General features: G+C 40.7%; 4 protein-coding genes and 6 long non-coding RNA genes across 11 annotated transcripts; all 10 read right to left on the reverse strand.

Moving 5' to 3' along the window:
- Positions 1–7,812: 7,812 nt before the first annotated feature.
- Positions 7,813–9,039, reverse strand: LOC143137850 (uncharacterized). The gene is made up of 3 exons (XR_012990118.1): positions 8,968–9,039; positions 8,314–8,550; positions 7,813–8,040 (listed from the first exon to the last, which is right to left on the reverse strand). It is a non-coding gene; the product is annotated as an uncharacterized LOC143137850 (long non-coding RNA).
- Positions 9,040–9,119: 80 nt separating this feature from the next.
- On the reverse strand, positions 9,120–13,406 carry LOC143137849 (uncharacterized). Its single transcript, XR_012990116.1, has 3 exons — positions 13,173–13,406; positions 10,346–10,612; positions 9,120–9,234 (listed from the first exon to the last, which is right to left on the reverse strand). It is a non-coding gene; the product is annotated as an uncharacterized LOC143137849 (long non-coding RNA).
- A 286-nt stretch (positions 13,407–13,692) lies between these two features.
- On the reverse strand, positions 13,693–15,766 carry LOC143138268 (receptor-type tyrosine-protein phosphatase H-like). The gene is made up of 6 exons (XM_076298766.1): positions 15,761–15,766; positions 15,238–15,484; positions 14,836–15,102; positions 14,186–14,452; positions 13,783–14,049; positions 13,693–13,706 (listed from the first exon to the last, which is right to left on the reverse strand). Exons 1-6 carry the CDS (start codon positions 15,764–15,766, stop codon positions 13,693–13,695), a joined length of 1,068 nt encoding a protein of 355 aa, XP_076154881.1.
- A 5,273-nt stretch (positions 15,767–21,039) lies between these two features.
- Positions 21,040–22,641, reverse strand: LOC143137848 (uncharacterized). Its single transcript, XR_012990115.1, has 3 exons — positions 22,380–22,641; positions 21,436–21,702; positions 21,040–21,300 (listed from the first exon to the last, which is right to left on the reverse strand). It is a non-coding gene; the product is annotated as an uncharacterized LOC143137848 (long non-coding RNA).
- Positions 22,642–22,996: 355 nt separating this feature from the next.
- On the reverse strand, positions 22,997–30,624 carry LOC143138269 (receptor-type tyrosine-protein phosphatase eta-like). The gene is made up of 13 exons (XM_076298767.1): positions 30,582–30,624; positions 30,264–30,530; positions 29,320–29,586; positions 28,918–29,184; positions 28,356–28,622; positions 27,412–27,678; positions 27,010–27,276; positions 26,364–26,630; positions 25,418–25,684; positions 25,012–25,278; positions 24,366–24,632; positions 23,428–23,688; positions 22,997–23,292 (listed from the first exon to the last, which is right to left on the reverse strand). The coding sequence occupies exons 1-13, from the start codon at positions 30,622–30,624 to the stop codon at positions 22,997–22,999; spliced, it is 3,270 nt and encodes a 1,089-aa protein (XP_076154882.1).
- A 4,191-nt stretch (positions 30,625–34,815) lies between these two features.
- LOC143137844 (uncharacterized) lies at positions 34,816–36,417 on the reverse strand. Its single transcript, XR_012990112.1, has 3 exons — positions 36,156–36,417; positions 35,212–35,478; positions 34,816–35,076 (listed from the first exon to the last, which is right to left on the reverse strand). It is a non-coding gene; the product is annotated as an uncharacterized LOC143137844 (long non-coding RNA).
- A 2,382-nt stretch (positions 36,418–38,799) lies between these two features.
- Positions 38,800–40,401, reverse strand: LOC143137846 (uncharacterized). The gene is made up of 3 exons (XR_012990113.1): positions 40,140–40,401; positions 39,196–39,462; positions 38,800–39,060 (listed from the first exon to the last, which is right to left on the reverse strand). It is a non-coding gene; the product is annotated as an uncharacterized LOC143137846 (long non-coding RNA).
- A 390-nt stretch (positions 40,402–40,791) lies between these two features.
- On the reverse strand, positions 40,792–42,393 carry LOC143137847 (uncharacterized). The gene is made up of 3 exons (XR_012990114.1): positions 42,132–42,393; positions 41,188–41,454; positions 40,792–41,052 (listed from the first exon to the last, which is right to left on the reverse strand). It is a non-coding gene; the product is annotated as an uncharacterized LOC143137847 (long non-coding RNA).
- Positions 42,394–42,748: 355 nt separating this feature from the next.
- LOC143138270 (receptor-type tyrosine-protein phosphatase eta-like) lies at positions 42,749–56,768 on the reverse strand. The gene is made up of 15 exons (XM_076298768.1): positions 56,709–56,768; positions 56,121–56,169; positions 51,399–51,676; positions 50,790–51,029; positions 50,097–50,307; positions 49,153–49,419; positions 48,751–49,017; positions 48,105–48,371; positions 47,164–47,430; positions 46,762–47,028; positions 46,116–46,382; positions 45,172–45,438; positions 44,124–44,390; positions 43,180–43,446; positions 42,749–43,044 (listed from the first exon to the last, which is right to left on the reverse strand). Exons 1-15 carry the CDS (start codon positions 56,766–56,768, stop codon positions 42,749–42,751), a joined length of 3,537 nt encoding a protein of 1,178 aa, XP_076154883.1.
- A 2,260-nt stretch (positions 56,769–59,028) lies between these two features.
- On the reverse strand, positions 59,029–61,474 carry LOC143138508 (ferritin, lower subunit). 2 transcript variants are annotated; one of them, XM_076298958.1, is made up of 5 exons: positions 61,394–61,474; positions 60,749–60,852; positions 60,485–60,631; positions 60,117–60,242; positions 59,029–59,729 (listed from the first exon to the last, which is right to left on the reverse strand). In XM_076298958.1, exons 2-5 carry the CDS (start codon positions 60,848–60,850, stop codon positions 59,580–59,582), a joined length of 525 nt encoding a protein of 174 aa, XP_076155073.1. In that variant the 5' UTR covers positions 60,851–60,852; positions 61,394–61,474; the 3' UTR covers positions 59,029–59,579. The 2 variants fall into 2 exon arrangements, with proteins under 2 accessions (XP_076155073.1, XP_076155074.1); XM_076298959.1 differs by having other exon boundaries at positions 61,399–61,471.
- Positions 61,475–70,443: the final 8,969 nt, after the last annotated feature.

Raw genomic sequence — 70,443 nt, forward strand, 5'->3', positions numbered from 1 at the left:
GTTGCTTTTCGCGGACCTAGGCTCGGTCCAGCACGGCCTGGCACCAGTTCGCGGATTGCCAATCACACTGCCATTGCAAAGCCTCTGAATGCAGCCAGCTGCCCTGTTTACCGGCAATGCTACAGCGGACTTAAGTTGCCACCTCGTGGCGAAAAGTTGCAATACATTTCACGTAGCTCTGTGAATAACGGGAGGCTTCTAAATGGGACCCACTGGTTAATTCATTCCGCAAACTGCTGACTCACGAAATGTATTTTAGCAGGTCACAAAACTGATTTCGTGATTCTCTTATGCATTTCGCCCACATAATAAAATTATCGTGACACATAATTCATTCCGTAAACTGCTGACTCACGAAATGAATTGTAGCAGCTCACAAAGCTGATTTCGTGATTCTGTTATGCAGTTCGTCCACGTAATGAAATTATCCTGACACATAATTCATTTCGTAAACTGCTGACTCACGAAATGTATTGTAGCAGGTCACAAAACTGATTTCGTGATTCTGTTATGCATATCGTCCACGTAATGAAATTATGCTGACACATAATTCATTTCGTAAACTGCTGACTCACGAAATGTATTGTAGCAGGTCACAAAACTGATTTCGTGATTCTGTTATGTATTTCGTCCACGTAATGAAATTATCGTGACACATAATTCATTTCGTAAACTGCTGACTCACGAAATCTATTGTACGTGATTCTATTATGCATTTCGTTCACAGAATGAAAGCATATGTCACTGAATGCATTTCGTAAGTTATTAAGTTACTATTGTATGGACGGAATGCCAGAAGACAGAACACAAACACAAGACTATTGAGTTATAATTGTAATACAACTGGACCAATATAATATATAAGAGAGGAAGAGATGAAATTAGACTGAGAGTCAGAGAGCAACAGAGAGAGGGAAAGATAAAGAGGTGAGATAAAGAGAGAGGGAAAGATAAAAGGAGCAAGAGAGAGAGAGTAAGATAGTGGAGGTAGAGAAACAAGAGAGCCATTACATGTTTATGTCTTTGTTATATCGTTCTTGGCTGACTTACAATGACATCAACAACATATGACCGCCACTCAGTCCTGCACATTCTCTCCGCAAAAATAAGTCACGCTTGTCAATTTGTCACCATCTCCTATCCCCTACTCTTGCAACTTGTGTGTATGTAAATGAGTGTATGCATGTGTGCGTTTTCTTTTGTGTATGTGTGCTTGTCTGTGTGTGTGTTTTTGCTTGTGAATGTGGGGGTAATGGGATGTGCGTGTGTGTGTGTGTGTGTGTGTGTGTGTCTGTGTCAGCTTGCCTGCATGTGTGTGTGTGTGTGTGTGTGTTTTATGTGTCTGTGCATGTGTGTGAGAGTGTGTGTGTGTTCGCTTGTGAGTGGGTGTGTGGGGGTAATGGGGTGTGTGTGCGTGTGCCTGCTTGCCTGCATGTGTGTGTTTTTATGTGTGTGTGTGTGTGTGTGTGTGTTTGTGTGTGTCTGCCTTCTGACCGGGAAGACGCAAGCAGGCGATACAAAGATTATAGGAAGTGTGTTTATTTGGAAGACAAATCTGTGATAGATTGCTGAACTGCTTCAATCTACTGGATTATTCAGAAGATTTGATTCCTAATGTAACTTGACTTGTAAAGTGGAATCAAATAAAGTATAGAAATCATAACAGTGCCATTAGTCCTCAATGCAAAATTATATGTTGAATTAAATTGTAAACAAAATTCATACATTTTAAAATCAATGTAATATTAAACTTTACTTTAGCCAAGTATTCTTAAGTTTTAACATTATTTTTATTTTATTGACATATATTTGTATTGACTTACATGCATTTTACACACACACACACACACACACACACACATACACACACACACACACACACACAAATCAAATACACATGCAAGAAGTGTTATAGAGTATAGCTGGGAAACTTACCTTGTGTAGTTGATAGAGTCGAGAAGGTCATTGCTAATACTTGTTTCTCCTGCAAAAACAGAAGAACTTCTTCAGGAGCATTCACCAAAAGAGATTTATAAATTGGACTATGAAGATACTATACTATAAGGCATTAAGTTTTTCCGTTACTTTTGGAAAAATGTCTTAACATGGTCAGTAGCTCCCAAAAGGGTTATGTGTTATTTATTAGTATAAGTCAACAGAAGACATGGTCACATAAATGCCATATGATTTTGATAAGCAATAGTTTATTACGATCCTGTAAATACTCATTGATTCTACCATAACTATCTGAATCTGTTAGTTGTTTATATATTAAACATGTTATTTGTATACCCCATTGTTGAATACAAAGACAATTGTTTTGACAAAACAGTAGAATATCACAGGGTTGTGGACTTAGCCTACATTCATAATGTAATTGACACATTTTATTTTATTGTATAGAATATGAACTTAAAATACACATTTCTATAAGTGATAACTACATTTTCTGTCATGTACACAGTATTGTTAAGAAAGATTGCTTACCCACAGAGGACCTACACACAGACAAAGGAACCACACCATAAACTCCATAGTTACAGCCATTCAGTTGTGTTTCAGCTGATATTGAATTAAATGACGGACCAACAAGGGGTGGAAGTGGCAATGGCAGTCTTCCTCTCTCCACCCAGGGGCGTCACTAGACCTTATTCACTGGGGCACGTGCCTTAGTAAAAGTCTCCAGTGCCCCAGTAAAATTCTAGCGCGGCTCTAGCTGGAAACGGCATTCATGAGCGCATCTCCGTGCCTGCTTTAATCATGGCTCGAGTCTGTCACTTACCAGCCAATAATAAAAAAAAACAAGGAATAAAGAAAGGGGCCATAATAGCCAATCAGGAAATAGCACCTCTGTAGCTGGCTAAGATTGAACGCAACAACCAATGAAAATCGTTCACATGATTCTTCCGAGTGTTTCGTTGTACTGCACACACATACACTGTGGATTGTGGAATCACTTTGAGCATAGAGTAAATCGTCCCCTGTTTAATGTTACAACAAATTCACAAATTGTTTGACAGAAAAAATTACAAGTTGATCGCTGTTAGAGAGTGTTAGGGTAACATAACATAACTAGCATCTGTTTTTCAATGCTTAGCGTCATTGTAGCCTAAATTTAGCAACAGTTTACCAGCTTGTGCTCTCTCCCTCACACACACACTCACACCATGCGTAGGCTGCATGCACACATACGGACAATTAATAAGGATTTATACGTATACTGTAGAGACTCCTGTAAAAGTAGCCTATACTGTTTGTGAAGCTGTCCTACTGTAAAACTAAACACAGCCTTCTGACTATTCAGAGATGGACATCAGAAAATTCTTCCTGAACAGAGGGAGAGAGGAACAGTGAGGAGGATGAGGGAGGTATGATAATTTTGCCCACATTAACGGTAACATTAACATTTATGCTGGTAATAGCCAGTGCTGTGATTTGATCAATGGTTTAATGGCAAACTTAAATAAGTTTGCTGCATTTGCAAATGTAGCCTATAATAATATACACAGAATCAGAATAGCCATCTGTGTAGATTATTATAGGCTACATTTGCAAATTATCACCAAAAGTCAGTATGAAGGCTTTAGTAGGCTATTTAAGCTACAAAGAACTGCAGTATTGCCAGGATGTATATAGGACCCTTGCCTGGGAGGGAAGTATATCTCACTTTTGACTAAAAATAAGCTTCCCTTGTGTTAGTAGGAAAGCCTATTAAATTAATGCATGTGAGTATAGGCCTACTTATGCCTATGTGTTTGGATGTTGCTGGATAGTGGCTGCTACAACAATTGAGGGAGAGAGTGCTGGAGGAGGAGGAGGAGAAGGTCGAAGAGAGGGAGAAGAGAGGGGAGAAAGAGCACAGGCTGGGCAGTCCAATACCAGGCAGGAGGAGGAGGAGGAGGAGAGACAGGCAAGAAACGGATGAGGACATGATGGGGGCTAGGCGTAAAACTATTCAGAGTATGGAGGAGGATGTCTGTGACCTAGGGGAGATATGTGATGGTCCAAATCAGGCTAGCCATTTATTCATATTGCGCGCACAGTTATTATTATTTTTTTTTTATGTATTGGGAGTTGGGGGCCTGTGCCCCAGCAAAGCTCTAGGTCTAGAATCGCCCCTGTCTCCACCCACACCCTCCTGTCTTGACATTTACATTAAGGTTAATGAATAGACTGTAACTGAACATTGATTAATGAAACCCTGTTAACTATATTATTTCCTCATACTCCCTTGTCATATTGAAACATAAGCTAGTGAACTGTGAAAGGTGAATAGGGTTGCCAACTTCCTCAACCCCAAATGAGGGACATTTTCAGTGCTGCTGCTGCTGCTGGCCATTTGGGCCATATTAAACACTGTTTTGTATTATTCAAATGATAATAATGACAGTAATTTTGTTTTAAAATATTAATTTATTTTTAACCAATTTCTTAACCGATTTGATTGTGAGCATTATCTAACTATCTGGTATAAACAACCTTCATTCCTTTGGAAATAGAAGCATGTAATGACATGATGCTAGCTAGATTTTTTTTTTTTTGCAATTAAAAGTGAATTATGAACCTGGTAGCCACCAAGCTATCTGAGTGGAATGTGTTTCAAGTAGCATGACGTTCAAGTTAGATCTGCTGCATAATGGAGACTGAGAGAGGATCCAAAAAAGTATTATCCTTATGTAAGATGCTGTTGGTGCAGTTTGACATTGTAAACGTTATCTAAAAGTGAATAGCAGTTTGCAGTAAAGCTACTCTGGCTAAATTGTGGTGCGTGATGCTCGTGGTGGTAGCGGCAGAACAGGACACTTTGTTCCAGGTGCGTTTACAGTAGCCTACTATTTGCCATTGACAATTTAACAAGGCCGACGTGGTTGTAATTAAAAGTCGGGACTGGAGCTGAATCAAAATCACCCCAAATGTCCCGGACAATTCAGGATGGTTGGCAACCTTATGTATGAAAGGTGACTGGATGTGGGCACTGCTGTCTCAGACATGGATGGGGCTATTAACCTCATGCAATATTTCCAGGTGTGTGCAGTTGCACTTCTGACAGCGCACCTTGAGGTAGCACTGCGCCGCCCGGTGGCCCACCTCCAGCACCTTTTCCCTATCTTGACCCAATATTTAGGCTACCATGTATATATTTATATAGCTAATTTCTGTTTCACGACCACAGGTTTCTACCCTCTGCTCTATTGAAAGCTGCTTGAAGGCTAATCACTGGCTGAAATAGTGCTTGAGGTTGACACAAAATGGGCAATACTTGGGCTTGCATGATGTCCGAAGTGGTGGCGATGGTGGTTTGATTGGCTCTGCTTGCTTGGCAGGGGGTCGCATCCAAGCAGGACAGTGGTGGTCCGCTTTGTCTTAGCATCCCGCTGGCGGTCTGGTTCCCTCTTCACTGGGCCTCAGAGGGACTAATTGAGCCATTATCCTCTTGGATGCGGACTTTATACTCCAGCCACTCTGCAAAGTCCAGCAGTCCTACCAATTTTAAGTCCACAGACAAACATAACATTCAAGTAAACAAAAAAGTAAGTAAATAAGTAAATAAGAGGGCACATATAATGAAAAAATAAGAGCAGCAAAATTTGGTTTTTGCACAATTTCAACCAAATTTTGCTGCTCTTATTTTTTCATTATATGTGCCCTCTTATTTACTTATTTACTTACTTTTTTGTTTACTTGAATGTTATGTTTGTCTGTGGACTTAAAATTGGTAAAATATGTCTTGTCTCCACCGTGGGATAGTGAGAAACGTAATTTCGATCTCTTTGTATGTCTGGAACATGTGAAGAAATTGACAATAAAGCTGACTTTGACTTTGACTTTGAGAGTCGGGATGGGCGTGCAAAGGGGGTTGACAAAATGCTTAAAGCGCGCTTGCTTTTCATGAGGCAGCTTGGACAGTTGTGACCCACACTCAAAGTCTGTTCTTCCCTCATTCCCCAGCTGGTCCAACATTCCCACAAGGGCTCTCACCTTCAGAGCGAACAGGCGGAACCCTGTGCGGTCCCCACTTCTGACTGGTGGTTCCACCAGCACTTCAGTGGTGTGCTGCAGGGCCAGTTTGTGAGGCTGTCATACAGCTCTCCATCGTAGGGGTACCTACTGTTGCTATATGTGGTTTCAGTGGGCAGGATGCTGTCTGTAGTGCCAACCTCAAGCAGGCAAACTGGCAGGGATCGTCCTCATTGAAGTAGGGTATGTGAGGCTTTGGTCCACAGTAAGTGACCTCTTGACGGGGAGGCGAGTGTGGCTGGCGGTGACAGAGTGGAGAGTGAGATTGGCTCTTGCGCCTCTTGCCTCCCATCTCCAGATCGGCCATCTGTTGAGTGGTGATGTTTGAAGCTGATGTACTGTAGCGTGAGGTGGGATGTACGGTGTCATGTAATGATGATGCTACAGTAGAGTGGTGAGTCCTACATTTTGCCAGTTCACTTTGGTAGTTTAAATAGGCTATTTGGTAGCCTACTAGAGTTATTTCTCTGTGACTATTCTGTTTGTTCATTTTCCTTGCTGTAATGTAGCCAGGCTACAGTTACAGCGTAGGCCTATAGGCTAACGTATAGCGTCGCAAGCTAGGTGGCTACAACCTAGTCAAAATACACAACTGAAACAAAAGCAAGTCACAAATTCAGTAACTCCATATTTACGTTTTATTTACAGTAGGTTATGTACAAAAACAAATAGAAACCGACTGTATTGCCCACTGTATTGCTTATACAGCAAACTATTTATTAATTTCTGATTGGACGAAAGGCATTCCAGGTCATCACAAGTTGTGGTATCTCAGGAAATCCCCACTCGGGTGCTGTTAAATACATTTTCTGGGGTTCACATCCCAGAACATTTAACCTGTAAATGCTTATGGGAAATGTCACCACAATTTTTCCACTGCCACTACACATTTAAAATCAGAATAATTAAACCTGATTTATGATGTAAGTGTGTAGAATATGAAGAATGAAGAATAGACACACAGACAGACAGAGATGGTTCAATTTTATATACAGTACTTTTAATTTGAAATGAAGACTATTAATATTACCGTAATAAAAAATGATGATAATTTCAATAGGCTTACAACTACTAGTCATACAGTACTTTTTTACACTGTTTGAAAGAGGGACTGCAGGGTAACACATTACAGCCCCACAAACAGTGTAAAGAAAAATTGAAAAAAAAAAATCTTGTTGTTTGCAGTGGATAGTTTATGGTAATACAGAATGCTGTTGTAGTATTGGATTTTTGGATTGCAAAAAAACTTGCAGTAAATGTTTGTGTAGTGTCTCACAAACCAACTTGATGGCTTGATGGCTATTTGTTAAAAATATCCCATTGAAGTCAGGAGACCCAGCAGCATGATGACAAGCTCTGGTACCAAGACCACCACTGAGGGGAACAGACAAGAACACAAGAGATATCAAAAACAAACACAAGAGATAACATTACACCAAAAGTTTACTTTATTGATTCCTAGCATGGGAACCTGATGAATCTAAGAGCTCATTACATTTATTCTGCCAGATCTGTCTAAACCCTCTCTCATTGAAACCAGTTTCCAAAACTGGCCACTTTTCCAATATAGGGCGGAAATTATACAGTGACACAGAGAGTAGCACCTTTGGGGCACTTTTGTAGCCTACAAAACAAATCCCTAAAAATGTAACTTCTGATTTCACTCCTTGGAAAATCAAGAACAATTTAATTCTAAATTAGACATGTGTCTGATGTCAATAGTTTGGTCTGTTGTTTGTTGTACCAGGGTGATAATTTGCTGGTTCTTACTTGAACTTGTTGTTTGACAGCTGGTCCACTGATTTGGACCCCTCACAGCTCCAGAGAGTGATGTGACACTGATATTGTAGGTCCGAGAAGGCTCAAGTCCAGTTATCTTAACATCTGTTCTCCTTACTAACTGAGACCCTATACCCATCACATTCACCTCCGCTTCAGTCCAGAGACCAAATGGTTCCTCCCACTTCAAAAACACAGAATGGTTTCTGCTTTCACAGGACAAACTGGTCACTGTTGCTGGAACTGTAGAGATGAACAATAACAGATTAAAGACATTTCAGCACTAGCAGTATCACTTTTGTTATATATATCACCCTTTAATATTTCAATAGATAGATAGATAGATAGATAGATAAATAGATGTCTTTTTCACTCAATTCATCAATTAATTAACATGTATAATATAAACATGTATACACATAGGCTATTCAAATTGGTTGTACTCTTGGTGTGCATCAAGAATTGTGAATGTTGTGAATGTTCTAAATCAAAGACTAGTAAATGTAACAAACTCACCTAATGTTACACTGTGTGAACATTGTAAAAGTTGTTCTTCATCTAACTGATAATAGAGCGACACATTGTAAGTAGACCCAGGGTAAAGGTTAGAGAAGGTCACTTTCTTTCTCCTCACAGTGCCAGTCACATCACCATCACTCCCATTATGAGCTGTTGCCATGGAGAACAGCCCTAAAACCTCTGCCTCAATGGTTGAGTTGCTGACGTTCCACCGTGAGGCAGCACAGTTGATTTCTTTGAGACAAGAAAAAATAAGTGTTTTTAATTGTACAAATTTGAATAGATTAGAAACAAAATCCATCCATTCATATTTTTAAGATAAAAGGTCAAAATGATGTGCTGGTCAGAATGTTAAGAGGTTGACTGGGTAATATAGACAAATCAAATGAGCACAAAAAGCTGTTGTCCGTATTTTATATTGTTGATATGTCAATTACACTTCTCCCTGCCATCTTCCTGAAACACTGTGTTAATCAGTTGTAATTATTTACATCTATGTCCTTTACTTTCCCTCAGTCTACACCAAATAATTTGACTACCATGAAACTGAACTGTGGCTTTTAGAAAGGACATGACTTTGCACGAGAATCTGCTGTGTTTTTGCCAAGTGACCATATGTGTTACATAGATTTGAATCAGGAGGGTACTTACTTGTAACAACTGAGAATGTATATCCTGTGCTGCTCACTCCCTCAAACACAGTGAAGAGAGTGAAAGAGTATTTTATCCCAGCACAGAGAGGTGAGACTGTGTGTTTCATTGTGGTCCCTGCATCTGATCCAGTGATGCTGGTCTTTGCTCCATTGCTGTCTCTCAGTATGTAATTGTAGTTCCTGTTGTTGTTGACTTTGGTCCACTCCAGCTCCAGCTGAGTCTCAGAGCGGGTGACCACATTTACCTGAGTAACATCAAGGGGAACTAAAGGGGGCAGGGAGGGCAATTATCAACATTAAGAAAATAGTGTTTAAGCGTAATTTTGGAGCGATTTCAACTCTTTCACCATGACAATGAGTCGAACACACCCTCATGCTCAAAATAGCACCATACTTTTGCAGTAGTATAAATAGGGCCCCTACACATAAAATGAAGCATCAATAACTTAGCAAGTTGAATTCGGTATTTTGCACGTTTATTTTTTTAAGCATTGCGCCCAGGGGTGTGGCAATTAACAACCTAGGGAGGGGCCTAGCGCGTTGTCTAAAAATCGCTATCATACACCACCTAAACCTGGTCAGAAGTCAATTGCGAGTTGTTCTTATGCTATTTTAAGAGCACATGTCACCAGTCATATTGGCAGGTGCACGCACCATCCTTCTATCATTTATGAACGCACACCAGCGCACGTCCATGGAAAGCATTACAAATTGCACGATTACAATGGCAAACATAATTAGAACAAAGATATTACGAAATACTGTACATCTCATAATGAGTAGTTATTCACCATCATTTGCAAATTGGTAATGACGGTTAAAAGTGATTAGGGGAGAGGCGAGAGACACGTATGGAGCACAGCTGAAGACGCACTGTCACGAGATATAAGCAACTCCTCTGCAGGATAAATGTTGTTTTATTCAGTCATTTGAGCAATATTAGGGTAAGTGTTGCTTTTTCCAGCCTATGTTTTCGGTGGTAACCCATTGTCAGTCAGTGAAAGTAACTGCATATAACTGTCTTGTCGTTGACTGACTCCTTGGTGAAGTTAGTTTCACTTTGCCAATGAGTTCAAATAGACGAGTGCAAATGCGTGAAGGCTATGCTAGGTTTTAGTAAAGCATGGTTTAAGAATGACTATTCTATACGGTCTCGCAAGCAGCCTCCTTCAAATGCGCCTTTGAATGCCAAAATACCGATGCATTTATTTGACATATACACTAGAATACACTACAATAGACACTGGGTTGAAATCACTCCAAAATTATGAAATCACTCCAGAATTCAATGATCATCAATCATAAACTGAACATTTCCGCTGTTTCTATTTGGAGATGATGTCAGTGGTGTGAAACTGAATAAAGAGGGAACTTACCCGTAACTTCTGAAAACTGAAATCCTGTGCTTCTCACTCCCTCAAACAGAGTGAAGAGAGTGAAAGAGTATTTTGTCCCAGTAGAGAGGGATGAGACTGTGTGTTTCACTGTGGTCCCTGCATCTGATCCAGTGATTCTGGTCTCTGCTCCATTGCTGACTCTCAGTATGTAAGTATAATTATTGTTGTTGTTGACTTTGGTCCACTCCAGCTCTAGCTGAGTCTCAGAGCGTGTGACTACATTTACCTGAGTAACATCAGAGTGACCTAAAGGGGGGTGGCGACAACAGCCAGAAACACAGAGAAGTCGATTGTCAGGTCATGGCAAAAGAGAGATTTAAAGAGAAACTATGCCGTTTTGCCAATTTCTTCGCTCGTTTCTCTGCAGAGCTCCCCCTACAGCTTCAGAGTATCGTTTTTCCGGCCTGTAAGTCACACTTTTTTTTACAGTTTGGCTGGTCCTGCAACTTATAGTCAGGTGCGACTTATATAGCCTGGATAATCGAGACCCTGGTAATCTAGAAAGATCAAACGATAATTTCGGTATTGTCCTTAAAACAACCCTTAACGTTCGTTTTCAAAACTGTGCAACTCACTGAGTGGTTAGTGGTGTTTGTTGATGATTAAAAACAAATATATTGGCGCAATGTATGATTTCCATCCATGTTTGTTATTTGCTAGTGTGAAACTATTTTTTCAGATACATCACAATTGCGTATAAAGTCCCGCTCGATATTTAAGTCTGAAGCGTTAGCACACTCCTGACCACTTGATGGCGACAACCATTTTGCCGTATAAGGAAGCTATACGGAACTCGGTTCTCTAGCGCATAGACAGTAAATAAAGGTCTCGCGGAAGACTACAACTAAATGTAAACAGCCCCCCTTTCCGTTATCGGTAGTGCAGTAATATCAATGAGCAATGAGACCCCATTTACACGAGCATGTGTATTTTTATAAACGAAGACATTTCCCTACGTTTGAGCCTTTCATTTAGACGCAAACGGAGAATTCGCCCCGTAAACCGGTTATCCAAAAAAACTCCGGCCAGTGTTTTTTTTTTTAAAACTCTGTTTATGCGTTTGGTTCTAAACTGTGGTCAACGGAGTTTTGGGCAGCCAACGTCACAGTATGCGACAGAAGTACACCAAATGTTTGACCAATGTTTACATTTACATGTTCTCACGTGCGACTTTTCAGGATTCTGATTGGTTAATGTAAGCTTGAGCTTATCGTTAGAGTGCCACTGTGGTTTGGCGTGCTCATGACAGCATGTATGTACACGGGTTTGTGTAAACACATTTTAAAAATAAACGGTCTTGTGTAAATGCAGTTTTATTTGCAAACGTAGATGGCCAGATATTCGTTAAGGAAAATACCCTGCTTCGTGTAAACGTAGTCTGAGTCTTCCAACAGAAATCAATGGGATTTTACAAAATGGCAAATAAAACACGACAGGAACTGTATTCGCTACCCTAAGAAGTAAATCATGCATAATTAAAACCCAATTTAGGCTACCGTAGGCCTACGCAAAAAGTTTCCATTACAGCACAGCGCACATTCAATGAATGAATGAAAGTGGCTGCCTTGTCTTGCAATAAACAGCAGGTGGAAATCCTGACACTCTTTCAACTAGGCTACATGAAACTTAATAGTGAACCATCAAATACCCCCCAGATTTCAGTGCCCATCAGTCCCAACAATATAATCAAACAGTCCAAAAGTAAATTAAATCCCAAACCAAACCGAACATCTTCTGCTTTTGATAGGCTACTGGAATGCCGCTCCAAACAAAATGCATGTCTCACAATAAAAAGCACGTAAAAAATAAAAGCCTACCTCGAATACAAGCCTGCCCCAAATAAAGGCCTGTGCTTTGCATCGCCTATATAAATAAAAGACCCCGGCCATAATTTGAGGATTTACGATAGTCTGTCTCCTAAACATTCCTCACCCGTTATCCAGACATGCATGAAAACATTTGAAAACAAAACTTAGCCATAGGTTAATTTGAGAATAAATAAATAAATGCGACTTATAGTCCAGTGCGACTTATATATGTTTTTTTCCTCTTCATGACGCAATTTTTGACTGATGCGACTTATACTCCTGAGTGACTTATAGTCCAGAAAATACGGTATATATTTTTTACGACACTCCTCAATCGTCAGTCTGCCGTTTCCTCTTTCCCTGTTCCTCTGACAACGGTTTACTTGCTTTCTGCTTCTTTTCGCTGGCTCTGCCATGAGAAATGTCTGAGAAACTCCATCACTACCTTGTTGTAGCCGGTGCATGGCGTGTATGTGTGTAGTGCAATAAAGCAATTCGTTACATCGCGAGGCTGCAAGACTTTCTGTCTCTGAGGCCGTCGGCCTGCAGGCCCAAAGTTGCAAGGGTGGTTTTTCCGCTAACAGGCGCTAGGGGGAAGTGAGACGGCCACCATTCAACCCGAAAAAGTCATATAACCATTCCAATGACTCCGAAGCTGTTCAGTCAACGTAAATTAAGCTAAAAAACCTGCATAGTTCTCCTTTAAAATGAACAGAGACAACAGGAGGGATACAAGGGAAATATTTGGGATACAAAGAAATTACATTTGCACATTTTAAAAAGGAGGATAGATTATTGAGATATTGAGAGGAATTGTCACAGTAACAAATAATCTCCAAATCACCTCCAAAGTATATGTATTTTGAATTACTAGAATAACAATTTTTTTTTAATGGGACACATTGAGAAAAATACAAGTAATATACAATTAACATCTGGTTTGTTTTTGCAGTGACCCTACTGTATTTTACAGGGATTTCAATCAGGAAAGAACTTACTTGTAACTGCTGAGAATGTATACCCTGTGCTTCTCACTCCATCAAACACAGTGAAGAGAATGAATGAGTACTTTGTCCCAGCAGAGAGATGTGAGACTGTGTGTTTCACTGTGGTCCCTGCATCTGATCCAGTGATGCTGTTCTCTGCTCCATTGCTGTATCTCAGAATGTAATTGTAGTTATTGTTGTCGTTGACTTTGGTCCATTCCAACTCTAGGTGATCCTCCGAGCGGGTTAACAGCCTTACCTGAGTAACATCACTGGGAGCTGAAGATGTGTGTGTGTGTGTGTGTGTGGGGGGGGGGGGGGGGGGGGTGCATAAACACACATGAATTTATGGTCACACCAAGAGAGAGAATTGCACTTAGATTGCAGAATGCAGGGATAATTTTGAATACAAACAACATATTGAAGAATTGAAGGAGGAGTTGTTTAGATTAAAGACAGTGAAAAGTAAAACAAACTACCCAAAACCATATACCATAAAAACTTGATTGGTGAGTAGCACAAACTACTCTCATCAAATCCATATACCTTACAACAAAACCAGCAAAGATGGGACATGTGATGTTTGATGTATTTCGTAGGAATTGAACATGAGGGAACATGCCTGTTACTGCCGAGAAGGTAAATGCTGTGCTTCTCACTCCCTCAAACACAGTGAAGAGAGTGAATGAGTACTTTGTCCCAGCAGAGAGAGATGAGACTGTGTGGTTCACTGTGGTCCCTGCATCTGATCCAGTGATGCTGGTCTCTGCTCCATTGCTGACTCTTAGTATGTAGTTGTAGTTATTGTCGTTGTTGACTTTGGTCCACTTCAGCTCTAGTTGATTCTCAGAGAGGGTTGCCACATTTACCAGAGTAACATCATGGGGAACTGAAGGGGCAGGGAGGGCAATTATCAACATTAGGAAAATAGTGTTAATGATCATCATATCATAAAATTAACAATTCCTTTGTTTCTATTTGGAGATGATGTCAGTGAGGTGAAATTGAATCACGAGGCAACTTACCCGTAACCTCTGAAAACTGAAATCCTGTGCTTCTCACTCCCTCAAACACAGTGAAGAGAGTGAAAGGATATTTTGTCCCAGCAGAGAGAGATGAGACTGTGTGTTTCACTGTGGTCCCTGCATCTGATCCAGTGATGCTGGTCTCTGCTCCATTGCTGTCTCTCAGTATGTAATTGTAGTTATTGTCGTTGTTGACTTTGGTCCACTCCAGATCTAGATGAGTCTCAGAACGAGTGACCACATTTACCAGAGTAACATCAGGAGGAACTGAATGGGGAAGCAGACATAAACTCAGATGATTTGATGGACACATCAAGAAAGAGATTTGTGTTTAGATTGCAGAATGTAGAAGAATTTCTGGATTTAAAAACAACATAAATATTGAGGAATTGAAAATGGAGAAGTTTGTTAAGATTAACGACAGTGATGAGTCACACAAACTACTATTTACCAAATCCATATACCGTAAAAACTGGATTGATAGCTCAGGTTATTATTTGAGCAATCGCAACACTCAACCTGCCTATAATTGAAACAGGTATCTATATGGGACAGGCCTTTAATACCTTTTAGACAAAACCTTTGGTCAGCAAAGATGGGACATTTTATGTATGATGTATTTCATAGGAAGTGAACATCAGGGAACATGCCTGTTTCTGCTGAGAAGGTAAATCCTGTGCTGCTCACTCCCTCAAACACAGTGAAGAGAGTGAAAGAGTATTTTGTCCCAGCAGAGAGAGATGAGACTGTGTGTTTCACTGTGGTCTCTGCATCTGATCCAGTGATGCTGGTCTCTGCTCCATTGCTGTCTCTCAGTATGTAATCGTAGTTATTGTCGTTGTTGACTTTGTTCCATTCCAACTCTAGGTGAGTCTCAGAGAGGGTTCTCACATTTACCTGAGTAACATCAGGGGGAACTAAAGGGGGCAGGGAGAGCGATTATCAACATTAAGGAAAGAGTGTTAATGATCATCAATCATAAAATTAATATTTCCATTTTTCTATACAAAGAGGATGTCACAGAGGTGAAATTGAATCAAAAAGAAACTTACTTGTGACTTCTGAAAACTGAAATCCTGTGCTTCTCACTCCCTCAAATACAGTGAAGATAGTGAAAAAGTATTTTGTTCCAGCAGACAGAGATGAGACTGTGTGTTTCACTGTGGTCCCTGCATCTGATCCAGTGATGTCAACCTCTGCTCCATTGCTGTCTCTCAGTATGTAATCGTAGTTATTGTTGTTGTTGACATTGGTCCATTCCAACTCTAGATGAGTCTCAGGTCGGGTTATCAGCCTTACCTGAGTAACATCAGAGGGAGCTACAGATGTGTGTGCGTGTTTTTTTTTTTTTTTTTAGGGGGGGGGGGTGGTTTATTCATGAAGACCCGTGAGTTTATGGTCACACCAAGAGAGAGAATTGCATTTAGATTGCAGAATGCAGGGACAATTTTCAATACAAACAACATTGATGAATTGAAAAAGATGGAGTCATTTAGATTAAAGACGATGAAAAGTGGAACAAACTACTCAAGTCCACATACCATAAAAATGTGATAGGTGAGTACCACAAACTACTCTCATCGAATCCATATACTGTACAACAAAACCTTCGATCAGCAAAGATGGGACATGTGATGTATGATGGATTTAGTAGTAAGTGAACATGACGGAACCTGCCTGTTACTGCTGAGAAGGTAAATCCTGTGCTGCTCACTCCCTCAAACACAGTGAAGAGAGTGAAAGAGTATTTTGTTCCAGCAGAGAGAGATGAGACTGTGTGTTTCACTGTGGTCCCTGCATCTGATCCAGTGATGTCAACCTCTGCTCCATTGCTGACTCTCAGTATGTAATTGTAGTTATTGTCGTTGTTGACTTTAGTCCACTCCAGATCTAGATGAGTCTCAGAACGGGTGACTACATTTACCAGATTAACATCAGGAGGAACTGAATGGGGAAGCAGATATAAACTCAGATGATTTGATGGTCACAACATGAGAGAGATTTCCGTTAAGAATAGAGAATGTAGAAGACATTTTGCATTACAAACAACTTAAATATTGAGAAATTGAAAATGTAGGAATTTGTTTAGATGAACGACAGTGAAAAGTGACAGAAAATACTCTTATCAAAACCATATCCTGTAAAAACTTAATAGATAGACTTAGGCTTTTATGTGCTTTGATCACCAAACTCAAACTGCTTATATTTGGGAAAGGCTTCTGTATGGGCCAGGCCTTTAATTCCTTTCCCAGAAAGCCTTTACTCTAGTTTGGCTATTACCAGACCAAGCTCAATCTGTTAAGATTGAACATTGGTCTGGGGAGTTTGGTCTGTATTTTCTACTGCACAAGAGGCGTGATCAACGGGCATAGTTCAAATGACTCTGTACGGAATTGGATAGTCCTTCAATCAATCAGACCAACAATCCGGGTGTGTCAGGTGGATAAGCCAGTTTGTGACTGGTCCCCGCAGATTTGTAACGGAAGTAGGATAGAAAAATGTGGAGGTTTCCAGCCTGAGCTGCAGGGCGAAAACAATCGCCGGCAGATTGGGCTGGGTTTACCCAGTCTATCTTTACTCAGCAAAGATGGGATATGTGATGTATGATGTACTACATAGGAACTGAACATGAGGGAACATGCCTGTTACTGCTGAGAAGGTTCGTCCTGTGCTTCTCACTCCATCAAAAACAATGAAGAGAGTGAAAGAGTAGTTTGTTCCAGCAGAGAGAGATGAGACTGTGTGTTTCACTGTGGTTCCTGCATCTGATCCAGCGATGTCAACCTCTGCTCCATTGCTGTCTCTCAGTATGTAATTGTAGTTATTGTCGTTGTTGACATTGGTCCATTCCAGCTGTAGGTGGGTTTCAGAGCGGGTGACCACATTTACCTGAGTAACATCGGAGGGAACTGAATGGGGATAGCAGACATGAATTTACTTAGATGAGTTGATGGTCACACCAAGAGAGATATTTGCATTTAGATTGCAGAATGTAGAAGACATTTTGGATTAAAAACAACATAAATATTAAGGAATCGAAAATGGAGGAGTTTGTTTAGATTAACGACAGTGATGAGTGGTACAAACTACAATTTACCAAATCAATATGCCGTAAAAACTTGATTGATACCTCAGGTTTTTATTTGATCAATCGCAAACGCAACCTGCTTATATTTGGGACAGTTAACTATAAGTGCCAGGCCTTAAATTCCTTTCACACAAAACCTTTGATCAGCAAAGATGGAAAATGTGATGTATCTCATTGAAAGTGAACATGAGGGAACATGCCTGTTACTGCTGAGAAGGTAAATCCTGTGCTGCTCACTCCCTCAAACACAGTGAAGAGAGTGAAAGAGTAGTTTGTTCCAGCAGAGAGAGATGCAACTGTGTATTTCACTGTGGTCCCTGCATCTGATCCAGTGATGTTTGTCTCTGCTCCATTGCTGACTCTCAGTATGTAATTGTAGTTATTGTCGTTGTTGACTTTGGTCCATTCCAGCTCTAGGTGAGTCTCAGAGAGGGTTGCCACATTTGCCTGAGCAACATCAGGGGGAACTAAAGAGGTGGGGAGAGCAATTATCAACATTAGCAAATTAGTGTTAACGATCATCAATCATAAAATGAACAATTCCTTTGTTTCTATACAGAGATGATGTCAGTGAGGTGAAATTGGGTCAGGAGGGAACTCACTTGTAATCTCTGAGAATGTATACCCTGTGCTTCTCACTCCCTCAAACACAGTGAAGAGAGTGAATGAGTACTTTGTCCCAGCAGAGAGAGACGAGACTGTGTGTTTCACTCTGGTCTCCTCATCTAATCCAATGATACTGGCCTCTGCTCCATTGCTGTTTCTCAGTACGTAAGTATAATTATTGTTGTTGTCGACTTTGGTCCAATCCAGATCTAGGTGAGTCTCAGAACGGGTGACTACATTTACCAGAGTAACATCAGGAGGAACTGAATGGGGAAGTAGATATAAACTCAGATGATTTGATGGTCACAACATGAGAGAGATTTGCGTGAAGATTAGAGAATGTAGAAGACATTTTGCATTACAAACAACTTATATATTGAGAAATTGAAAATGTAGGAATTTGTTTAGATGAACGACAGTGAAAAGTGACAGAAAATACTCTTATCAAAACCATATCCTGTAAAAACTTAATACAGCGGGGAAAATAAGTATTGAACACGTCAATATTTTTTTCAGTAAGTATACTTCCAGTGAGGCTATTCGCATGAAATTTTCACTGGACATTAGTATTAACTTAGGTAATCCACACATATATAAAAACCCAAACATTAATGTCTAAAAGTAGAGTTATGAGTAAAAAAGTGGAATGTCACAGGGAAAAAGTATTGAACACGCTAAGAAAAAGCAGTACTCAAAGGCAAGAAATGGCAAGGAACAAACTGGAATCTATAAGTAGTTAGAGAAATTATCCCTCCTATCTGTGCAAATTGATATAAGCTGGGTTAGTACATACTGGTGGGCTATAAAAAGGTTTTTTGTTACCAAGGTGTCAAACAAGAAACATTTCATAATGGGTAAAAGCAAAGAGCTCTCCCAAGACCTTTGCAACCTTATTGTTGCAAAACATATCAATGGAACTGGTTACAGATGCACATCAAAACCTCCGAAGCATCCAGCAAGCAGTATTGGAGCCATTATCTGCAAGTGGAAGGAACATCACTGCATCATCACTGGCCATGCACAGGCTCTCCTTGCAAGATTTCTGACCAGGAAGTCAGAAGGATAGTCAGAAGAGTAGCCCAAGAGCCAAGGACCACTCGGAGAAAGCTCCAGAAAGACTTGGTACAGTTGTTACAGAGAAAATCATAGGTAATGCACTCCACTGCCATGGCCTCTATGCACGCTCATCCCGCATGACTCTATTGCTGAAGAAAAACATGTCAAAGCTCGTTAAAAGTTTGCTACACAACATTTGGACAATCCTATGAAATACTGAGAGAATGTATTCTGGTCAGGCGAAAGCAAAATTGAACTTTTTGGATGTCATACTACACACCATATTTGGGGGAGAAATGGCACTGTGCATCACCCTAAAAATACCCTACCAACAGTGAGGTTTGGAGGTGGTGGCATCATGGTGTGGGGTTGTTTTTCATCTCATGATACTAGCAGACTTCATACAGTTGAAGGAATGATGAATTGAGTCATTTTGGTCTTGGAGAATCTTGACCATCCACCAGGATGATGAGGATGAGACATGGCTAGACCTTCCAGCAGGACAATGATCCAAACCATTCAGCAAAGGAAACTCTCAATTGGTTTCAGAGAAAGGAAATCAAGGCCCTGACTTCAATCCAATTGAACAGTTTTGGAAGTTAACTAAAGATCAGGATTCACAAGAGGGACCCCTGGAATCTTCAATATTAAAGGACTATCTGTTGAAAAGAATGGGCCAAAATCACACCAGAATACTGTAACTGGTTAGTTTCGTCATACGGGAAATGCCTTGAAGCTGTCATTACGAATAAAAGCTTTTCCACAAGAAATTTCAGCAGGCGTGTTCAATACTTTTTTCCTGTGTCATTGCACTTTATTACACATAACTCTACCTATGGACTTTAATGTTTGGATTTTTTTATATGGGTGGATTATCTGAGTTAATACTAATGTCTGGTGAAAATTTCATGCAACTAGCCTCATTGGAAGTATACTTACTGAAAAACATTTTGACGTGTTCAATACTTATTTTCCCCGCTGTAGATAGGCTTAGGCTTTTATGTGCTTTGATCACCAAACTCAAACTGCTTATATTTGGGAAAGGCTTCTGTATGGGCCAGGCCTTTAAATCCTCTAGTTTGGCTATTACCAGACCAAGCTCAATCTGTTAAGATTGAACATTAGTCTGGGGAGTTTGCTCTGTATTTTCTACTGCACAAGAGGCGTGATCAACGGGCATAGTTCAAATGACTCTGTACGGAATTGGATAGTCCTTCAATCAATCAGACCAACAATCCGGGTGTGTCAGGTGGATAAGCCAGTTTGTGACTGGTCCCCGCAGATTTGTAACGGAAGTAGGATAGAAAAATGTGGAGGTTTCCAGCCTGAGCTGCAGGGCGAAAACAATCGCCGGCAGATTGGGCTGGGTTTACCCAGTCTATCTTTACTCAGCAAAGATGGGATATGTGATGTATGATGTACTATATAGGAACAGTACATGAGGGAACATGCCTGTTACTGCTGAGAAGGTGCGTCCTGTGCTTCTCACTCCATCAAAAACAGTGAAGAGAGTGAAAGAGTAGTTTGTTCCAGCAGAGAGAGATGAGACTGTGTGTTTCACTGTGGTTCCTGCATCTGATCCAGCGATGTCAACCTCTGCTCCATTGCTGTCTCTCAGTATGTAATTGTAGTTATTGTCGTTGTTGACTTTGGTCCATTCCAGCTGTAGGTGGGTCTCAGAGCGGGTGACCACATTTACCTGAGTAACATCGGAGGGAACTGAATGGGGATAGCAGACATGAATTTACTTAGATGAGTTGATGGTCACACCAAGAGGGATATTTGCATTTAGATTGCAGAATGTAGAAGACATTTTGGATTAAAAACAACATAAATATTAAGGAATCGAAAATGGAGGAGTTTGTTTAGATTAACGACAGTGATGAGTGGTACAAACTACAATTTACCAAATCCATATGCCGTAAAAACTTGATTGATACCTCAGGTTTTTATTTGATCAGTCGCAAACGCAACCTGCTTATATTTGGGACAGTTAACTATAAGTGCCAGGCCTTCAATTCCTTTCACACAAAACCTTTGATCAGCAAAGATGGAAAATGTGATGTATTTCATTGAAAGTGAACATGAGGGAACATGCCTGTTACTGCTGAGAAGGTAAATCCTGTGCTGCTCACTCCCTCAAACACAGTGAAGAGAGTGAAAGAGTAGTTTGTTCCAGCAGAGAGAGATGCAACTGTGTATTTCACTGTGGTCCCTGCATCTGATCCAGTGATGTTTGTCTCTGCTCCATTGCTGACTCTCAGTATGTAATTGTAGTTATTGTCGTTGTTGACTTTGGTCCATTCCAGCTCTAGGTGAGTCTCAGAGAGGGTTGCCACATTTGCCTGAGCAACATCAGGGGGAACTAAAGAGGTGGGGAGAGCAATTATCAACATTAGCAAATTAGTGTTAACGATCATCAATCATAAAATGAACAATTCCTTTGTTTCTATACAGAGATGATGTCAGTGAGGTGAAATTGGGTCAGGAAGGAACTCACTTGTAATCTCTGAGAATGTATATCCTGTGCTTCTCACTCCCTCAAACACAGTGAAGAGAGTGAATGAGTACTTTGTCCCAGCAGAGAGAGACGAGACTGTGTGTTTCACTCTGGTCTCCTCATCTAATCCAATGATACTGGCCTCTGCTCCATTGCTGTTTCTCAGTACGTAAGTATAATTATTGTTGTTGTCGACTTTGGTCCAATCCAGATCTAGGTGAGTCTCAGAACGGGTGACTACATTTACCAGAGTAACATCAGGAGGAACTGAATGGGGAAGTAGATATAAACTCAGATGATTTGATGGTCACAACATGAGAGAGATTTGCGTTAAGATTAGAGAATGTAGAAGACATTTTGCATTACAAACATCTTAAATATTGAGAAATTGAAAATGTAGGAATTTGTTTAGATGAACAACAGTGAAAAGTGACAGAAACTACTCTTATCAAAACCATATCCTGTAAAAACTTAATAGATAGGCTTAGGCTTTTATGTGCTTTGATCACCAAACTCAAACTGCTTATAATTGGGAAAGGCTTCTGTATGGGCCAGGCCTTTAAATCCTCTAGTTTGGCTATTACCAGACAAAGCTCAATCTGTTAAGATTGAACATTAGTCTGGGGAGTTTGCTCTGTATTTTCTACTGCACAAGAGGCGTGATCAACGGGCATAGTTCAAATGACTGTACGGAAATGGATAGTCCTTCAATCAATCAGACCAACAATCCGGGTGCGCCAGATGGATAAACCTGTTTTTGTCTGGTCCCCGCAGATTTGTAACGGAAGTAGGATAGAAAAATGTGGAGGTTTCCAGCCTGAGCTGCAGGGCGAAAACAATCGCCGGCAGATTGGGCTGGGTTTACCCAGTCTATCTTTACTCAGCAAAGATGGGATATGTGATGTATGATGTACTATATAGGAACTGTACATGAGGGAACATGCCTGTTACTGCTGAGAAGGTGCGTCCTGTGCTTCTCACTCCATCAAAAACAGTGAAGAGAGTGAAAGAGTAGTTTGTTCCAGCAGAGAGAGATGAGACTGTGTGTTTCACTGTGGTTCCTGCATCTGATCCAGCGATGTCAACCTCTGCTCCATTGCTGTCTCTCAGTATGTAATTGTAGTTATTGTCGTTGTTGACTTTGGTCCATTCCAGCTGTAGGTGGGTCTCAGAGCGGGTGACCACATTTACCTGAGTAACATCGGAGGGAACTGAATGGGGATAGCAGACATGAATTTACTTAGATGAGTTGATGGTCACACCAAGAGAGATATTTGCATTTAGATTGCAGAATGTAGAAGACATTTTGGATTAAAAACAACATAAATATTAAGGAATCGAAAATGGAGGAGTTTGTTTAGATTAACGACAGTGATGAGTGGTACAAACTACAATTTACCAAATCCATATGCCGTAAAAACTTGATTGATACCTCAGGTTTTTATTTGATCAACCGCAAACGCAACCTGCTTATATTTGGGACAGTTAACTATAAGTGCCAGGCCTTCAATTCCTTTCACACAAAACCTTTGATCAGCAAAGATGGAAAATGTGATGTATTTCATTGAAAGTGAACATGAGGGAACATGCCTGTTACTGCTGAGAAGGTAAATCCTGTGCTGCTCACTCCCTCAAACACAGTGAAGAGAGTGAAAGAGTAGTTTGTTCCAGCAGAGAGAGATGCAACTGTGTGTTTCACTGTGGTCCCTGCATCTGATCCAGTGATGTTTGTCTCTGCTCCATTGCTGACTCTCAGTATGTAATTGTAGTTATTGTCGTTGTTGACTTTGGTCCATTCCAGCTCTAGGTGAGTCTCAGAGAGGGTTGCCACATTTGCCTGAGCAACATCAGGGGGAACTAAAGAGGTGGGGAGAGCAATTATCAACATTAGCAAATTAGTGTTAACGATCATCAATCATAAAATGAACAATTCCTTTGTTTCTATACAGAGATGATGTCAGTGAGGTGAAATTGGGTCAGGAGGGAACTCACTTGTAATCTCTGAGAATGTATATCCTGTGCTTCTCACTCCCTCAAACACAGTGAAGAGAGTGAATGAGTACTTTGTCCCAGCAGAGAGAGACGAGACTGTGTGTTTCACTCTGGTCTCCTCATCTAATCCAATGATACTGGCCTCTGCTCCATTGCTGTTTCTCAGTACGTAAGTATAATTATTGTTGTTGTCGACTTTGGTCCAATCCAGATCAGTCTCAGAACGGGTGACTACATTTACCAGAGTAACATCAGGAGGAACTGAATGGGGAAGTAGATATAAACTCAGATGATTTGATGGTCACAACATGAGAGAGATTTGCGTTAAGATTAGAGAATGTAGAAGACATTTTGCATTACAAACATCTTAAATATTGAGAAATTGAAAATGTAGGAATTTGTTTAGATGAACAACAGTGAAAAGTGACAGAAACTACTCTTATCAAAACCATATCCTGTAAAAACTTAATAGATAGGCTTAGGCTTTTATGTGCTTTGATCACCAAACTCAAACTGCTTATATTTGGGAAAGGCTTCTGTATGGGCCAGGCCTTTAAATCCTCTAGTTTGGCTATTACCAGACAAAGCTCAATCTGTTAAGATTGAACATTAGTCTGGGGAGTTTGCTCTGTATTTTCTACTGCACAAGAGGCGTGATCAACGGGCATAGTTCAAATGACTGTACGGAAATGGATAGTCCTTCAATCAATCAGACCAACAATCCGGGTGCGCCAGATGGATAAACCTGTTTTTGTCTGGTCCCCGCAGATTTGTAACGGAAGTAGGATAGAAAAATGTGGAGGTTTCCAGCCTGAGCTGCAGGGCGAAAACAATCGCCGGCAGATTGGGCTGGGTTTACCCAGTCTATCTTTACTCAGCAAAGATGGGATATGTGATGTATGATGTACTATATAGGAACTGTACATGAGGGAACATGCCTGTTACTGCTGAGAAGGTGCGTCCTGTGCTTCTCACTCCATCAAAAACAGTGAAGAGAGTGAAAGAGTAGTTTGTTCCAGCAGAGAGAGATGAGACTGTGTGTTTCACTGTGGTTCCTGCATCTGATCCAGCGATGTCAACCTCTGCTCCATTGCTGTCTCTCAGTATGTAATTGTAGTTATTGTCGTTGTTGACTTTGGTCCATTCCAGCTGTAGGTGGGTCTCAGAGCGGGTGACCACATTTACCTGAGTAACATCGGAGGGAACTGAATGGGGATAGCAGACATGAATTTACTTAGATGAGTTGATGGTCACACCAAGAGAGATATTTGCATTTAGATTGCAGAATGTAGAAGACATTTTGGATTAAAAACAACATAAATATTAAGGAATCGAAAATGGAGGAGTTTGTTTAGATTAACGACAGTGATGAGTGGTACAAACTACAATTTACCAAATCCATATGCCGTAAAAACTTGATTGATACCTCAGGTTTTTATTTGATCAACCGCAAACGCAACCTGCTTATATTTGGGACAGTTAACTATAAGTGCCAGGCCTTCAATTCCTTTCACACAAAACCTTTGATCAGCAAAGATGGAAAATGTGATGTATTTCATTGAAAGTGAACATGAGGGAACATGCCTGTTACTGCTGAGAAGGTAAATCCTGTGCTGCTCACTCCCTCAAACACAGTGAAGAGAGTGAAAGAGTAGTTTGTTCCAGCAGAGAGAGATGCAACTGTGTGTTTCACTGTGGTCCCTGCATCTGATCCAGTGATGTTTGTCTCTGCTCCATTGCTGACTCTCAGTATGTAATTGTAGTTATTGTCGTTGTTGACTTTGGTCCATTCCAGCTCTAGGTGAGTCTCAGAGAGGGTTGCCACATTTGCCTGAGCAACATCAGGGGGAACTAAAGAGGTGGGGAGAGCAATTATCAACATTAGCAAATTAGTGTTAACGATCGATCATCAATCATAAAATGAACAATTCCTTTGTTTCTATACAGAGATGATGTCAGTGAGGTGAAATTGGGTCAGGAGGGAACTCACTTGTAATCTCTGAGAATGTATACCCTGTGCTTCTCACTCCCTCAAACACAGTGAAGAGAGTGAATGAGTACTTTGTCCCAGCAGAGAGAGACGAGACTGTGTGTTTCACTCTGGTCTCCTCATCTAATCCAATGATACTGGCCTCTGCTCCATTGCTGTTTCTCAGTACGTAAGTATAATTATTGTTGTTGTCGACTTTGGTCCAATCCACATCTAGGTGAGTCTCAGAACGGGTGACTACATTTACCAGAGTAACATCAGGAGGAACTGAATGGGGAAGTAGATATAAACTCAGATGATTTGATGGTCACAACATGAGAGAGATTTGCGTTAAGATTAGAGAATGTAGAAGACATTTTGCATTACAAACAACTTATATATTGAGAAATTGAAAATGTAGGAATTTGTTTAGATGAACGACAGTGAAAAGTGACAGAAAATACTCTTATCAAAACCATATCCTGTAAAAACTTAATAGATAGGCTTAGGCTTTTATGTGCTTTGATCACCAAACTCAAACTGCTTATATTTGGGAAAGGCTTCTGTATGGGCCAGGCCTTTAAATCCTCTAGTTTGGCTATTACCAGACCAAGCTCAATCTGTTAAGATTGAACATTAGTCTGGGGAGTTTGCTCTGTATTTTCTACTGCACAAGAGGCGTGATCAACGGGCATAGTTCAAATGACTCTGTACGGAATTGGATAGTCCTTCAATCAATCAGACCAACAATCCGGGTGTGTCAGGTGGATAAGCCAGTTTGTGACTGGTCCCCGCAGATTTGTAACGGAAGTAGGATAGAAAAATGTGGAGGTTTCCAGCCTGAGCTGCAGGGCGAAAACAATCGCCGGCAGATTGGGCTGGGTTTACCCAGTCTATCTTTACTCAGCAAAGATGGGATATGTGATGTATGATGTACTATATAGGAACAGTACATGAGGGAACATGCCTGTTACTGCTGAGAAGGTGCGTCCTGTGCTTCTCACTCCATCAAAAACAGTGAAGAGAGTGAAAGAGTAGTTTGTTCCAGCAGAGAGAGATGAGACTGTGTGTTTCACTGTGGTTCCTGCATCTGATCCAGCGATGTCAACCTCTGCTCCATTGCTGTCTCTCAGTATGTAATTGTAGTTATTGTCGTTGTTGACTTTGGTCCATTCCAGCTGTAGGTGGGTCTCAGAGCGGGTGACCACATTTACCTGAGTAACATCGGAGGGAACTGAATGGGGATAGCAGACATGAATTTACTTAGATGAGTTGATGGTCACACCAAGAGGGATATTTGCATTTAGATTGCAGAATGTAGAAGACATTTTAGATTAAAAACAACATAAATATTAAGGAATCGAAAATGGGGGAGTTTGTTTAGATTAACGACAGTGATGAGTGGTACAAACTACAATTTACCAAATCCATATGCCGTAAAAACTTGATTGATACCTCAGGTTTTTATTTGATCAGTCGCAAACGCAACCTGCTTATATTTGGGACAGTTAACTATAAGTGCCAGGCCTTCAATTCCTTTCACACAAAACCTTTGATCAGCAAAGATGGAAAATGTGATGTATTTCATTGAAAGTGAACATGAGGGAACATGCCTGTTACTGCTGAGAAGGTAAATCCTGTGCTGCTCACTCCCTCAAACACAGTGAAGAGAGTGAAAGAGTAGTTTGTTCCAGCAGAGAGAGATGCAACTGTGTGTTTCACTGTGGTCCCTGCATCTGATCCAGTGATGTTTGTCTCTGCTCCATTGCTGACTCTCAGTATGTAATTGTAGTTATTGTCGTTGTTGACTTTGGTCCATTCCAGCTCGAGGTGAGTCTCAGAGAGGGTTGCCACATTTGCCTGAGCAACATCAGGGGGAACTAAAGAGGCGGGGAGAGCAATTATCAACATTAGGAAATTAGTGTTAACGATCATCAATCATAAAATGAACAATTCCTTTGTTTCTATACAGAGATGATGTCAGTGAGGTGAAATTGGGTCAGGAGGGAACTCACTTGTAATCTCTGAGAATGTATACCCTGTGCTTCTCACTCCCTCAAACACAGTGAAGAGAGTGAATGAGTACTTTGTCCCAGCAGAGAGAGACGAGACTGTGTGTTTCACTCTGGTCTCCTCATCTAATCCAATGATACTGGCCTCTGCTCCATTGCTGTTTCTCAGTACGTAAGTATAATTATTGTTGTTGTCGACTTTGGTCCAATCCAGATCTAGGTGAGTCTCAGAACGGGTGACTACATTTACCAGAGTAACATCAGGAGGAACTGAATGGGGAAGTAGATATAAACTCAGATGATTTGATGGTCACAACATGAGAGAGATTTGCGTTAAGATTAGAGAATGTAGAAGACATTTTGCATTACAAACAACTTATATATTGAGAAATTGAAAATGTAGGAATTTGTTTAGATGAACGACAGTGAAAAGTGACAGAAAATACTCTTATCAAAACCATATCCTGTAAAAACTTAATAGATAGGCTTAGGCTTTTATGTGCTTTGATCACCAAACTCAAACTGCTTATATTTGGGAAAGGCTTCTGTATGGGCCAGGCCTTTAAATCCTCTAGTTTGGCTATTACCAGACAAAGCTCAATCTGTTAAGATTGAACATTAGTCTGGGGAGTTTGCTCTGTATTTTCTACTGCACAAGAGGCGTGATCAACGGGCATAGTTCAAATGACTGTACGGAAATGGATAGTCCTTCAATCTATCAGACCAACAATCCGGGTGCGCCAGGTGGATAAGCCAGTTTGTGACTGGTCCCCGCAGATTTGTAACGGAAGTAGGATAGAAAAATGTGGAGGTTTCCAGCCTGAGCTGCAGGGCGAAAACAATCGCCGGCAGATTGGGCTGGGTTTACCCAGTCTATCTTTACTCAGCAAAGATGGGATATGTGATGTATGATGTACTATATAGGAACAGTACATGAGGGAACATGCCTGTTACTGCTGAGAAGGTGCGTCCTGTGCTTCTCACTCCATCAAAAACAGTGAAGAGAGTGAAAGAGTAGTTTGTTCCAGCAGAGAGAGATGAGACTGTGTGTTTCACTGTGGTTCCTGCATCTGATCCAGCGATGTCAACCTCTGCTCCATTGCTGTCTCTCAGTATGTAATTGTAGTTATTGTCGTTGTTGACTTTGGTCCATTCCAGCTGTAGGTGGGTCTCAGAGCGGGTGACCACATTTACCTGAGTAACATCGGAGGGAACTGAATGGGGATAGCAGACATGAATTTACTTAGATGAGTTGATGGTCACACCAAGAGGGATATTTGCATTTAGATTGCAGAATGTAGAAGACATTTTGGATTAAAAACAACATAAATATTAAGGAATCGAAAATGGAGGAGTTTGTTTAGATTAACGACGCAAACGCAACCTGCTTAATCTTTGGGACAGTTAACTATAAGTGCCAGGCCTTCAATTCCTTTCACACAAAACCTTTGATCAGCAAAGATGGAAAATGTGATGTATCTCATTGAAAGTGAACATGAGGGAACATGCCTGTTACTGCTGAGAAGGTAAATCCTGTGCTGCTCACTCCCTCAAACACAGTGAAGAGAGTGAAAGAGTAGTTTGTTCCAGCAGAGAGAGATGCAACTGTGTGTTTCACTGTGGTCCCTGCATCTGATCCAGTGATGTTTGTCTCTGCTCCATTGCTGACTCTCAGTATGTAATTGTAGTTATTGTCGTTGTTGACTTTGGTCCATTCCAGCTCGAGGTGAGTCTCAGAGAGGGTTGCCACATTTGCCTGAGCAACATCAGGGGGAACTAAAGAGGCGGGGAGAGCAATTATCAACATTAGGAAATTAGTGTTAACGATCATCAATCATAAAATGAACAATTCCTTTGTTTCTATACAGAGATGATGTCAGTGAGGTGAAATTGGGTCAGGAGGGAACTCACTTGTAATCTCTGAGAATGTATACCCTGTGCTTCTCACTCCCTCAAACACAGTGAAGAGAGTGAATGAGTACTTTGTCCCAGCAGAGAGAGACGAGACTGTGTGTTTCACTCTGGTCTCCTCATCTAATCCAATGATACTGGCCTCTGCTCCATTGCTGTTTCTCAGTACGTAAGTATAATTATTGTTGTTGTCGACTTTGGTCCAATCCACATCTAGGTGAGTCTCAGAACGGGTGACTACATTTACCAGAGTAACATCAGGAGGAACTGAATGGGGAAGTAGATATAAACTCAGATGATTTGATGGTCACAACATGAGAGAGATTTGCGTTAAGATTAGAGAATGTAGAAGACATTTTGCATTACAAACAACTTATATATTGAGAAATTGAAAATGTAGGAATTTGTTTAGATGAACGACAGTGAAAAGTGACAGAAAATACTCTTATCAAAACCATATCCTGTAAAAACTTAATAGATAGGCTTAGGCTTTTATGTGCTTTGATCACCAAACTCAAACTGCTTATATTTGGGAAAGGCTTCTGTATGGGCCAGGCCTTTAAATCCTCTAGTTTGGCTATTACCAGACAAAGCTCAATCTGTTAAGATTGAACATTAGTCTGGGGAGTTTGCTCTGTATTTTCTACTGCACAAGAGGCGTGATCAACGGGCATAGTTCAAATGACTGTACGGAAATGGATAGTCCTTCAATCTATCAGACCAACAATCCGGGTGCGCCAGGTGGATAAGCCAGTTTGTGACTGGTCCCCGCAGATTTGTAACGGAAGTAGGATAGAAAAATGTGGAGGTTTCCAGCCTGAGCTGCAGGGCGAAAACAATCGCCGGCAGATTGGGCTGGGTTTACCAAGTCTATCTTTACTCAGCAAAGATGGGATATGTGATGTATGATGTACTATATAGGAACTGTACATGAGGGAACATGCCTGTTACTGCTGAGAAGGTGCGTCCTGTGCTTCTCACTCCATCAAAAACAGTGAAGAGAGTGAAAGAGTAGTTTGTTCCAGCAGAGAGAGATGAGACTGTGTGTTTCACTGTGGTTCCTGCATCTGATCCAGCGATGTCAACCTCTGCTCCATTGCTGTCTCTCAGTATGTAATTGTAGTTATTGTCGTTGTTGACTTTGGTCCATTCCAGCTGTAGGTGGGTCTCAGAGCGGGTGACCACATTTACCTGAGTAACATCGGAGGGAACTGAATGGGGATAGCAGACATGAATTTACTTAGATGAGTTGATGGTCACACCAAGAGGGATATTTGCATTTAGATTGCAGAATGTAGAAGACATTTTGGATTAAAAACAACATAAATATTAAGGAATCGAAAATGGAGGAGTTTGTTTAGATTAACGACGCAAACGCAACCTGCTTAATCTTTGGGACAGTTAACTATAAGTGCCAGGCCTTCAATTCCTTTCACACAAAACCTTTGATCAGCAAAGATGGAAAATGTGATGTATCTCATTGAAAGTGAACATGAGGGAACATGCCTGTTACTGCTGAGAAGGTAAATCCTGTGCTGCTCACTCCCTCAAACACAGTGAAGAGAGTGAAAGAGTAGTTTGTTCCAGCAGAGAGAGATGCAACTGTGTGTTTCACTGTGGTCCCTGCATCTGATCCAGTGATGTTTGTCTCTGCTCCATTGCTGACTCTCAGTATGTAATTGTAGTTATTGTCGTTGTTGACTTTGGTCCATTCCAGCTCGAGGTGAGTCTCAGAGAGGGTTGCCACATTTGCCTGAGCAACATCAGGGGGAACTAAAGAGGCGGGGAGAGCAATTATCAACATTAGGAAATTAGTGTTAACGATCATCAATCATAAAATGAACAATTCCTTTGTTTCTATACAGAGATGATGTCAGTGAGGTGAAATTGGGTCAGGAGGGAACTCACTTGTAATCTCTGAGAATGTATACCCTGTGCTTCTCACTCCCTCAAACACAGTGAAGAGAGTGAATGAGTACTTTGTCCCAGCAGAGAGAGACGAGACTGTGTGTTTCACTCTGGTCTCCTCATCTAATCCAATGATACTGGCCTCTGCTCCATTGCTGTTTCTCAGTACGTAAGTATAATTATTGTTGTTGTCGACTTTGGTCCAATCCACATCTAGGTGAGTCTCAGAACGGGTGACTACATTTACCAGAGTAACATCAGGAGGAACTGAATGGGGAAGTAGATATAAACTCAGATGATTTGATGGTCACAACATGAGAGAGATTTGCGTTAAGATTAGAGAATGTAGAAGACATTTTGCATTACAAACAACTTATATATTGAGAAATTGAAAATGTAGGAATTTGTTTAGATGAACGACAGTGAAAAGTGACAGAAAATACTCTTATCAAAACCATATCCTGTAAAAACTTAATAGATAGGCTTAGGCTTTTATGTGCTTTGATCACCAAACTCAAACTGCTTATATTTGGGAAAGGCTTCTGTATGGGCCAGGCCTTTAAATCCTCTAGTTTGGCTATTACCAGACAAAGCTCAATCTGTTAAGATTGAACATTAGTCTGGGGAGTTTGCTCTGTATTTTCTACTGCACAAGAGGCGTGATCAACGGGCATAGTTCAAATGACTGTACGGAAATGGATAGTCCTTCAATCTATCAGACCAACAATCCGGGTGCGCCAGGTGGATAAGCCAGTTTGTGACTGGTCCCCGCAGATTTGTAACGGAAGTAGGATAGAAAAATGTGGAGGTTTCCAGCCTGAGCTGCAGGGCGAAAACAATCGCCGGCAGATTGGGCTGGGTTTACCAAGTCTATCTTTACTCAGCAAAGATGGGATATGTGATGTATGATGTACTATATAGGAACTGTACATGAGGGAACATGCCTGTTACTGCTGAGAAGGTGCGTCCTGTGCTTCTCACTCCATCAAAAACAGTGAAGAGAGTGAAAGAGTAGTTTGTTCCAGCAGAGAGAGATGAGACTGTGTGTTTCACTGTGGTTCCTGCATCTGATCCAGCGATGTCAACCTCTGCTCCATTGCTGTCTCTCAGTATGTAATTGTAGTTATTGTCGTTGTTGACTTTGGTCCATTCCAGCTGTAGGTGGGTCTCAGAGCGGGTGACCACATTTACCTGAGTAACATCGGAGGGAACTGAATGGGGATAGCAGACATGAATTTACTTAGATGAGTTGATGGTCACACCAAGAGGGATATTTGCATTTAGATTGCAGAATGTAGAAGACATTTTGGATTAAAAACAACATAAATATTAAGGAATCGAAAATGGAGGAGTTTGTTTAGATTAACGACAGTGATGAGTGGTACAAACTACAATTTACCAAATCCATATGCCGTAAAAACTTGATTGATACCTCAGGTTTTTATTTGATCAATCGCAAACGCAACCTGCTTATATTTGGGACAGTTAACTATAAGTGCCAGGCCTTCAATTCCTTTCACACAAAACCTTTGATCAGCAAAGATGGAAAATGTGATGTATCTCATTGAAAGTGAACATGAGGGAACATGCCTGTTACTGCTGAGAAGGTAAATCCTGTGCTGCTCACTCCCTCGAACACAGTGAAGAGAGTGAAAGAGTAGTTTGTTCCAGCAGAGAGAGATGCAACTGTGTGTTTCACTGTGGTCCCTGCATCTGATCCAGTGATGTTTGTCTCTGCTCCATTGCTGACTCTCAGTATGTAATTGTAGTTATTGTCGTTGTTGACTTTGGTCCATTCCAGCTCGAGGTGAGTCTCAGAGAGGGTTGCCACATTTGCCTGAGCAACATCAGGGGGAACTAAAGAGGCGGGGAGAGCAATTATCAACATTAGGAAATTAGTGTTAACGATCATCAATCATAAAATGAACAATTCCTTTGTTTCTATACAGAGATGATGTCAGTGAGGTGAAATTGGGTCAGGAGGGAACTCACTTGTAATCTCTGAGAATGTATACCCTGTGCTTCTCACTCCCTCAAACACAGTGAAGAGAGTGAATGAGTACTTTGTCCCAGCAGAGAGAGACGAGACTGTGTGTTTCACTCTGGTCTCCTCATCTAATCCAATGATACTGGCCTCTGCTCCATTGCTGTTTCTCAGTACGTAAGTATAATTATTGTTGTTGTCGACTTTGGTCCAATCCACATCTAGGTGAGTCTCAGAACGGGTGACTACATTTACCAGAGTAACATCAGGAGGAACTGAATGGGGAAGTAGATATAAACTCAGATGATTTGATGGTCACAACATGAGAGAGATTTGCGTTAAGATTAGAGAATGTAGAAGACATTTTGCATTACAAACAACTTATATATTGAGAAATTGAAAATGTAGGAATTTGTTTAGATGAACGACAGTGAAAAGTGACAGAAAATACTCTTATCAAAACCATATCCTGTAAAAACTTAATAGATAGGCTTAGGCTTTTATGTGCTTTGATCACCAAACTCAAACTGCTTATATTTGGGAAAGGCTTCTGTATGGGCCAGGCCTTTAAATCCTCTAGTTTGGCTATTACCAGACAAAGCTCAATCTGTTAAGATTGAACATTAGTCTGGGGAGTTTGCTCTGTATTTTCTACTGCACAAGAGGCGTGATCAACGGGCATAGTTCAAATGACTGTACGGAAATGGATAGTCCTTCAATCTATCAGACCTACAATCCGGGTGCGCCAGGTGGATAAGCCAGTTTGTGACTGGTCCCCGCAGATTTGTAACGGAAGTAGGATAGAAAAATGTGGAGGTTTCCAGCCTGAGCTGCAGGGCGAAAACAATCGCCGGCAGATTGGGCTGGGTTTACCCAGTCTATCTTTACTCAGCAAAGATGGGATATGTGATGTATGATGTACTATATAGGAACTGTACATGAGGGAACATGCCTGTTACTGCTGAGAAGGTGCGTCCTGTGCTTCTCACTCCATCAAAAACAGTGAAGAGAGTGAAAGAGTAGTTTGTTCCAGCAGAGAGAGATGAGACTGTGTGTTTCACTGTGGTTCCTGCATCTGATCCAGCGATGTCAACCTCTGCTCCATTGCTGTCTCTCAGTATGTAATTGTAGTTATTGTCGTTGTTGACTTTGGTCCATTCCAGCTGTAGGTGGGTCTCAGAGCGGGTGACCACATTTACCTGAGTAACATCGGAGGGAACTGAATGGGGATAGCAGACATGAATTTACTTAGATGAGTTGATGGTCACACCAAGAGGGATATTTGCATTTAGATTGCAGAATGTAGAAGACATTTTGGATTAAAAACAACATAAATATTAAGGAATCGAAAATGGAGGAGTTTGTTTAGATTAACGACAGTGATGAGTGGTACAAACTACAATTTACCAAATCCATATGCCGTAAAAACTTGATTGATACCTCAGGTTTTTATTTGATCAATCGCAAACGCAACCTGCTTATATTTGGGACAGTTAACTATAAGTGCCAGGCCTTCAATTCCTTTCACACAAAACCTTTAATCAGCAAAGATGGAAAATGTGATGTATTTCATTGAAAGTGAACATGAGGGAACATGCCTGTTACTGCTGAGAAGGTAAATCCTGTGCTGCTCACTCCCTCGAACACAGTGAAGAGAGTGAAAGAGTAGTTTGTTCCAGCAGAGAGAGATGCAACTGTGTGTTTCACTGTGGTCCCTGCATCTGATCCAGTGATGTTTGTCTCTGCTCCATTGCTGACTCTCAGTATGTAATTGTAGTTATTGTCGTTGTTGACTTTGGTCCATTCCAGCTCGAGGTGAGTCTCAGAGAGGGTTGCCACATTTGCCTGAGCAACATCAGGGGGAACTAAAGAGGCGGGGAGAGCAATTATCAACATTAGGAAATTAGTGTTAACGATCATCAATCATAAAATGAACAATTCCTTTGTTTCTATACAGAGATGATGTCAGTGAGGTGAAATTGGGTCAGGAGGGAACTCACTTGTAATCTCTGAGAATGTATACCCTGTGCTTCTCACTCCCTCAAACACAGTGAAGAGAGTGAATGAGTACTTTGTCCCAGCAGAGAGAGACGAGACTGTGTGTTTCACTCTGGTCTCCTCATCTAATCCAATGATACTGGCCTCTGCTCCATTGCTGTTTCTCAGTACGTAAGTATAATTATTGTTGTTGTCGACTTTGGTCCAATCCAGATCTAGGTGAGTCTCAGAACGGGTGACTACATTTACCAGAGTAACATCAGGAGGAACTGAATGGGGAAGTAGATATAAACTCAGATGATTTGATGGTCACAACATGAGAGAGATTTGCGTTAAGATTAGAGAATGTAGAAGACATTTTGCTTTACAAACAACTTATATATTGAGAAATTGAAAATGTAGGAATTTGTTTAGATGAACGACAGTGAAAAGTGACAGAAAATACTCTTATCAAAACCATATCCTGTAAAAACTTAATAGATAGGCTTAGGCTTTTATGTGCTTTGATCACCAAACTCAAACTGCTTATATTTGGGAAAGGCTTCTGTATGGGCCAGGCCTTTAAATCCTCTAGTTTGGCTATTACCAGACAAAGCTCAATCTGTTAAGATTGAACATTAGTCTGGGGAGTTTGCTCTGTATTTTCTACTGCACAAGAGGCGTGATCAACGGGCATAGTTCAAATGACTGTACGGAAATGGATAGTCCTTCAATCTATCAGACCAACAATCCGGGTGCGCCAGGTGGATAAGCCAGTTTGTGACTGGTCCCCGCAGATTTGTAACGGAAGTAGGATAGAAAAATGTGGAGGTTTCCAGCCTGAGCTGCAGGGCGAAAACAATTGCCGGCAGATTGGGCTGGGTTTACCCAGTCTATCTTTACTCAGCAAAGATGGGATATGTGATGTATGATGTACTATATAGGAACTGTACATGAGGGAACATGCCTGTTACTGCTGAGAAGGTGCGTCCTGTGCTTCTCACTCCATCAAAAACAGTGAAGAGAGTGAAAGAGTAGTTTGTTCCAGCAGAGAGAGATGAGACTGTGTGTTTCACTGTGGTTCCTGCATCTGATCCAGCGATGTCAACCTCTGCTCCATTGCTGTCTCTCAGTATGTAATTGTAGTTATTGTCGTTGTTGACTTTGGTCCATTCCAGCTGTAGGTGGGTCTCAGAGCGGGTGACCACATTTACCTGAGTAACATCGGAGGGAACTGAATGGGGATAGCAGACATGAATTTACTTAGATGAGTTGATGGTCACACCAAGAGGGATATTTGCATTTAGATTGCAGAATGTAGAAGACATTTTGGATTAAAAACAACATAAATATTAAGGAATCGAAAATGGAGGAGTTTGTTTAGATTAACGACAGTGATGAGTGGTACAAACTACAATTTACCAAATCCATATGCCGTAAAAACTTGATTGATACCTCAGGTTTTTATTTGATCAATCGCAAACGCAACCTGCTTATATTTGGGACAGTTAACTATAAGTGCCAGGCCTTCAATTCCTTTCACACAAAACCTTTGATCAGCAAAGATGGAAAATGTGATGTATTTCATTGAAAGTGAACATGAGGGAACATGCCTGTTACTGCTGAGAAGGTAAATCCTGTGCTGCTCACTCCCTCGAACACAGTGAAGAGAGTGAAAGAGTAGTTTGTTCCAGCAGAGAGAGATGCAACTGTGTGTTTCACTGTGGTCCCTGCATCTGATCCAGTGATGTTTGTCTCTGCTCCATTGCTGACTCTCAGTATGTAATTGTAGTTATTGTCGTTGTTGACTTTGGTCCATTCCAGCTCGAGGTGAGTCTCAGAGAGGGTTGCCACATTTGCCTGAGCAACATCAGGGGGAACTAAAGAGGCGGGGAGAGCAATTATCAACATTAGGAAATTAGTGTTAACGATCATCAATCATAAAATGAACAATTCCTTTGTTTCTATACAGAGATGATGTCAGTGAGGTGAAATTGGGTCAGGAGGGAACTCACTTGTAATCTCTGAGAATTTATACCCTGTGCTTCTCACTCCCTCAAACACAGTGAAGAGAGTGAATGAGTACTTTGTCCCAGCAGAGAGAGACGAGACTGTGTGTTTCACTCTGGTCTCCTCATCTAATCCAATGATACTGGCCTCTGCTCCATTGCTGTTTCTCAGTACGTAAGTATAATTATTGTTGTTGTCGACTTTGGTCCAATCCACATCTAGGTGAGTCTCAGAACGGGTGACTACATTTACCAGAGTAACATCAGGAGGAACTGAATGGGGAAGTAGATATAAACTCAGATGATTTGATGGTCACAACATGAGAGAGATTTGCGTTAAGATTAGAGAATGTAGAAGACATTTTGCATTACAAACAACTTATATATTGAGAAATTGAAAATGTAGGAATTTGTTTAGATGAACGACAGTGAAAAGTGACAGAAAATACTCTTATCAAAACCATATCCTGTAAAAACTTAATAGATAGGCTTAGGCTTTTATGTGCTTTGATCACCAAACTCAAACTGCTTATATTTGGGAAAGGCTTCTGTATGGGCCAGGCCTTTAAATCCTCTAGTTTGGCTATTACCAGACAAAGCTCAATCTGTTAAGATTGAACATTAGTCTGGGGAGTTTGCTCTGTATTTTCTACTGCACAAGAGGCGTGATCAACGGGCATAGTTCAAATGACTGTACGGAAATGGATAGTCCTTCAATCTATCAGACCTACAATCCGGGTGCGCCAGGTGGATAAGCCAGTTTGTGACTGGTCCCCGCAGATTTGTAACGGAAGTAGGATAGAAAAATGTGGAGGTTTCCAGCCTGAGCTGCAGGGCGAAAACAATCGCCGGCAGATTGGGCTGGGTTTACCCAGTCTATCTTTACTCAGCAAAGATGGGATATGTGATGTATGATGTACTATATAGGAACTGTACATGAGGGAACATGCCTGTTACTGCTGAGAAGGTGCGTCCTGTGCTTCTCACTCCATCAAAAACAGTGAAGAGAGTGAAAGAGTAGTTTGTTCCAGCAGAGAGAGATGAGACTGTGTGTTTCACTGTGGTTCCTGCATCTGATCCAGCGATGTCAACCTCTGCTCCATTGCTGTCTCTCAGTATGTAATTGTAGTTATTGTCGTTGTTGACTTTGGTCCATTCCAGCTGTAGGTGGGTCTCAGAGCGGGTGACCACATTTACCTGAGTAACATCGGAGGGAACTGAATGGGGATAGCAGACATGAATTTACTTAGATGAGTTGATGGTCACACCAAGAGGGATATTTGCATTTAGATTGCAGAATGTAGAAGACATTTTGGATTAAAAACAACATAAATATTAAGGAATCGAAAATGGAGGAGTTTGTTTAGATTAACGACAGTGATGAGTGGTACAAACTACAATTTACCAAATCCATATGCCGTAAAAACTTGATTGATACCTCAGGTTTTTATTTGATCAATCGCAAACGCAACCTGCTTATATTTGGGACAGTTAACTATAAGTGCCAGGCCTTCAATTCCTTTCACACAAAACCTTTAATCAGCAAAGATGGAAAATGTGATGTATTTCATTGAAAGTGAACATGAGGGAACATGCCTGTTACTGCTGAGAAGGTAAATCCTGTGCTGCTCACTCCCTCGAACACAGTGAAGAGAGTGAAAGAGTAGTTTGTTCCAGCAGAGAGAGATGCAACTGTGTGTTTCACTGTGGTCCCTGCATCTGATCCAGTGATGTTTGTCTCTGCTCCATTGCTGACTCTCAGTATGTAATTGTAGTTATTGTCGTTGTTGACTTTGGTCCATTCCAGCTCGAGGTGAGTCTCAGAGAGGGTTGCCACATTTGCCTGAGCAACATCAGGGGGAACTAAAGAGGCGGGGAGAGCAATTATCAACATTAGGAAATTAGTGTTAACGATCATCAATCATAAAATGAACAATTCCTTTGTTTCTATACAGAGATGATGTCAGTGAGGTGAAATTGGGTCAGGAGGGAACTCACTTGTAATCTCTGAGAATGTATACCCTGTGCTTCTCACTCCCTCAAACACAGTGAAGAGAGTGAATGAGTACTTTGTCCCAGCAGAGAGAGACGAGACTGTGTGTTTCACTCTGGTCTCCTCATCTAATCCAATGATACTGGCCTCTGCTCCATTGCTGTTTCTCAGTACGTAAGTATAATTATTGTTGTTGTCGACTTTGGTCCAATCCAGATCTAGGTGAGTCTCAGAACGGGTGACTACATTTACCAGAGTAACATCAGGAGGAACTGAATGGGGAAGTAGATATAAACTCAGATGATTTGATGGTCACAACATGAGAGAGATTTGCGTTAAGATTAGAGAATGTAGAAGACATTTTGCTTTACAAACAACTTATATATTGAGAAATTGAAAATGTAGGAATTTGTTTAGATGAACGACAGTGAAAAGTGACAGAAAATACTCTTATCAAAACCATATCCTGTAAAAACTTAATAGATAGGCTTAGGCTTTTATGTGCTTTGATCACCAAACTCAAACTGCTTATATTTGGGAAAGGCTTCTGTATGGGCCAGGCCTTTAAATCCTCTAGTTTGGCTATTACCAGACAAAGCTCAATCTGTTAAGATTGAACATTAGTCTGGGGAGTTTGCTCTGTATTTTCTACTGCACAAGAGGCGTGATCAACGGGCATAGTTCAAATGACTGTACGGAAATGGATAGTCCTTCAATCTATCAGACCAACAATCCGGGTGCGCCAGGTGGATAAGCCAGTTTGTGACTGGTCCCCGCAGATTTGTAACGGAAGTAGGATAGAAAAATGTGGAGGTTTCCAGCCTGAGCTGCAGGGCGAAAACAATCGCCGGCAGATTGGGCTGGGTTTACCCAGTCTATCTTTACTCAGCAAAGATGGGATATGTGATGTATGATGTACTATATAGGAACTGTACATGAGGGAACATGCCTGTTACTGCTGAGAAGGTGCGTCCTGTGCTTCTCACTCCATCAAAAACAGTGAAGAGAGTGAAAGAGTAGTTTGTTCCAGCAGAGAGAGATGAGACTGTGTGTTTCACTGTGGTTCCTGCATCTGATCCAGCGATGTCAACCTCTGCTCCATTGCTGTCTCTCAGTATGTAATTGTAGTTATTGTCGTTGTTGACTTTGGTCCATTCCAGCTGTAGGTGGGTCTCAGAGCGGGTGACCACATTTACCTGAGTAACATCGGAGGGAACTGAATGGGGATAGCAGACATGAATTTACTTAGATGAGTTGATGGTCACACCAAGAGGGATATTTGCATTTAGATTGCAGAATGTAGAAGACATTTTGGATTAAAAACAACATAAATATTAAGGAATCGAAAATGGAGGAGTTTGTTTAGATTAACGACAGTGATGAGTGGTACAAACTACAATTTACCAAATCCATATGCCGTAAAAACTTGATTGATACCTCAGGTTTTTATTTGATCAATCGCAAACGCAACCTGCTTATATTTGGGACAGTTAACTATAAGTGCCAGGCCTTCAATTCCTTTCACACAAAACCTTTAATCAGCAAAGATGGAAAATGTGATGTATTTCATTGAAAGTGAACATGAGGGAACATGCCTGTTACTGCTGAGAAGGTAAATCCTGTGCTGCTCACTCCCTCGAACACAGTGAAGAGAGTGAAAGAGTAGTTTGTTCCAGCAGAGAGAGATGCAACTGTGTGTTTCACTGTGGTCCCTGCATCTGATCCAGTGATGTTTGTCTCTGCTCCATTGCTGACTCTCAGTATGTAATTGTAGTTATTGTCGTTGTTGACTTTGGTCCATTCCAGCTCGAGGTGAGTCTCAGAGAGGGTTGCCACATTTGCCTGAGCAACATCAGGGGGAACTAAAGAGGCGGGGAGAGCAATTATCAACATTAGGAAATTAGTGTTAACGATCATCAATCATAAAATGAACAATTCCTTTGTTTCTATACAGAGATGATGTCAGTGAGGTGAAATTGGGTCAGGAGGGAACTCACTTGTAATCTCTGAGAATGTATACCCTGTGCTTCTCACTCCCTCAAACACAGTGAAGAGAGTGAATGAGTACTTTGTCCCAGCAGAGAGAGACGAGACTGTGTGTTTCACTCTGGTCTCCTCATCTAATCCAATGATACTGGCCTCTGCTCCATTGCTGTTTCTCAGTACGTAAGTATAATTATTGTTGTTGTCGACTTTGGTCCAATCCAGATCTAGGTGAGTCTCAGAACGGGTGACTACATTTACCAGAGTAACATCAGGAGGAACTGAATGGGGAAGTAGATATAAACTCAGATGATTTGATGGTCACAACATGAGAGAGATTTGCGTTAAGATTAGAGAATGTAGAAGACATTTTGCTTTACAAACAACTTATATATTGAGAAATTGAAAATGTAGGAATTTGTTTAGATGAACGACAGTGAAAAGTGACAGAAAATACTCTTATCAAAACCATATCCTGTAAAAACTTAATAGATAGGCTTAGGCTTTTATGTGCTTTGATCACCAAACTCAAACTGCTTATATTTGGGAAAGGCTTCTGTATGGGCCAGGCCTTTAAATCCTCTAGTTTGGCTATTACCAGACAAAGCTCAATCTGTTAAGATTGAACATTAGTCTGGGGAGTTTGCTCTGTATTTTCTACTGCACAAGAGGCGTGATCAACGGGCATAGTTCAAATGACTGTACGGAAATGGATAGTCCTTCAATCTATCAGACCAACAATCCGGGTGCGCCAGGTGGATAAGCCAGTTTGTGACTGGTCCCCGCAGATTTGTAACGGAAGTAGGATAGAAAAATGTGGAGGTTTCCAGCCTGAGCTGCAGGGCGAAAACAATCGCCGGCAGATTGGGCTGGGTTTACCCAGTCTATCTTTACTCAGCAAAGATGGGATATGTGATGTATGATGTACTATATAGGAACTGTACATGAGGGAACATGCCTGTTACTGCTGAGAAGGTGCGTCCTGTGCTTCTCACTCCATCAAAAACAGTGAAGAGAGTGAAAGAGTAGTTTGTTCCAGCAGAGAGAGATGAGACTGTGTGTTTCACTGTGGTTCCTGCATCTGATCCAGCGATGTCAACCTCTGCTCCATTGCTGTCTCTCAGTATGTAATTGTAGTTATTGTCGTTGTTGACTTTGGTCCATTCCAGCTGTAGGTGGGTCTCAGAGCGGGTGACCACATTTACCTGAGTAACATCGGAGGGAACTGAATGGGGATAGCAGACATGAATTTACTTAGATGAGTTGATGGTCACACCAAGAGGGATATTTGCATTTAGATTGCAGAATGTAGAAGACATTTTGGATTAAAAACAACATAAATATTAAGGAATCGAAAATGGAGGAGTTTGTTTAGATTAACGACAGTGATGAGTGGTACAAACTACAATTTACCAAATCCATATGCCGTAAAAACTTGATTGATACCTCAGGTTTTTATTTGATCAATCGCAAACGCAACCTGCTTATATTTGGGACAGTTAACTATAAGTGCCAGGCCTTCAATTCCTTTCACACAAAACCTTTAATCAGCAAAGATGGAAAATGTGATGTATTTCATTGAAAGTGAACATGAGGGAACATGCCTGTTACTGCTGAGAAGGTAAATCCTGTGCTGCTCACTCCCTCGAACACAGTGAAGAGAGTGAAAGAGTAGTTTGTTCCAGCAGAGAGAGATGCAACTGTGTGTTTCACTGTGGTCCCTGCATCTGATCCAGTGATGTTTGTCTCTGCTCCATTGCTGACTCTCAGTATGTAATTGTAGTTATTGTCGTTGTTGACTTTGGTCCATTCCAGCTCGAGGTGAGTCTCAGAGAGGGTTGCCACATTTGCCTGAGCAACATCAGGGGGAACTAAAGAGGCGGGGAGAGCAATTATCAACATTAGGAAATTAGTGTTAACGATCATCAATCATAAAATGAACAATTCCTTTGTTTCTATACAGAGATGATGTCAGTGAGGTGAAATTGGGTCAGGAGGGAACTCACTTGTAATCTCTGAGAATGTATACCCTGTGCTTCTCACTCCCTCAAACACAGTGAAGAGAGTGAATGAGTACTTTGTCCCAGCAGAGAGAGACGAGACTGTGTGTTTCACTCTGGTCTCCTCATCTAATCCAATGATACTGGCCTCTGCTCCATTGCTGTTTCTCAGTACGTAAGTATAATTATTGTTGTTGTCGACTTTGGTCCAATCCAGATCTAGGTGAGTCTCAGAACGGGTGACTACATTTACCAGAGTAACATCAGGAGGAACTGAATGGGGAAGTAGATATAAACTCAGATGATTTGATGGTCACAACATGAGAGAGATTTGCGTTAAGATTAGAGAATGTAGAAGACATTTTGCTTTACAAACAACTTATATATTGAGAAATTGAAAATGTAGGAATTTGTTTAGATGAACGACAGTGAAAAGTGACAGAAAATACTCTTATCAAAACCATATCCTGTAAAAACTTAATAGATAGGCTTAGGCTTTTATGTGCTTTGATCACCAAACTCAAACTGCTTATATTTGGGAAAGGCTTCTGTATGGGCCAGGCCTTTAAATCCTCTAGTTTGGCTATTACCAGACAAAGCTCAATCTGTTAAGATTGAACATTAGTCTGGGGAGTTTGCTCTGTATTTTCTACTGCACAAGAGGCGTGATCAACGGGCATAGTTCAAATGACTGTACGGAAATGGATAGTCCTTCAATCTATCAGACCAACAATCCGGGTGCGCCAGGTGGATAAGCCAGTTTGTGACTGGTCCCCGCAGATTTGTAACGGAAGTAGGATAGAAAAATGTGGAGGTTTCCAGCCTGAGCTGCAGGGCGAAAACAATTGCCGGCAGATTGGGCTGGGTTTACCCAGTCTATCTTTACTCAGCAAAGATGGGATATGTGATGTATGATGTACTATATAGGAACTGTACATGAGGGAACATGCCTGTTACTGCTGAGAAGGTGCGTCCTGTGCTTCTCACTCCATCAAAAACAGTGAAGAGAGTGAAAGAGTAGTTTGTTCCAGCAGAGAGAGATGAGACTGTGTGTTTCACTGTGGTTCCTGCATCTGATCCAGCGATGTCAACCTCTGCTCCATTGCTGTCTCTCAGTATGTAATTGTAGTTATTGTCGTTGTTGACTTTGGTCCATTCCAGCTGTAGGTGGGTCTCAGAGCGGGTGACCACATTTACCTGAGTAACATCGGAGGGAACTGAATGGGGATAGCAGACATGAATTTACTTAGATGAGTTGATGGTCACACCAAGAGGGATATTTGCATTTAGATTGCAGAATGTAGAAGACATTTTGGATTAAAAACAACATAAATATTAAGGAATCGAAAATGGAGGAGTTTGTTTAGATTAACGACAGTGATGAGTGGTACAAACTACAATTTACCAAATCCATATGCCGTAAAAACTTGATTGATACCTCAGGTTTTTATTTGATCAATCGCAAACGCAACCTGCTTATATTTGGGACAGTTAACTATAAGTGCCAGGCCTTCAATTCCTTTCACACAAAACCTTTGATCAGCAAAGATGGAAAATGTGATGTATTTCATTGAAAGTGAACATGAGGGAACATGCCTGTTACTGCTGAGAAGGTAAATCCTGTGCTGCTCACTCCCTCGAACACAGTGAAGAGAGTGAAAGAGTAGTTTGTTCCAGCAGAGAGAGATGCAACTGTGTGTTTCACTGTGGTCCCTGCATCTGATCCAGTGATGTTTGTCTCTGCTCCATTGCTGACTCTCAGTATGTAATTGTAGTTATTGTCGTTGTTGACTTTGGTCCATTCCAGCTCGAGGTGAGTCTCAGAGAGGGTTGCCACATTTGCCTGAGCAACATCAGGGGGAACTAAAGAGGCGGGGAGAGCAATTATCAACATTAGGAAATTAGTGTTAACGATCATCAATCATAAAATGAACAATTCCTTTGTTTCTATACAGAGATGATGTCAGTGAGGTGAAATTGGGTCAGGAGGGAACTCACTTGTAATCTCTGAGAATTTATACCCTGTGCTTCTCACTCCCTCAAACACAGTGAAGAGAGTGAATGAGTACTTTGTCCCAGCAGAGAGAGACGAGACTGTGTGTTTCACTCTGGTCTCCTCATCTAATCCAATGATACTGGCCTCTGCTCCATTGCTGTTTCTCAGTACGTAAGTATAATTATTGTTGTTGTCGACTTTGGTCCAATCCAGATCTAGGTGAGTCTCAGAACGGGTGACTACATTTACCAGAGTGACATCAGGAGGAACTGAATGGGGAAGTAGATATAAACTCAGATGATTTGATGGTCACAACATGAGAGAGATTTGCGTTAAGATTAGAGAATGTAGAAGACATTTTGCATTACAAACAACTTATATATTGAGAAATTGAAAATGTAGGAATTTGTTTAGATGAACGACAGTGAAAAGTGACAGAAAATACTCTTATCAAAACCATATCCTGTAAAAACTTAATAGATAGGCTTAGGCTTTTATGTGCTTTGATCACCAAACTCAAACTGCTTATATTTGGGAAAGGCTTCTGTATGGGCCAGGCCTTTAAATCCTCTAGTTTGGCTATTACCAGACAAAGCTCAATCTGTTAAGATTGAACATTAGTCTGGGGAGTTTGCTCTGTATTTTCTACTGCACAAGAGGCGTGATCAACGGGCATAGTTCAAATGACTGTACGGAAATGGATAGTCCTTCAATCTATCAGACCAACAATCCGGGTGCGCCAGGTGGATAAGCCAGTTTGTGACTGGTCCCCGCAGATTTGTAACGGAAGTAGGATAGAAAAATGTGGAGGTTTCCAGCCTGAGCTGCAGGGCGAAAACAATTGCCGGCAGATTGGGCTGGGTTTACCCAGTCTATCTTTACTCAGCAAAGATGGGATATGTGATGTATGATGTACTATATAGGAACTGTACATGAGGGAACATGCCTGTTACTGCTGAGAAGGTGCGTCCTGTGCTTCTCACTCCATCAAAAACAGTGAAGAGAGTGAAAGAGTAGTTTGTTCCAGCAGAGAGAGATGAGACTGTGTGTTTCACTGTGGTTCCTGCATCTGATCCAGCGATGTCAACCTCTGCTCCATTGCTGTCTCTCAGTATGTAATTGTAGTTATTGTCGTTGTTGACTTTGGTCCATTCCAGCTGTAGGTGGGTCTCAGAGCGGGTGACCACATTTACCTGAGTAACATCGGAGGGAACTGAATGGGGATAGCAGACATGAATTTACTTAGATGAGTTGATGGTCACACCAAGAGGGATATTTGCATTTAGATTGCAGAATGTAGAAGACATTTTGGATTAAAAACAACATAAATATTAAGGAATCGAAAATGGAGGAGTTTGTTTAGATTAACGACAGTGATGAGTGGTACAAACTACAATTTACCAAATCCATATGCCGTAAAAACTTGATTGATACCTCAGGTTTTTATTTGATCAATCGCAAACGCAACCTGCTTATATTTGGGACAGTTAACTATAAGTGCCAGGCCTTCAATTCCTTTCACACAAAACCTTTGATCAGCAAAGATGGAAAATGTGATGTATTTCATTGAAAGTGAACATGAGGGAACATGCCTGTTACTGCTGAGAAGGTAAATCCTGTGCTGCTCACTCCCTCGAACACAGTGAAGAGAGTGAAAGAGTAGTTTGTTCCAGCAGAGAGAGATGCAACTGTGTGTTTCACTGTGGTCCCTGCATCTGATCCAGTGATGTTTGTCTCTGCTCCATTGCTGACTCTCAGTATGTAATTGTAGTTATTGTCGTTGTTGACTTTGGTCCATTCCAGCTCGAGGTGAGTCTCAGAGAGGGTTGCCACATTTGCCTGAGCAACATCAGGGGGAACTAAAGAGGCGGGGAGAGCAATTATCAACATTAGGAAATTAGTGTTAACGATCATCAATCATAAAATGAACAATTCCTTTGTTTCTATACAGAGATGATGTCAGTGAGGTGAAATTGGGTCAGGAGGGAACTCACTTGTAATCTCTGAGAATTTATACCCTGTGCTTCTCACTCCCTCAAACACAGTGAAGAGAGTGAATGAGTACTTTGTCCCAGCAGAGAGAGACGAGACTGTGTGTTTCACTCTGGTCTCCTCATCTAATCCAATGATACTGGCCTCTGCTCCATTGCTGTTTCTCAGTACGTAAGTATAATTATTGTTGTTGTCGACTTTGGTCCAATCCAGATCTAGGTGAGTCTCAGAACGGGTGACTACATTTACCAGAGTGACATCAGGAGGAACTGAATGGGGAAGTAGATATAAACTCAGATGATTTGATGGTCACAACATGAGAGAGATTTGCGTTAAGATTAGAGAATGTAGAAGACATTTTGCATTACAAACAACTTATATATTGAGAAATTGAAAATGTAGGAATTTGTTTAGATGAACGACAGTGAAAAGTGACAGAAAATACTCTTATCAAAACCATATCCTGTAAAAACTTAATAGATAGGCTTAGGCTTTTATGTGCTTTGATCACCAAACTCAAACTGCTTATATTTGGGAAAGGCTTCTGTATGGGCCAGGCCTTTAAATCCTCTAGTTTGGCTATTACCAGACAAAGCTCAATCTGTTAAGATTGAACATTAGTCTGGGGAGTTTGCTCTGTATTTTCTACTGCACAAGAGGCGTGATCAACGGGCATAGTTCAAATGACTGTACGGAAATGGATAGTCCTTCAATCTATCAGACCAACAATCCGGGTGCGCCAGGTGGATAAGCCAGTTTGTGACTGGTCCCCGCAGATTTGTAACGGAAGTAGGATAGAAAAATGTGGTTTCCAGCCTGAGCTGCAGGGCGAAAACAATCGCCGGCAGATTGGGCTGGGTTTACCCAGTCTATCTTTACTCAGCAAAGATGGGATATGTGATGTATGATGTACTATATAGGAACTGTACATGAGGGAACATGCCTGTTACTGCTGAGAAGGTGCGTCCTGTGCTTCTCACTCCATCAAAAACAGTGAAGAGAGTGAAAGAGTAGTTTGTTCCAGCAGAGAGAGATGAGACTGTGTGTTTCACTGTGGTTCCTGCATCTGATCCAGCGATGTCAACCTCTGCTCCATTGCTGTCTCTCAGTATGTAATTGTAGTTATTGTCGTTGTTGACTTTGGTCCATTCCAGCTGTAGGTGGGTCTCAGAGCGGGTGACCACATTTACCTGAGTAACATCGGAGGGAACTGAATGGGGATAGCAGACATGAATTTACTTAGATGAGTTGATGGTCACACCAAGAGGGATATTTGCATTTAGATTGCAGAATGTAGAAGACATTTTGGATTAAAAACAACATAAATATTAAGGAATCGAAAATGGAGGAGTTTGTTTAGATTAACGACAGTGATGAGTGGTACAAACTACAATTTACCAAATCCATATGCCGTAAAAACTTGATTGATACCTCAGGTTTTTATTTGATCAATCGCAAACGCAACCTGCTTATATTTGGGACAGTTAACTGTAAGTGCCAGGCCTTCAATTCCTTTCACACAAAACCTTTGATCAGCAAAGATGGAAAATGTGATGTATTTCATTGAAAGTGAACATGAGGGAACATGCCTGTTACTGCTGAGAAGGTAAATCCTGTGCTGCTCACTCCCTCGAACACAGTGAAGAGAGTGAAAGAGTAGTTTGTTCCAGCAGAGAGAGATGCAACTGTGTGTTTCACTGTGGTCCCTGCATCTGATCCAGTGATGTTTGTCTCTGCTCCATTGCTGACTCTCAGTATGTAATTGTAGTTATTGTCGTTGTTGACTTTGGTCCATTCCAGCTCGAGGTGAGTCTCAGAGAGGGTTGCCACATTTGCCTGAGCAACATCAGGGGGAACTAAAGAGGCGGGGAGAGCAATTATCAACATTAGGAAATTAGTGTTAACGATCATCAATCATAAAATGAACAATTCCTTTGTTTCTATACAGAGATGATGTCAGTGAGGTGAAATTGGGTCAGGAGGGAACTCACTTGTAATCTCTGAGAATGTATACCCTGTGCTTCTCACTCCCTCAAACACAGTGAAGAGAGTGAATGAGTACTTTGTCCCAGCAGAGAGAGACGAGACTGTGTGTTTCACTCTGGTCTCCTCATCTAATCCAATGATACTGGCCTCTGCTCCATTGCTGTTTCTCAGTACGTAAGTATAATTATTGTTGTTGTCGACTTTGGTCCAATCCACATCTAGGTGAGTCTCAGAACGGGTGACTACATTTACCAGAGTAACATCAGGAGGAACTGAATGGGGAAGTAGATATAAACTCAGATGATTTGATGGTCACAACATGAGAGAGATTTGCGTTAAGATTAGAGAATGTAGAAGACATTTTGCATTACAAACAACTTATATATTGAGAAATTGAAAATGTAGGAATTTGTTTAGATGAACGACAGTGAAAAGTGACAGAAAATACTCTTATCAAAACCATATCCTGTAAAAACTTAATAGATAGGCTTAGGCTTTTATGTGCTTTGATCACCAAACTCAAACTGCTTATATTTGGGAAAGGCTTCTGTATGGGCCAGGCCTTTAAATCCTCTAGTTTGGCTATTACCAGACAAAGCTCAATCTGTTAAGATTGAACATTAGTCTGGGGAGTTTGCTCTGTATTTTCTACTGCACAAGAGGCGTGATCAACGGGCATAGTTCAAATGACTGTACGGAAATGGATAGTCCTTCAATCTATCAGACCAACAATCCGGGTGCGCCAGGTGGATAAGCCAGTTTGTGACTGGTCCCCGCAGATTTGTAACGGAAGTAGGATAGAAAAATGTGGAGGTTTCCAGCCTGAGCTGCAGGGCGAAAACAATCGCCGGCAGATTGGGCTGGGTTTACCAAGTCTATCTTTACTCAGCAAAGATGGGATATGTGATGTATGATGTACTATATAGGAACTGTACATGAGGGAACATGCCTGTTACTGCTGAGAAGGTAAATCCTGTGCTGCTCACTCCCTCGAACACAGTGAAGAGAGTGAAAGAGTAGTTTGTTCCAGCAGAGAGAGATGCAACTGTGTGTTTCACTGTGGTCCCTGCATCTGATCCAGTGATGTTTGTCTCTGCTCCATTGCTGACTCTCAGTATGTAATTGTAGTTATTGTCGTTGTTGACTTTGGTCCATTCCAGCTGTAAGTGAGTCTCAGAGCGGGTTCGCATTTTTACCTGAGAAACATCAGAGGGAACTGATGTGTGTGTGTGTGTGTGTGTGTGTGTGTGTGTGTGTGTGTGTGTGTGTGTGTGTCGGGGGAGATGTGAACACAGATGATTTGATGGTCACACAAATACAGAGATTTGCATTTAGATTGCAAAATGTAGGGGGAATTTAGGATAAAAAAAAACATAAATATTAAGCAATTTAAAATGGACTTCATTCAGTTTGAAGACAGTGAAGAGTGACACAAACTCTTATTGAATCCATATTTTAAAAACTTGATTGATAGCTCAGGCTTATATTTGCTTCAATCACATAAAATCAACCTGCTTATATTTGGGACATCATAGGCCAGGCCTTTAATTCCTTTCACACAAAACCTTTGCTCAGCCAACATGGAAAATGTGATGTATGATGTATTTCATAGGAAGTGAACATGAGGGAACATGCCTGTTACTGCTGAGAAGTTAAATCCTCTGCTGCTCACTCCCTTAAAAACAGTGAAGAGAGTGAAAGAGTAGTTTGTTCCAGCAGAGAGAGATGAGACTGTGTGTTTCACTGTGGTCACTGCATCTGATCCAGCGATGTCAACCTCTGCTCCATTGCTGTCTCTCAGTGTGTAATTGTAGTTATTGTCGTTGTTGACTTTGGTCCATTCCAGCTGTAGGTGTGTCTCAGAGCGGGTGACCACATTTACCTGAGTAACATCGGAGGGAACTGAATGGGGGAAGCAGACGTGAACTTAGATGAGTTGATGGTCACACCAAGAGAGAGATTTGCATTTAGATTACAGAGTGTAGAAGGAATTTTGGATTAAATACAACATAAATATTGAGGAATTGAAAATGGAGGAGTTTGTTTAATTAATGCCAGTGATGAGTGACACAAACTACTCTTCATGAAATCTGTAAAAACCTGATCAGGCTTTTATTTGATCAATTACCAAGCTCAACCTGCTTATATTTGAGACAGGCATCAATTCCTTTCACACAAAACCTTTGCTCTGCAAAGATGGGAAATGTGATGCATTTTATAGGAAGTGAACTTGAGGGAACGTGCCTGTTACTGCTGAGAAGGTAAATCCTGTGCTGCTCATTCTTTCAAACACAGTGAAGAGAGTAAAAGAGTACTCTGTCCCGGCAGAGAGAGAAGAGACTGTGTGCTTCACTGTGGTCGCTGCATCTGATCCAGTGATGTTGGCCTCTCCATTGCGGTCTCTCAATATGTAGGTATAGTCATTGTCGTTGTTGACTTTTGTCCACTCCAGCTCTAGCTGAGTCTCAGAGCGGGTGACCACATTTACCTGAGTAACATCAGGGGGAGCTGAAGGATGGAGAATGGAGACTGCAGGAGGAATTAGGGATACAAATTTAACAACATATGCCCTGTACATATACACTGAAAGACTTTGCATAGATTTGAAAAAGATTTTTGAAAGACTACAGTCTCAGACCCTCTCACATCTAAAGACAAGTGATAGAGTTGTTGAGTCACAGACTATGATTTTGCAACAACTAGGGATCATTCAGTGTCGCTATTTACAAGACTGCTACTAGATTCCTTTAAATTATTTCCATTTCCATTCCACTACATATCAACAGGAACTCATATGATAGCCTAGTCATATCAAAGTAATTTTTTCTTGTTTCTGCAGCATTGTTTCATGTGTGACATCCCTAACAGATATAGAGTTGTTCTGTCATGTGGAATAGCCGACTAATAATTTATAAGAAATGAAATAACAAATAATCATATAGGCTACAGCTGTTGCCCCTTTCTGTTTGGTGTTGGAGAGAGGTCACTATTGGTTTTTATATTGTTCACGTCACTATTTGCATGAGCCACGACTAAAATGACTTGTGATAATATCGAACATCTTTGATATTGTCGCATGTCTATGGTTATATAGTCTATGGTTATGAGGTTATGTGCCATCAAAATGATTTTGGAGACGTAATGTTACGGTCGAAAAACTCTGTCACTTTAGCTGATGAGCTCTCACCCCTTGCTGCCGTTCGATGGTTTGCTAAACATTGTGTAGCCTACCTGTAGGTCGTTGGCACCTTTATTTGCGACCGACACGTAAGTGCCTGCTTTGCAGGTCAGGCACTTAGCTTCATGTTGATCTCGACCGAGACAAAAACATGGAAATTTACGTTTTAATTCGTCAGTGAACTTACACTAAACAAGGAAGTTTGCGCTATTGAGGTGACTGACCGACCAATTAAATGTTTACAGAGATTACTATCGACCAATGACGGTAGCTAAGGTCAGGCTCTACACCCTACACTTTCCACTCAATGCAAAGCGATCTGTAGGGGTAGGGCGTGACTAGTATGTGAATGAAAGACATAGATATATATCTATGAATGAAAGAGAGAGCAATGCAAATTCGCTGTAAACACGTTTGAGGCTAGAATAAGAAAATCCCGGACGACTTTAAAATTCCGCCCGGACACATTTTTAGGTTTCAAAAAGAGGACATGTCCGGGAAAAAGAGGACGTCTGGTCACCCTAGTTGAATCGTTTGCCCAATGTCAGTGGTGGGAATAATGTTTCACGGGGTCGGGGTGTTCATCGGGAAGTTAGCAGGGTGTTAGTGGTGTGGCGAACGAGGCTGGAGGTAATGTAGCGCTAGCTTCTGTCTTCTGACAGTGTGCCTCCGCAATCGCGGCGACAGTAAGGTGGTGGAGCCTTTGTCTAATGCCACTGGGTATGTTAGACAAGGTCGAAGTGCTCATAGGACAGTTAGGGGGGAACGTAGAGGCAGTGTGGGGAGTCGCAATGAGAATGACAGTAGGCCTAGTCCAAGCTGCGCAAATTCTTTCCACTCGGCGCGCGCGAGGCAGATCTGGCCATGCTGCTCGCAGCAGGAGCAGAGGTGGTGACACGGGGCAGGGGAGCCATTAGGCCATGCATATTCTATCACAAGATGATGGGAATGCCAGCCCTGTATGGATAGGGATAGGGAGTCATTATCTCTACAGCAAAAGGCCTGCTACATAAAAAAAAAATGTCAGCCATTTATTAGTAATGATTTACACTGTTGATTTGCTATCTATTATTTCCCTGACCATTTAGGACATACACTATGTGTTCTTTTTGTGTGTTCATGTCCTTGTAATGTGTGCGTCTTTGTCAGCTAAGAAAAAAACAAACAAAAACAAAAAACAAAAAAACATCAACAAAAAGAAAAAAAATACTAACATTGTCTCTTGTCTTGTCTCGTCATCTCACTCCTGATCTGTGCCTTGCCGTGGCAAGTGAGCTTTTGAACTAAACAGGTCTTTTCTACTTGTGTTTGTGTGTCATCTGAATAATATATATGTGCCTTATAAATGGAATCAGAGTGCCTACTGTATGTAGTAAATGGAAAATCTCTACAGCAAAAGGCCAGCCTACCGCTACATGCATTTGGTTTGTTTCTGCCATTTATTAGTAATGATTTACACAGTTTGTTTACTACTTACTATTTACCTGAGCATTCAGTATTGTGCAATATAGCATACAGAAGGTGAGGGACACTTTGGGGGGAAAGAAGTGGTGCATTTTATCAAACATGCTTTTCATGAAAATTCTATAATCCAAGATGGCCGCCACCATATGACGCCATAATATGCAAATTAGATATAAACATGTAATCTCTACATAAACTTTGGGTCATCCTTAATATTTCTCTAATTTACAGAAAGTCTCTATCTCTTATCAATTTTAAGATATAGCCTTTTAAAATGAAGATGTCAAAATCGAACGTTTAAAAAAAAAACCTCAAGGGTTAAATTTACATCAGAAATTACAAGAGAACTGGAGATTAGGAGAGACCCAATTACTGCTAGTGTAAGTATACGTATATATAAGTATATATACTCTTTTGATCCTGTGAGGGAAATTTGGTCTCTGCATTTATCCCAATCTGTGAATTAGTGAAACACGCTCCGTACACAATGAACACACAGTGAGGTGAAGCACACACTACTCCCGGCGCAGTGAGCGGCCTGCATCCCAGCCGTGCCTACTGGTCGGGGTTCGAACCGGCAACCCTCCGGTTACAAGTCCGAAGTGCTAACCAGTAGGCCACGGCTGCACCAAGATGCTAGATCAATGTTATATGAATAGAGAAATAAGGCTAAGGGAAGCATAACAGTATCTTTGGTTCTCAATGCAAAATTACATGTTGAATTCAATTGAAACCCAAATTCATACATTTAAAAGTAAATGCAGTAAGATTGACTGATATAACTCACAAGTTATATAAGACCAATAGATTGTTGATCAACAATCAACTGCTATTCGCCTTATTCACCCGGCAGCCAGAACGAGGCTACAGGGCACACTTGCCATTACACCTCAGTGCAGCAGATGGTGGTAATGCACTCCGTTTGCAAACTGCCAAAAGAAAGCTCACCGAAAAGGTTTCACTGGCTTGTTCTTCTTCTTCAGTGAGTTTTTTTTGACAGTTTGCAAACGGAGTGCATTGCCTCCACCATCTGCTGGACTTACTGGTGTAATGGCAAGTGTACCCTGTAGCCTCGCTCTTTTACTCTATCTTTACATTTGTACTTGCCACTCACACCTGATAGCACCTGCACACTAAAGAAACTGTTTAGCTGCCTTGACAACATTAAATCCTGGATGGCCAGTAATTTTCTTCAATTTAACTCTCCTGATACAGTTACACTGGCTCCCTGTCTCTCAACAGATCAACAATAAAATCCTGTTGATGACATTCAAAGCCCTTCATAACCTCTGCCCTCCATATATCACAGAACTCCTACAGATGTACACACCCTCTCGTTCACTACATTCATCTAGCCTACAGCTGGATTATTGTCAGTACCAAACATCAGGCTCACCACAATGGTAACTATGCTGCACCCAAACTCACTCCCCTCACACATTTGTGCTCTCGACTCCATCTCACAATACAAAACATTTTTTAATTTGTGTACTGATTATTATTATTATTTTTTCTGTGTTTGTAAAGCGACCTTGGGTGCTTTGAAAGGCGCTATAACAAATAAAATGTATTATATATATAATAATAATAAATAATAATAATAATAATAATAATAATGTTGTTGGTAAAACAAAGTAATTTTGTTTGGCTCCCACTGTTCTGTATGCACTGCCAACCTGCACAGTGTGGTCAGAAATTAATTTCAACAAACAAATCAGTAGTGTGGTTCAAATCAGTCTTTATCAGCTCAGAACCATAGCTAATATAAAATAACTCACAATTATTACCTAGACATTTTGCATCCAGGACAGTGAGTAACATTAAAGGCATTGTTATATTTCTGTGTGTAATTACACATTTTTGAACAATTCCCTCATGTAACAGGCAATTGATCCTAATGTGAAAGACAGGGAAAGTCTTCAGTAGGTATTCTTAAGTCTTATTATTCTCTTATTGACATTTATATTAACTTACAAATATTTGTATGCTTTTTTAACACACACACACATGTACTGGCATGCATGAGGGTGTCACCCAAGTATCCTTTCTTTCTTGTTGCAGAACTGTCTTATGAAAGCAGTGCACACAAGTTTTTCATACTGTAGACACACACATATTCATTCTCACAGATCCATCGACCAACCACCACCACCACCACCACCACCACCACACACACAGACACACACACACACGCACACACACAGGCACAGACACACACAGGCTCACACACACACCCACCTGCACAGGCACACGCACACACACGCACACGCGCACACACACACAGATCAAATATACATGCAGGAAGTGGTAGAGAATAGCTGGGAAACTTACCTTGTGGAGTTGAGGGAGTAAGTAAGGTCATTGCTAACGCTTCTTTCTCCTGCAAAGACAGAAGAACTTAAGGAGCATTCACCAAAAGAGATTTATAAATGGGACTATGAAGATACCATACCATAAGGCATTAAGCTTTTTCATTACTTCTGGATACCTCTGGCTCTAAAATTTTCTTAAATATGGTGAGCTCTCAAAAGTGAATGTAATATTTATCACTATAAGCCAGCAGAAGACATTGCCACATGAATGCCACATCGGATTATGTCTAATAATAGGATGGATTAACAATCCAGTAAATACTCATTGATTCCATCATAACTATCTCACTCAGTTAGTTGTACAGTATACACATTCTTAATTGCATTTAAAAAAGTGATTTGTATTCATCATTGTTGAATTCTACATGGTGTGATGTCATAAAACAGTGAAAATACCGTAGGTGGACTTAATGCATTCATCATTTAATTAACACCATTTTGAATATGAAATTACAATACAAATTGCAGTTATAACCTATGAAGTGAACTATAAGTGATAACTACACCTTCTGTCATGTACACAACATTGTTAGGAAAGATTGCTTACCCACAGAGGAGCTACACACAGACTAAGGAACCACACCATAAACTCCATGGTTACAGCCATGTCAGTTGTGTCAGCAACGGACTCTACGTCCTCTAATTCGGTCTTGGAATTTATTATGCTGAATTAGATTGGTGGTCCAACAAGGGGAGGAAGTGGCAGTAAAATGCCAGGCAAGTGTATTATGCAATCTCTTCCCTCTCTCCATCAACACCATCTTAATACCATCTCCTATCAACATTACATTGAAGTTAATAATAAATTAACTTAATATTATATTCCCATTAATTTGTTAGTGGGGAAAAACCCTGATAATTATTGCCTTATACGCCCATGTCATATGAGGTAGTGAACAGTGAAAGGTTACCTTTTGCTTCTATATGAACTTTCGGTAGCGTGTAGAGCATGTACAGCTCTGTGGTATTCACATGATAAAAAGAAAAAAATACTCATTGTTATAAATCCATCCACAGTCTGTGGATCTTTCTAACAAGGCACTAAGGTCCTTCTTCATCTCAGAGAGAGGGTTGCTACTAGGTTTAGTGTAATACTCGACGATGGCATTCTTGAAGATATATTTATCATGTCACACCACCACCTTTGGTGGTGTGCAGTGGAGATGACAGGCACACCAGTAAGAAATATGACAATAACAAACAGCAGAGGGCAACAGAGAGTTGAGGTACAGAGCAATAATCCCTACGTCACAACACATTTTGTTTTCTAACTTGCAATCTGTAATATATGTGAGGACGCATAGGACATGTTGACCTATTTAGATTTGGCAAATTATTATGCTTACTGTTAAAATTTAACAAACCTAAGAAAGGATTCACCCTGGCTTGTTCAGGAATCTTGCTTTAAAATAAAAACTATCAGGCTAAGGTGTTTCAACTAAACAAAGACCATAGATCTTTTTTTGTCCAATGCCACTTGCATAACCAGCTCTACTTTTTTGAACGCTTTAAACATTGCTTTTAAATGTTAATTGGTATGTAGGCTGCATGATTAAAGTTTACACGTAGTTGCTAAGTATTTAAGGATTTTTCTAAAATTTTGGGTTGACACAAGGTACTATCAACGAGCAGTGTAAGGAAAACTTCAGGACAGAGAGCACAGAGGGCATTTATCTGCTAACTTCAGCAAGTATTAAGTCTCAGTAATGACTATATTTCAAATCACATGAACTAAAATGAACCCAACAGCACACCTTTTGTGAGATCAGCTTTTGAGGACATCTACATCATAGAAAGTGCCACAAAGGGTGAGGGTTTAGGTAATTTGAGGGGTGAAGCATATGATTACTAAGTTACCCTAGTCATTATAATGTGGCCTCACACTTGTTTGTATTTAGCAAGTTGTTTAAAACTTTGCCAGTCAGAGGGTAGCACCACATACAGTATGGGCCGACTCACTGGATCCTTTCTGAGTCTACATTTGTTGCTGACACAGGCATGACCCAGAAACTAATTCTGCATGAAAAAGCAACTGTGACGCCACACAGACCTGTCTGTTACATTCATGTCTGCATGTCAGATAGTACATCTTCGTCTTTTGTCCTGTTTTGTTCAGTTGCTATGCCACAATGACAATGCAATTTTCCACCCACATCAGGGATATCCCATTTAACTATACGTTCTCTGACGTCAAACAGGGAAGAACTTACACAATGAGTAAGCACGTTGTGGTTTCAGAGTTCCATTCTTATCTGTTCACGGCAGTCTTTACGTTGTACGGTATGTACAGAGTACACAAGATGAAACATTATCCAATGTATGGTGCTGGAAGTGGCTTGAAAACTCTATTCCAAATCAGCTATATCATACATGCATTTTCAGTGCACAGACCACATTTGAATATACAGTCATCTATACATTTTTTTAAATAATTAAAAGTATACTGTAATCTAATATAAATCAAATTGAATACTACTACTAAAAATAATAATAATAGTCTAATAATCTATGGGCTAACCATCCTACATCACACATTAGATTGTCTTGTCTTGACAGTTTTACATTAAAGAAAATAAACTAGTCCCACTAAATGGCCATGACTTTTCAGCAGAATACAGCACTTGTCTACAAAATGAAAACATACACTATGTGATGGATATCAGTAAATAATAGTATGCTTAGATTTTCTTTTTTCATAAAATGCTTCTCTGAGATACAATTAAAAACATTCTGTCTGAAGAAGAGAGAAGGATAATAGAAGTATTACCAAAATCCTCATACTGTAAGTACAATTTACAACACCCAACTATTAAAATTGATCAAGCACACCAGATTTTCTGAAGTAATAATATACAAACACAAAAGTCTGTTTGTTTCACTGTACTTTATTCTTGATAATGTTGCCCAAATGTGGTTAAAAAGTGATGCACCGAGTTGCATGCAACAGGGAATGTGTAACCAAGTAATACAAAGAGCTTACTGCTGAGGAGAAAAGTGGAAAATACAAAAACTACCCTGCTGGAATGTGTGATCTATCCATGACTGAGAACTTTCTAGCAGCAAAAACTATGATAGATCTTGGTGTTTAACCTTGAGGTATTGCACTGGAAGTGATTCAGGTTTATGCTAAGGAGTATACAGAGGTATACAGAGGTATGGCTGTCATTATTCTATGGCAAGAGAACTACCTTCACTACAGAGGAGATGATGTGCATCCATGCTGTTTTACATTACTCTAATAACCAAACACATTAGAAATATGATGTGAGTATGATGAGGGTCATTTGTAAAGCCATGACGTTCAGCATAAGTAGACCAATTCTAATGTATGTAAAGCAGCACACATGCACATCCTACAAAACAGGCTTTTGAGCACCACTGTCTCGCGTTATGAGTGGCACTCACTGGCAATCGCTGTTCACAGAGTGTGTTTATCAAACAGGTAGTCTCCCATGTTTCCGTGGGGCTCACTGGACGTGAGGCGGGTAAGACTGCCCATGTAGTCACCCAGCTTCTTGATGGTGTCATGGCTGTCTGTCAGGAAGTGGCTCTCCAGGTAGTCGCACAGCTGGAACACAATGGATGGGTAAGTAACTGGGAAGCTACACCTGGCACGTAACTGAAGCCGTTCGTCTGTTCGTGTTCGCGTCTGTTGCAACAATTAGCTTCCACTATAACTAATGGAAGTATCTACACCAGACGTGATAGCGGCGCATAAGTTCGGAAATAACAGACCAGTCTTTTAAAATGTTTTTTTATGCATCACAAACAGATTGCTTCAGTTACACGCCAGCCAGGTGTAGCTTTCCTGTAATGGGTTAAGCAAGCATATACTAATCGCCTTTACTAAAGCAGACAGACATAAAGAGTCACAGTCACCATAAGACATGCACATGCATGTACATGTAGTGCAACTCTGGTTATCTTTATCCAACAGTTTCTCTAAAAGACTTACATGGGGGTCGCCATGGGTGCCGGCAATACGATGGACATCGAGGATGGAGTTGTTTAAAGCCTTCTGATAGTCCAGAGAGAAACTGATGGCATCCAAACCGCCACGCCAATCCTCACGAGTAGGCTTCTGCAAAATGAAACCGACCGACATATTACACAACTCCTGTTGCAGTAACCAGAAACAAACAAACACTGAGGATAATGAGCACACAATAACACACACACACAAACAATGCACAACCTCTGATTAAAACAATAAAATAACCTGTTTCCAAAAAGTACAGTGGCCGGTCACACTTTGGTCACCGTAATTCAAATGTAAAGGCCTACACACACACAAATGTCCAGTCAAGTAAGTGGAAGTCGTACAGCAACGGTCTGCAGTAGGATTCTGCCGCCTCTGCTGTTCTGGTACTCCAGCAGACTCTCTGCCTGCTCCCTCTCTTTCACAGAGCGATCAAGGAAGAAACTAGAGAAGTTGGGAAGGGCCACATCATCCCTGTCAAAGTACATACCCTGGGGAAAGTATAATAAAACATAGGTTACTGTTATATCATCACAACAGAAAGTATCTATTAATTGTAACAGAATTAAATATGAACTTCGAAAAAAAAAAAAAACATTGTATCTTACCAGTGCAAGGTATGTGTAGGATGCTGTCAGCTTGATGTTGATGAGTTTATTAATGTTTGCCTCACTTTCCTGGTGGTAATTGTGTTTCACGGCGGACTGCATTTCTGAAAAACAAATCCAAACAGTTGTGAAGGAGAGAAATGTAGCCCAATTACACTGAATTGCAGCGTTAAGGTAGGCTACAACAATACTTCTGACCTCCCCTTAGCCCTAGCCTACGTACAGTACTTGCCTCTCTGCATGAAACAACTGAATGGCGATTATGGCAAAATGCGTAACCTACTCTGCTCTGCACTTATATTGCGAAGCCACAAAGTAAACACAGCAAGACGTTTCAAATCTCACCACTTCATCATGTGCTTGCGGTCATAAAAAGTAAGGAATTCATCATCCTAAAGTCTACTAAAACCCAACACATCCTAATTAAGAATTGAATACGATAAGGGATTTAAGATGTTTATGTTCTCCTTCCAAACAAATGAATTTGAGTTATCTTAGCCTTAACAGGCTACAACACAACCCCACTCGATATCTTGCAAACAAATGTCCACTTCTTGCGTGGGCGATTACCTGTTCTTACCAGTAAAACTATGCAAAGAAATACAGTGATGCATCGGTGAGAAGAAACATAAAACAGTAGCTTACCTAACCTAAGGTGTCTCCCCTGTTCCCTCAATGTTGTCTTGCAACTGCAACTGAGGTCCGTGATTAGGGAACTTTCCAATATGGCCGCTAAATTTTCGTCGAAATAAAAGACCTCTTGAAAGTGTTAGGCCTACAGGCTGCGCTTCATAAACCATAGGCTAGGCCAGGGGTTCCCAAACTTTTCCACAAGGCCCCCCAAATACCACTAGGTTCTGGCCAAGGACCCCCTTGATGTGTTACTTAACCCATCGACAATACTACGGCAAATGTAAAAATACATTTATTAGCTAATCCTAATAATTATTTTAGCCACAAGCACTTGGAGATGGAGCATACAGTGTGTAAAAATTGCATTTGGGGCTTTCTGCTATATGAGAGCTATCACTCTACTATTATTCCCAGTTATTATCATGGAAAATATAATATTCAGATATGCAACAAATTATTATAATGGCATTGTATTTTTCAAATGTATTTATTTGTTGCTTTTATTTTTCCATCCAACTTGCTGAGGCCCCCCTGGCACCCCCTCACGGCCCCCACTTTGAAAACCACTGGGCTAGGCTATTCTCGATATGTATGCTAAACTTTTTTTTATTTATATATTTATTAATTTATTAATTAATTCATTCATATGTCCAAGGCAGAAATGTCAGAAAAAACAATTGAAATTAAATTATGCAAGCATTATTAAAAATTCATGCAAGACATCAATGACGTCTTAAAGTGCCTTAGGGACATCGCATAAACACACAATGTAGGCACATTTCTAGTAGAATCCCCCTTTGATATTAAGCCTATTTATCCCTGAGGAGACATGGGCTAGCCTACAACCTGTCTTTAGCATTTTTAAGGTAGGCCTTAGTAGACTAAGTTGTAGGAGCCGTTGTGCATATTATCAGGAGGACAGCCAAAAACCAAAAAACATGGCAAAGGCTACAAATAAATCTGTCTTTCAAAGAGAAGTTATCCATCACTCTCCTTTTATTTAGTAAAGTCTTATGACTTTCAGTCAGTGTTGTAATTTTTCCAGGTTTCATAGGGTTAGGGAAAAGTTCACCTGTTCCTGTTGAAAACAACTTGATTCTCAGTAGGGATGGGCAAAGCGAGGCTTTATGAAACACTGAAACGTTCGAAGCAATTGTGCCGAATTCCGAAGCTTCGAAACAATTCCGACACCTCAGAGCTTTTTAGGGTGAAACAAATCTGTCAAATGCTTCGCATTGGAGATGTAGTCTTTAAAGTCTGTGGCTCGCTGTGTTACCTGTGTTCAGGCTTTGTCAAAAGCTAAGCAGTCATGCCCTTGGTCAATTACTGGATGGGAGACCACATGAAGTCACAATAAAGAGAATTTTATTGCTGCCACTAGTGTTCTCTAAATCACTTTCTTATAAAAACTCTCGATTTTGACCATTCTGAGAGTTTAGTTTAAAATGTGTGGTTAATGATGAATCAAGAAAACGTATAAACGATCTGAAACAATACCTTACAAATCAAACGGGGATCGAACCACATTTGAGCAGCCTGGGCTACCGTGCAAAAAATACCCTCACTAACCACTACACCATCATGGTTATTGCTAAAGAAAGTCTACACTGTTAATTGAACGCGCGGGCACGCCTGCCGACACCGGTGAAATGCACCGAAGCAGAGCCCGTCTACGGAGAGCCTTGCCACTCCGTATTAAGTCCCATTGTACCGAATTTTGGTTGCAGTTCCACTAGATTTCCACTGGGGGCGATCGCCATGAGTGCAGAATGAATGGGAGTCAATGGAGCTAGACGGCTAAATTTGCCTCTTTCACCTGATTGTCGTTGACAAATCTCAGATTTGATTGTAGTTTGTATAACTTCAACATGGGTTATAGGTCAAAAGTTGAATGAACGAGTACTTATGTCCTTTTGATTTCTTACAGGTTGGGTCGTTGTTGCCCATAACACGCTAGCATTGTGCTAATGAATGACGTCATTGACACGTTTGAAAGGCTTTTTAGAACAATTAAGTGACTTTAAAAAATATAATACTCAACCAAGTGTATTTTCTTTGCCTCCCCTTTCGAAAACAATATTCAAATTACTTGGAAAAAAATTATATCCAGATAAAAGTGGATTTTGAGGGGTACAGCTCCATAGACCTCCATGCATTCTGCACTCGTGGACGAGCGCCCTCATGTGGAACCACAGAAGGAACTGCAACCAGTTCAGAAACCGGAAGTTTTCCGAGAGTGGCAGTTCTCCCCTTATTAGACATTCTCTGACCGAAGGTTCACTTAACTTTGGTCACATGACATGGGGATTTTTGAACGATGTTTCGAAGCAGTGGTCACATGACATGGCTGTTTTGAACCACGTTTCGAAGCAGTGTTTCGAAACACTTGTGCTTCGAAGCCTCGACACTGATTCAAGACGTCGGTTTTGAAAGTCACACCCCTAATTCTCAGTTCTATAAAGTATAAAACATATAGGCCTACTATAAAAAATATTTAAAAACCCTACAATTTTTAAAACTATTTGGTATCCTTTATTTACATAAGTTCAGGAGGTTTCCTTTCCTGCAATCTTTTATGCCACATTATTTTGTGCTCTTATATTGACATCTGTTTGTAATGGGGTTACTGTGCCTTTAAATTTCTTGAAGAGGCCCATTACAGGAAGTCTGTAGATCATGGATGTAAAGGACCCTGCATTACAGTTAGTACTACTGCCATCTGGTGGAGGGAATATTCATCACATGTCATGTCTTCTGCCTGCCTATTGTCTGTAAATAGTAAATATTGAAACACTTTAGAAAGTAAATGTACCACTATGTGGTACAAAATATGACCGCCACTCAATCCTGCACATTCTCTCTACAAAAATAAATCATGTTTGTCAATTTGTCTCCATCTCCTACTCCATCCCCTACTCTTGCAACTTTTGTGTATGTAAATGAGTGTGCAAGTGTGTGTTTGCTTTTTATGTATGTGCTTCTCTGTGTGTGTGTTTGCTTGTGAGTGTGTGTGTGTGTGTGTGTCTGTGTGTCTGTGTAATTAATGGTGTGTGTGTGTGTGTGTGTTTACCTGTGTGTGTGCATGCCTGCGTGCATGCATGTGTGTGTGTGTGTGTGTGTGCGCGCGCATGTGTGTGCGCATGTGTGTATGTTTATGTGTGTGCGTGCCAGAGTGTGTGTGTGTGCAGTGTTTCCCACAGAATTTAATTCTATTTGTGGTGGTAGGTGACGGGGGTGTTCACAGTTTTGAACACATTTGCTCAATGTGGTTATGATGCTAATGGATTTAATCACGATTTAGTCAGTCGTCTTCTACTGTATGCCAACAACAATCCTTGCAGGATGTTTAATGTTTTCTTTAAACGTGCATCCAGGTTTGTTGAGGGACAGAGACACAAGGAGAGGCTGTGCAAAGGTGCACATAGCTCTACAATAAAAGGATTCCATCCAGTTTAAGTAGTACAGTATAGAAAATCATTGTGTGGCGGTCAGTGTTGATATTGTGGTGGGCCGCCACAAATAAGTCAATGTGTGGGAAACACGTGTGTGTGTGTGTGTGTGTGTGTGTGTGTGTGCATGCATGCATGCCTGTGTGTGCGTGTGTGTTTGTTCATGCGTGCGTGTGTGTGGGTGTGTGCGCATGCATGTGTGTGTGTGTGTATGTGCGTAAAGATGTAGTAAGTACATTTCAACATCATCATCCTGTACCGGCAACTCTTGGCTTAACGCCACCATCTACAGGCCGATGGGTGTGTACAGTCACTAAATGTACATCTAAATTATTTTATTGTATGGCCCCCCATGGATGAAATTCCATTAAACTTGGTATACCCCCAGAGGCTGTCAGGTTAATCATACTACTAATACATGATCATCAGGTTATAATCAAGAGAGAGAGATTAATCCAGACCTGACCGTTGGACCTGGTAAGGTCTAATACTCATTTTATATGGGTACATCAGACCATATTACTTTACTGTATCTGGCTGAAGGGCTTGAGACAGAGCAAAGGTGTGTGCTCTCTACACTGGTGACTGCGCTTCAAATAAAGAAGCAGCAAAACAATAGCTGAAGTGGCCTTAACCATGAAAATTACTGAGTGGTTGCTATGGCTGTGGACAAGTCATGTTTTGGTAAGTGGACTTTTATTTCTCCATGCCTCCATTTTTGTATAGCTTACAATGTCATAGAAATACCATTTGCCATGGAGGAAACTATTACAAACAAAGATACACAAGTATCAAATGAGTGCATATACTGAACATGTTCACGATGTGACAGCTCTTAAATAGGACACACCGCAAAGAACAACATAGCCTAATTATCGGTTATCCTAGGGAGGCTGAATTCTAGACTCTTTTTACTCAACATTACCAGGCCTGCCTTGGGGAGGCCACATTATATGGAGTGGATTAAACTAATAAGGAATGAAAGATGAATGCAAAGAGGAGTGTGTTACCAGTTATGAAGATATGAAGAAACGTATCCATATTCTATGGCGTCTTCCATCAGCATTTTATTATCTAACAGTTTAGCTAAACCTTACACTCAAGTAGCAAATCATTGGCCCAGATTTGCACAACTATAAGAACATTGTCAGCCTCACACTTTTTGCACAACACTACACACATTGAGACAGAAATGTCAGATAAGGTGTTTGTACATGATAAAATAAATGAAGACTTCTACATCCTCATTCACATATTATTTGGAATAAATGTACTTTCAGCTGGCCCCCACCAACAGCCTGGGCCCTGTGTTGACAAGTGCATTGAATTCTGAAGCTCCATACACCTGTAAGTTTACCAACTGCTACAAGTGTTTTCTAATAGTCCCAAAACCACCAATGATTTTAAAACATGTTTTGGTTGAACTATAAGGATATTCTAAGCATGTCCAGAATAATTAAGATTCTGCATGGCCCCTTTGAGGGAGGGTGCTCTCGGACACTGATTGTAGCATGAATGAAATTAGCTTTAGTTAGACTTTAGACTTTGCACTTTGGCCATGATTTAAATGAGGCCCTCTTACGTAATGAAAATGATGTCCATTGTTAACTTTATACTCATTTGAATGCATCTGGACAAACAGTATGTTGTTCATTATTGTTTATGTGGTTACATTGCACTGATAGCAATTGCATAGGCCTATGCCTTAATCAGTATCATTTTATATCATGGTAAAGTTGGCATCTTTTGGATATCTATCATTTTGACATGGAGATGTAATTTCCTGTTGTTTAGATAGCTAGATAGATAGATAGATAGATAGATAGATAGATAGATAGATAGATAGATACTTTATTGATCCCCAAGGGGAAATTCAAAGGGTCTCAGTAGCATACAGACATCACACACAACATGCACTTACAGCAGAAATGGTAAACATAAGTATAAGTATAAACATATAACTAAACTCCACTGTACAATAAAGACAGTAGAAGATAAGAAAGGCCTCTTGAACACTGCAAAAATCTAACAAAGTGTATATCTTATATTAAGATCAAAACATCTATTTTTGTATTGTTTTTAGTATGAAGAGACTAACCTAACACTCTCTTGCAAGATCGTTTTTGACTTAATTTAAGAAGACTTTTACTTATTTTAAGGAGACTTATGAAAACAAATTTGCTCTACGCACTAGCAGCCACATTTGCTTTTTTTTTTTTTTTTTAAATCCTTAACACACTGTGGTAACCCGCTCTGAGACTCACCAAGAGCTGGTGTGGACCAAAGTCGACAACAACAATACTGAGAAACAGCAATGGAGCAGAAACCACCATCGCTGTATCAGATGGGCAGACCACAGTGAACTACAGTCTCATCTCTCTCTGCTGAGAGTACAGAGTACACTTTCACTCTTTTCACTGTGTTTGAGGGAGTGAGGGGACCCTAAAGAATCATTCTCATGTCTATGAATTCCTGTAATGTGGATGTTGTTTAATTTAAGACATTCACCTCTTCTACATACAAATATGTATTGTGTATACTTGTCTTAAATATCTATAATGATTCACATTATTTGCTTCCTCTTCTGTGGTTTTGGTTACGGTACTGTCCTCTCGTTCTTCCACTTCTTTAGAAATGTTTCTATCTTTTTCTATTTCTGTTATCAGTGTCACTATTCTGACATCCTCTGAGACTCAGTCCGACCTAATATGGAATAAGGTGAAAGGAGAACATGATGGAACAAAATATTTGATTTTTATATTGATCTTCCTTTAGCTCCACCTGATGTTACTCAGGTAAATGTGGTAACCCGCTCTGCGACTGAACTAGTCCTGGAGTGGACCAAAGTGAACAACAACACCAGTTACTATTACACACTAGATCGCAACGGGATAGAGACCAACATCACTGCATCAGAGGGAGGGTCCACAGTGACGCACACAGTGTCATCTCTCTCTCCTGGGACTAGACACACATTCACTCTCTTCACTGTGTTTGAAGGAGTGAGGAGCAGAGGATTTGAATTTTCAGCGGCTACAGGTAAGGAACAGGATTGTTGCATACATGGATACAGGTGTCTGGCTGGAATTCTTGACTCCCATTCTTCATGCATTTTTGTAGAAAAAGATTGACTTCTTACAGTTGTAAACACTGCAAATTTCCATAGGGTGCTCTGATGTAAGTGCCATAAGTATTGCAAACTTCACTTATAAATAATTCATTCTTGTTTTTCTTGTGAGTCATGAAGATCAGTATCCTTCCCATTTATTCAGTCAATCTGTGAAATACACTACATTTATACTTCATCATCTGTCAGTCCCCACAGCAACCAGTGTGACAGTAACTTACCGGAATACGACAGCGTTATCTCTGGAATGGAGCACAGCAAACAACACCGACTACATTCTGATGCTCAGTTCTGGCAGAAACATCACATTCACCAGTCCACCAGAAGACAAAGTGACACACACAATTGGTTCCCTCCTCCCTGGGACAATATACAATTTTACTCTTTTCAACACCTTCGAAAGCATGACTCAGAAATATGAATTCGCTACTATTACAAGTAATTTCAATTGACATATGTTTTACCATGTAACACATCCTTTGATGACCTGCTCATCACATTGACTTTTTTAACTTCAGTAGATTTAATGTTTTTAATAGGATGGTAGCAGCATGTCTTTGTTTGTCTCTAAGAAATCAGCTGTGTTGACTCGCCGTGGATCTTCACTAGCACCACCATTGAGGCAGAGGTTCCAGGACTGTACTCCATAGCAACAGCTAAGAATAACTATCAAGGTGGTGACGTGAATGGCATTGTGGAGGGAAACAACGTTTCCTTCTCTAACCTTTACCCTGGGGCTACTTACAGTGTGTCACTCTATTATCTGTTAGATGAAGAGCTACTTTTACAATGTTCACACAGTGTAACATTAGGTGAGTTTGTTACATTTACTAGTCTTTGATTTAGAACATTCACAACATTCACAGTTCTTGATGCACACCAATGAAGAGTACAAACAATTTAAATAGCCTATACATGTATACATATATTATACATGTAATATAATAAATTATGAAATTATTGAGCTCAAGAGCCAGCTCAACTTTAAAGAATAGATTAAAAGTAGTAATTAAAAAGGTATATTGTGTGTGTGTGTATGGGGGGGGAGTATGGTGTGTGTGTGTGTGAGTAGGTGGAGGGGGGGGGGTAATGAGGTGTGTGGGAAGGGGGATGATGAAATGGTGTGTGTAGGGTGGTATGTTGTTTGTTTGGCAGAGGAGGATGATGAAATGGTGTGTGTGTGTATGGGGGGGGGGGGGTTAGCGAGAGAAGAAAATAATAAAGGATATACTGTATATACATACAGTGGGTTGCATAAGTATTCACCCCCATGCTAAAGTTGACTAAAAAGAGGAATACAAAATCATCTTTTGGAAACTGATCCTAATACCTTAATTTAAAAAATGAGGAAAAATCCAACCTTTAAGGACACCAATTTTCTTTGTGAATGAATAATGTATCATAAATAAATAAATGTTCTTCATTAAAATACAGGATGCATAAGTATACACCCCCCTATGTTATGTAATTCCCATAGAGGCAGGCATATTTTTATTTTTAAAGGCCAGTTATTTCATCGATCCAGGATACTATGCATGTTTTGAGAATGTGATGTCAGAGTTGACACAAGCATCAAAACAATCGAGAAAAACTGTAAAATATTAAGTGCTGAAATGTCTTTTATCTAATCATCTTTATTATGTTGTTCCTCACAGTTCCGGCAGCAGTAACCAGTTTGTCCTGTGAGGGCGGAGACTATTCTGTGTTTTTGAAGTGGGAGGAACCGTTTGGTCTCTGGACTGAAGCGGAGGTGAATGTGATGGGTATAGGGTCTCAGTTAGTATGGAGAACAGATGTTAAAATAGCTGGACTTGAGCCTTCTCGGACCTACAATATCAGCGTTGCATCACTCTCTGGAGCTGTGAAGGGTCCAATTCAGTGGACCAGCTGTCACACAACAAGTTCAAGTAAGAACCAGCAAACTATCAGACACATTTATAATTTAGAATTGAATTGTTATGGGCTCTATCAGTTAATGTTTGATTTTCCAAAGATTGTAATCAGAGGTTCCATAGAGACTTGGTTTTGTATAGACTAGCTCCTCCGTGCAAATTTGCGTGCATCGAAGATGCGCGGTCCCAACTGTTGGGAAGCACACATGCCCCCCACATGCGTGTTGATGATGCAATTCTTGTCACACGCTGTGTGCGAGAGACACAGACGAGGGAGCATATCACCACCTTTAGGTTACAAAAGTGCCTCAACGGTGCTACTCTCTCTGTAATATAATAATATCCGCCCCATATTGTAAAAGCAGTTGTGATTGGCCCAGCCGGTTTTTGAAATTGGTTTCAATGAGAGAGTGTTTAGATGGATTTGCCAGAACAAATGCAATGAGCTCTTTGATTCATCAGGTTTCCATGCTAGGAAGCTATAAAGTAACCATTTGTTAGTTTTTTGTCATAGTACCAATTTTGTTTTCCCCCATGTGAAGTAACTGTGAGATTCTGCATCAGCTCACCTGGGGTGTAATGTTATCTCTTGTG

Source organism: Alosa pseudoharengus, unplaced genomic scaffold (genome assembly GCF_046254945.1).
Source record: "Alosa pseudoharengus isolate Yale_2024_CS ecotype anadromous, Long Island Sound unplaced genomic scaffold, YU_APseudo_1.1 YU_APseudo_1.1_scf_21, whole genome shotgun sequence".
Classification (NCBI taxonomy): Eukaryota; Metazoa; Chordata; class Actinopteri; order Clupeiformes; family Clupeidae; genus Alosa; species Alosa pseudoharengus.

Bases quoted from the DNA above. Each gene is read 5' to 3' on its own strand.
- LOC143138508 (XM_076298958.1), bottom strand. From the start codon at position 60,850: ATGCAGTCCGCCGTGAAACACAATTACCACCAGGAAAGTGAGGCAAAC. The intron at 60,243-60,484 runs GTACGACTTCCA...TTCATTTTGCAG, and splicing joins TCCTACTGCAGACCGTTGCT to AAGCCTACTCGTGAGGATTG. The intron at 59,730-60,116 runs GTAAGTCTTTTA...ATTGTGTTCCAG, and splicing joins GCACCCATGGCGACCCCCAT to CTGTGCGACTACCTGGAGAG.
- LOC143138269 (XM_076298767.1), bottom strand. From the start codon at position 30,624: ATGTCTTCTACATTCTGCAATCTAAATGCAAATATCCCTCTTG. The intron at 27,679-28,355 runs GCATGTTCCCTC...TTCCCCATTCAG, and splicing joins CACCTTCTCAGCAGTAACAG to TTCCTCCTGATGTTACTCTG. The intron at 23,689-24,365 runs GCATGTTCCCTC...TTCCCCATTCAG, and splicing joins CACCTTCTCAGCAGTAACAG to TTCCTCCTGATGTTACTCTG.
- LOC143138268 (XM_076298766.1), bottom strand. The intron at 15,103-15,237 runs GTAAGTTTCTTT...TGCCCCCTTTAG, and splicing joins TCAGTTTTCAGAAGTCACAA to TTCCCCCTGATGTTACTCAG. The intron at 14,453-14,835 runs GCATGTTCCCTG...TTCCCCATTCAG, and splicing joins TACCTTCTCAGCAGAAACAG to TTCCTCCTGATGTTACTCTG.
- LOC143138270 (XM_076298768.1), bottom strand. From the start codon at position 56,768: ATGGCTGTAACCATGGAGTTTATGGTGTGGTTCCTTAGTCTGTGTGTA. The intron at 51,030-51,398 runs GTAACAGGCACG...GATGTTACTCAG, and splicing joins CAGGATTTACCTTCTCAGCA to GTAAATGTGGTCACCCGCTC. The intron at 46,383-46,761 runs GCATGTTCCCTC...ATCCCCATTCAG, and splicing joins TACCTTCTCAGCAGTAACAG to TTCCCTCCGATGTTACTCAG.